Below are 69709 nucleotides of genomic sequence, written 5' to 3'. Positions count from 1 at the left end.
ATCACCTGGTCCCACCCTTCACAGGCAGCGCTGAGCCCTGGCCTCTGGTCAGTCCTCCCCCAGCTCCTGTCTGCGGGCTGGCCATGCCTCCTACCTCTAACACTGACCGCACCTCAGCATGCTGATCCCTAGCTGGGCCTGGCCAGTGATCCCACCTGCCCGGCCCCTGGCCCTGCACTGTCTGAATGCCAGCCCCAGCCTCCTCCCTGAGCCCCTGGCCACCAACAGCTCCCAGTCAGGCCCCCGCAGGTGAAGGCAAATGGCAGCTCACCCTCTGTGGCCCCACTGGGTGGACACACCTGGGCACACCTAGACTCCCCTGCCATGGGCACACCTGGACACCCAGCAAGGGCCAAGCCTGGACGCCCCGGCCCACAGCCTGTCAGCGACTCGGCAGCAGGCAGTTCCTGACAGGCCAGAGAGAGCAGGAGCAGTGACAGAGACTCATCCCCTCCAGGAAAGGCGAGCAGACGCTGAGGTGGCCGCAGAGCAGCCAGGACTCGGGAGCCTGAGGCCACACCTGCGACACAGAGCCCCGAGGAGCTGGGCCCAGAGCAGCCGAGTGCCTCCCCAACACGGGCCGCCATGCTGTGAGACCTCCCTGAGGACCCCCACGACACCCCATGTGCTTCCACAGCCCTCCGAGTCCAGCCCTTGCCCAGCACGCCCACCTCCAGGAGGGCCGCAGCCTTTTATCTCCCTCCTGTCCCTGGTGCTCGAAACTGGGTCATCTTTTAACTATTCGCCCGTGCCCCCCGGGGAGAGGAGGCGGCCTTTATAAATAACCTCGGTGATCATTACACAGGCGGCTCCGTTCCCGGCGCACAGGGCAACATGAAACTACACGCTCGTGACTCATGCCCTGCCAGGGCCGGCGGCCAGGGCTCGCGACGGGGCTGGGGCATAGCACCGGTCCTTGGAGCCATCAGGACGGGGCCAGCGGGCGCTGGGCCTTCAAGCGCCTCCAGCCCAGGGGGTGCCTCATGGGAGTGCACCTGGCCCCTATGTGCCCAGCTGCTGCAGGTGCAGCTGGCCAGGAGCCGCCAGAGGCCACAGTCCCTCCCCGCACCTGCGGGCAGCAGCCAGTCCTGCATCCTAGGGCCTCCTCATCGCGCCCCCCCCCCGCCCAGTCCCTCCTCATCGCGCCCCCCCCCCCGCCCAGTCCCTCCTCATCGCCCCACCCCCGCCCAGTCCTGCCCCACCAAGGCCTGGTGACAGCAGCCATGATGAGCCCTTCCACAGCCACCGGGTCGGCCAGTTCCTAGCGTGGACCAGCTCCTGCCTGTGGCTTTGGGCAGCAAGGGCCATGCGAGCCCAGGGACCTGCAAGGCGTGGAGGGGAGCCCAGGTGGAGGACTTGGCAGGAGAAGCCAGGCTGTGCGGCCCAAACCCCCAGGCCAGCGCTGCCCCTGCGAGCAGGGCTGCCTGACAAGCACACGCGTCCTCCTCCTGTGTCAGCCTGCTTTGAGGAGTGAATCGCTTGGTAATGTCCCAACAGTGGCAGGAGGCACGGCCACCAGCAAGTCGAGAAAGAATTCTGGAGCGGGGGTGGATGTGGGGGCATGTCCCGAGGTCTGCAAAGTCTATCCCCACCTCAGGCCAGAACCCTAACCCTAACCCGGATCTGAAACCTAACCCTCAGACCTAACCCCTCATCCTAACCCTCAACTTGAACACTAACCCCAATCCTAACTGTAATCTGAACTCGAACCCAGACCCTAATCCTACTCTGAAGAACCCTTAACCTCAAACCTAAACCCTAACCCTAATCCCAACCGCTAACCTTGATCCCCACACCTGCCGCTCACTCTAACCCTTCACCCCAACCCCCAACCCGAGCCGTCGGCGGGCGGCTCCGGGCCCAGGGCCGCCTGCCCTTCAGGTCCACCGGGGCCCGGCACCCGCGCAGGCCGCCGCCTCATTCCTGAAGCAGGTGTACGGCCTTCCCCGGAGCCCAGCAGGCACGTACTTGCGCGAGCCGCGGCTCGGCTGCCTGGCTCTTTGAAACGCGTCCCCGCCCTGGCCGCGCTCTCCACAGCCGCAGGCGCTTTCATGTGCGCAGGGGCCCCTGCTCCGCCCGCCTCCCGGCGCCGGCCGCTGGACACCCGGGGTCCCGGGGCGCCGGCAGCGGCCGCGGTCCTACCTGTGCAGGGCTCCCAACGCCGGGCGCCGCGGCCGGGGGTGGCCAGTGGCAGCAGCAGGACGCACCACGCCAGCAGGGCAGACATGAGACGGTCGCAGCCTGAGCTCCATCCAGGGCTTGCCGGGCCGGCAGGGCGCTCGGGCACTGGCCGCTCCAGCCGCCCACAGAAGGACGCAGTGGCCCTGGCAGCCGCCGGGAGCTTGGCGATGACCCGCGGCGTGGCCGGGAGGCCCGGTGGGCAGGGCTGCAGCCGCAGGTCTCGGTCCTCCGGGGCAGGGGCTGGGGTCTCCGGGGCGGCGGCACGGGGCAGGTGACAGCGGACACCGGTCCGGGCGCAGCTGGGATTAGTCGCTGGTTAAGCACATTTCCCGCAGGAAAGGCGGATGCGGAGCTGAGAGCGAACCAGAAAAACCTAGAAAACTAGTTCGGCTCAGGTGCAGGCGACCCTGGCGGGCCGAGCTGTGCTGGGGGTCCTGGCAGGCGCAGGCTCCCAGGCCGAGCCCAGAGGGGCTGGGCTATCATGGAGGGCTTTGCATCTGGCGCCCAGCCCTCCGCGGGTGTGTGGCTTGTCAGCTGCTGGGTTTCAGGAATTTCCCTCCACAGGGAGGGAACAGCTCGCAGGGAGGGGTGAGAGCCAGGGCACACACGCTGGTCTGGGTCCCTGGTCTGACCACACTGCAGCTCTCCATGAGCCAAACACCAGTCAAAATGAATGTTCGGGGTCTGGGGGCAACTCCCCCGGCCTCAGACACTGGCAGAGACCGTGGGAGATGACCTGTGGGGACCCCAGCCCAGGGTCCCGCAGAGCTTGGCGTGGGGCCCTGTGTGCTGTCCTGCAGCTGTGAGCTGGCCAGAGCTGGGACTGGGGAGAGGAAGGGCAGTGCTGCTGTGGGCTCTGAAGGCTCCGCCCTCTCCCAAAGCCACCTGTGTGGTCAACATCCTCCTCCCCTCCGCGAGCCACCTGTGTGGTCAGCATCCTCCCCGCCTCCGCGAGCCAGCTGTGTGGTCAGCATCTTCCCCCCCGCGAGCCGCCTGTGTGGTCAGCATCTTCCCCGCCTCCGCGAGCCACCTGTGTGGTCAGCATCCTCCCCCCCTCCGCGAGCCACCTGTGTGGTCAGCATCCGAATGTCCATCAGCTGAGCTGAATGAAGACAAACTCACTCAGGTTGTGGTCCTGCTCACGGCTCCCCTTCCCCTGCCCACCTGAGCCCTGGGGTGCCTCTCATACCTCTTCTTTCCCCGGGGTAGGAGCCCTGTGTCCCAGTCAGCCCTGGTGGTCTCTGGGTGAATGGGGGGCGCTCAGAGAGGCCTTGTGAAGGCCTTGAGCCACCTGGTCCCCAACAGCCAGCTTCTCCAATGTTCGCCTGGGCAGAGGGTTAGCCTGTGTCTCTCTCAGCCCAAGCTGGGGAAGCATTGTGCCCCTCAATGGCTGCTCTGGGCTGAGCTGGCAACTCCTGCAGCCTGTGGAGGCCCCAGGGCACAGCCCAGGAGGGGTGCCCACTGGGGGGGTGCCCACTGGGAGCAGCCCTAGCCCCCTTGGTGATGTGATCGCCCAAAGTCTCGGAATTTGCATTGCCACCTGGAATGATCTGTGAGGACTGTTCTCAGCTGAACAAGAGTATCCTTCCGCTGACCAGAGTACCAGGGAGGGATGGGGCTGCCAAGATCACCCAGTCACAGCAGCGGCCACTCACGGGGACAGCGCTGCCACCGGGCCCTCTCGGCCCACATTGACTCATGCCCTTCCTCACCCAGGTCACATACAGCCTGTCACCCCAGGTCACACACAGGCGTGGGGTCAGGCCGTCACGGCCCAGGTCACACACAGGCGCGGGGTCAGGCCGTCACGGCCCAGGTCACACACAGGCGCGGGGTCAGGCCATCACGGCCCAGGTCACACACAGGCGTGGGGTCAGGCTGTCACGGCCCAGGTCACACACAGGCGTGGGGTCAGGCTGTCACGCCCAGGTCAGATCAGTCACACTGTTCTGCCATGCCTGCCCCAACATCCTGCTATTGAAGGCCCGCTGCCACGGAACGAGGCCGGTAGGGTCTGAGGGCCAGAGGTGCAGCCCTCTCGGTCCTCAACCGCAGGCTCCAAGTGAAAACCCAGAAAATCCCTTGAGAATTCCCCTCCAACATCCTGCTAAGCCCCCGCAGGCCGCCACCTGCCCGAGCTGCTTCAAGGAAGGACGGGGGGTGCAACTGCCCCCCAAGCTCGGCTGCATCCCAAGGCCTCGTGGCCATGGTGGCCACCCAAAGGTGTCAGCTTGCAGCCAAGGGGTGGTCTCGGCAGTGCCTGCTCTTCCTCGGGGTGTCCCTGAAATGTCCCCACCGAGAAGCCACGGAGGACAGAGCAAAAGGCTCGGAGAGAAGTTGGGATCATTGCTGCGCCAGGCCGTGCGCTTTGCAGCAGCTGACCTGCCCTGGGCACCCCAAGGCTTCCCATCACCGAGAACACCCCAGCTTCTGGGACAGCCCACAAGTCAGCACCATCCAGAAAGGTCAGCGGGCCCCGGGCTGCTCCCATGGTACCGTTGCTGGGTTCACAGCTCCAGCTGCCAATGCTGCACGGTCAGGCACCACACTGCATGTTCATGTGGGGTCTTCCGGTTAGTGTGCTATCCTGCCATCGGCGAAAGGCCAACAATGTCCCAAAGCTCAGCCACTCAATAAAGCAGCCCAGTCTCTGGTTTTTCCATCCTGTCCTCCCAGAGTCCTCCCTCCCTGTCCTCCCAGAGTCCTCCCTCCCTGTCCTCCCAGAGTCCTCCCTCCCTGTCCTCCCAGAGTTTCTGTCAGAGTTCTCCCTCTTCATCAGAGTCTTCGCTCAGAGTGTTCCCTCAAAGTCCTGTCTTCTGTGCCTGAAATCATAACCTTTCTCGCAGTAAGCACGGCATGTTGTAGGGTTTTTAACTTTTTCATTGGAATTCACCATGAGGTCATCTTTTGAACATCCACAAATCCAGCTACATGTTTAACTGAACTCCTTCTTACGATTGCTACTTCTGGGTGTCGCAGTACATACAAGCAGCCACCTCCTGTAGGGCCAGCCTCCCATATGGGCACCAGTTCTAATCCCAGCTGCCCCACTTGCCATCCCGCCCCCTGCCTGTGGCCTGGAAAGCAGCAGACAGCCCAGAGCCACGCGGGACCCATGCCCCCGAGGCTCCAGCCTGGCCCCCACGTCCAGGTCTCCCTTCCGGGATTTTTGCCTTGACTGGTTAACACATGTGTGCATGGCCACAAGCCTTTATTCTGTTCTGCATTGCTGAGTGACTGTGTGTCCATACACGTGTGTTGTGTGTGTGTGTGTGACATGTGTGGCACATGTGTGTTTGTATGGTGTATGTGTTCCGTGGCATTGTGTGTGTGCATGTGTGCTTCTGGTTTTCCATGGTTGTGTGAAGATGCATGTATCTGTACGTGTGTGGTACATGTTTGTGTGGCTGTGCATGCATGTATACGTGCTGTGTGTGCATGTGTGATGTGGGTGTGAGTGCATGTGTGATTGTGAGATATAGGTGTGAGTATTTGTGCATGTAGAATGTAAATGCGGTTGGTACATGTGTATAGGCGTGTGGTTGTATGTGTGTATGTGTGTATAGGTGTGTGCTTGTATGTGTATGTGTGTATAGGCGTGTGGTTGTATGTGTATGTGTATAGGCATGTGGTTGTATGTGTATGTGTGTATAGGCGTGTGGTTGTATGTGTATGTGTGTATAGGCGTGTGGTTGTATGTGTATGTGTGTATAGGCGTGTGGTTGTATGTGTGTATAGGTGCGCTGTCGCTGTCCTGCAGCGATGGACTGGGTGCACGGAGCCGATAATAACACGCTTGGAAAGCTGACTGATGATCAATAGCCAAAATTTATTAGGGGCAACAGACTTTATATGCTGAGGGTCATACAGGATTAGGGTAGAGAGATACTTAGTTCATCAACAGAACCATCAACTGTTTCTATGCCTTAGTTTGGAAGTCCTTTTGCCTTGTATATTACTTCCCACTCAACTGTTCTTATACAAATGGTATCTCATCAGGTATACAAAAGGTAGCCATACAGTTGTTCTCATGCAAAGGATATCCAGTCAGTCACACACAAGACATCCATTCAGTTGTTTATCATACAAATACTGTCCCATCAACTGTAATCCTGTGCTCGCTGACTACGGTCGCTGACCTACAGTCACAATGTCCTCCTACAGTGCGCGGTTATATGTGTATGCATGTATAGATATGTGGTTGTATGTGTGTGTGTGTAGGTGTGCGGTTGTGTGTGTAGGTGTAGGTGTGTGGTTGTGTATGTATGTGTGTATAGGTGTGTGGGTGTATGTGTACACGTGTATAGGTGTGTGGTTGTATGTGTCTGTATAGGTGTGTGATTGTTTATATATGCCTGTTTAGGTGTGTGGTTGTGTGTGTATGTGTGTATAGGTGTGTGTTTGCATGTGTGGTTGTATGTGTGTATAGGTGTGTGGTTGTATGTGTAAAGGTATGTGGTTGTATGTGTATGCGTGTATAGGTATGTGGTTGTGTGTGTATAGGTGTGTGGTTGTATGTGTATGTGTGTATAGGTATGTGGTTGTGTGTGTATAGGTGTGTGGTTGTATGTGTATGTGTGTATAGGTATGTGGTTGTGTGTGTATAGGTGTGTGGTTGTATGTGTATGTGTGTATAGGTGTGTGGTTGTTTGTATATGCCTGTTTAGGTGTGTGGTTGTATGTGTATATGTGTATAGGTGTGTGGTTGTGTGTGTATGTTTGTATAGGTGTGTGGTTGTATGTGTATGCCTGTTTAGGTGTGTGGTTGTGTGTGTATGTGTGTATACTGACGGGAAGGTCACATCCGGGGACCCTGGCCTGAATCCTGAACAGACATGCCATGAGGAGCCCAGGCCTCAGGCACTTCCCAGCGCAGCACCTGGGCCCTGGTACAGGTGCACGCGGAGTCCTTGCTTCCAGCCCCACTGACCAGGAGAAGCTCTCCGGACTCTGGGAGCCCCAGCCACTCCTATAGAGGTAAGGATGCTGGACACTGGGGCACACTCTCAGTAGGACACACCCAAGGGTGCAGGGTTACGGCTCGGAGCCCTCAAGAAGTGTCCAGGGCGCTAGGGAAGGCTGTGGCTTCTTGCTGGGTGGTTCACAGTGCCCGGTGTTTGGTCAGACGTATATGGACATGGAGGTAAGAGTACCTTCAGGCGGAGGTTCACTCCCCCAGTGGTCACATCAGCTGGCACAGGCCCAGGCCAAAGCCAGGAGCTGTGGGCAACAGGCACTCAGGCCCTTGGCGCCTTCTCTGCCGCTTTCCCAGGTGCACCAGCAGGGAGCTGGATGAGAAGTGGAGCAACCGGGACACGAATTGGCAAAGCAATGGCCTGTCCCACCGTGCCACAACGCCCACCCCACAATCCCTAGACCCGTCCCTCCCCGCCCTCGCAATCCTGCCAAGGAGCCTCAAGTGAGCCCTGGATGGTCTGCAGTGCTCGTCTGAAACATCACGGATTTTAACCTCAAAGTCACAGGCTTCCGGCACAGAGTACAGCAACACGGTCACATAATTAACAGTCTCACTGTTCCTCCCCGTGGTGCGGGGCAGCTGGGGTGCCGACGCTGACCTCCCCCTCATCGCCGGGTTAGCACACAGCTACAAGCCTTTCCAACAGCCCAGGCCCGTGTTGGGCGCCACCCTGGCCAGTCGGCTGGGCTGTGTAGAACTCAGGAGTGCCCCGGCATCCTGTGAGACCCCAAGTGTCCTCCTGAGAGGAAACAACAATTGCTGGCACTTCCCCCTTGGCCACACTGCTGTCCAGCAGGCTGGCCGGGGCTGACCGACGGGCAGCAGGCCTCTCTCTGGTTTCTAGAACATTCTGCTGCACTAGCACCCATGAGACTCAGTCCAGGAACCCCACACATACCCCAGGGATGAGCGTCACAATGCGAGGTCCTGGACCAGCCAGTGGGGTCTCAGGGAGGGACCGGGACTCCTGTGTGATGTGTTGCGGGGGCCAGCCGTCAGTCACTGTGACTGCGGATGGGGGGGACGTCTGGCCAGCGGCTGGGCTGAACGCCAAGTGGTGCCAGGAGCAAGGAGTGCAGCCCAGAGGCCTGTATGTCCCTTCCCTGCCTGGCTTGCTGCTCCAGGGACGCCCGCTGACGCCTGGCTCAGCCAGCCCAGCATGCGCCCAGCCTCCAGCCCCCGCTCCCAGCTGCCCTCACCCGCGCCGCGGACCGTGTGCTTCGCATTCTTGGCAGATTAAGCCACATTAACTGCAGCCGAAAGCACAGGGTTTGCCACTTTCCATGGAAGCTGCAATTACTGGTCCGACGCGCGGCGGAGTGGGGCGGCAAGGCTGTGATTAGATGGGACAGAGGCGCCTCCCGTCACGGAGGGAACACCCCGCGCCCCGGGGACCCTGCACTCCCGTCCTGAAAGGCCCAAGGGGCGGAGGCCGCTCTTCCAGCACGTTCTTCAGGCGGGGGAGACTCACTCGACAGCGGCGTGCTGCGGCGCGGCAGGGACAGCGTCCCCGGACCACGGATGTCCCCGAGGCCCAGCCCGGGCTCTGCACGAAAGAAGCGGTGGGAACCAGCCACGTGGCGCAAAGTGAGCTCCGTTGCTGGAGTGCCGCGCGTGTGCGGTCCCAGGGGTGCCTGCACGGCCGGGCCCAGCCGTGGGCTCCACAGATGTGGGAGGCCTGGAGGGGCTGCTCTTCTCCCGAGCGCCCTGGTGAGGCGGTGCTGGGTGCCTGGGGCTCAGACCTGCCGCTGCCTGGCTCCAGGGCGCAGAGCTGGCAGGACTGGGTGGGGCATCCTGAGCCAGCAGTGAGCAGCCCCTAGGTTCCCCAACGCAGCCCCAGGCCGTGGGCTTAATGGGGTGTCCCTGGCTGTCACAAATCTCCTGGACTACCCCAGCCACCAGCTGGGGAAGTGTGGGGGAGCCTGGGAGAGAAGGAGGACCACAGGCCGCAGGTTGGATTGTCCACAGCCACAGGATGTCCACGGGGAGCCATGTGAGGGGCTGCCAGGGGGTGAAGCGGAGCTGAGGCAGGGGCTCAGGGCAGGCAGGGGCCAGAGGGCTTCCCCACAGACCCTGGCCACACGCACAGTCTGCGGGCGGGACTCCCACTGCCACAGAGCCAGCCAACAGCTGGGCCCCGCCGCAGCCCGGGCAAGGCCCCTGCCACTGCTCTCCAAGCTGCTGAGACAGACGTGGGGTGCCTCACAGCACTCACCCTCCGGGCGGGAGGCTGCACCCCCACCTCCGCCTCTGTGTACATCCGTGGTCTCAGAGGGTGAGCCACAGCGCTGAGCCAGTGGGCACAGTCCTCCCTGCTGCCACAGGCGCTGGCGTGGTGAAGAGCTGGGGTCAGGGTCTCCACAGAAGGGCTTGGGAGAACCCAACTCTGCTCACAGAGGTCGGAGGTCAGGGATGAAAGCAGAAACGCAGAAGGTCCTAGTGGGGTCTGTCCACGCTCACCAGGGGGCTACAGTATGCCCGGCTGTGCGGGCCTCACCTGGTGGTGCCGGCAGGGGGTGCCCGCTCGGGGCCCTGGTGCATGGGTGTCCTTCTGCTTCGTAAATATGTGTTTGTGTGTCTGAAACGGCGACAGAGGAGGAGATACAGGGAGAGCCCGCTCCCACCTGCTGGTTCACTCCCCCGAACAACCACACCGGCCGGAGCTGAGCTGATCTGAAGCCAGGAGCTTCTTCTAGGTCTCCCACGTGTGTGCAGGGTCCCAAGGTGTTAGGCCATGTTTCACTGCTTTCCCAGGCCATGAGCAGGGAGCTGGATGGGAAGTGGAGCAGAACCAGCGCCCACATGGGATGCTGGGATCACAGGCAACTCGCCTTGTTCTGCCCTCACAGGCTGCCACGCAGCGACTCTGTGCAGTGCCGAGTGTGGGGGTGCAGGTGTCAGATCTGTGTCCTCACACATGTCCAGGTTGCAGTCCTCTGCGGCCACCGGCCACCGAGCCAGAAGCACTGTATGACCCTGCGCCAACCCTGTGGCCATACCCCCTCCTGAAGAGACCTGGGGTGGAGATGTGCCAGCCTGGCACCCAGGAGTGGCCTGCATGGAGCTGGCACCCCAGTGTGTGCGCCTCCTTGGGAACACCGGCCAGAGACTAGGGAGGGAGGGAGGGGGAGGAGTGGAGAGAGGGAGGGATGGAGAGAGAGTGTGTGTGAAGGAGGGAAGGAGGGGGAAGGGGAGGGAGGGGGAGCAGCACTGTGGCCTGGCAACTGAAGTCCTCGCCTTGCACACGCTAGGATCCCATATGGGCGCTGGTTCTAATCCTGGCAGCTCCACTTCCCATCCTAATGCCTTGGGACCCTGTACCCATGTGGGAGACCCAGAAGAAGCTCCTGGCTCCTGGCATTGAATTGGCTCAGCACTGGTCGTTGCGGCCACTTGGGGAGTAAGCCATTGGATGGAGAATCTTCCTGTTTGTCTCTCCTCCTCTCTGTGTATCTGACTTTCCAATAAAAATAAGTAAAATCTTTAAATTAAAAAAAAAAAAAAGAAAGGGAGGGGGAGTGTAGGAGAACAGAACCTCTCTTGCTGGCTGCGTTCCCCATTTGACACCTGTGCAATGGATTCAGGCAGAACAGGTTCCTGGGCCACGGGCAGCATGAGCAAGGGGTTGTTGTGCGCTCTCACACAGACTGGACAGCAGCCTATGTGTGCAGACACGGGAGATGCCCTCCCATATCCCACGAGCCCCAACACCCCCAGCTCCAGCCTCACCCCCTAGGTGGCCATTCGTGCTCAGACCCTGCAGCATCGCTGCCTGGAGCCATTCTCCCAGGGTCCTGTCTGACGGCCACAAGGTCAGAATGTAGCTGATCACTGTGGCCTCTGGACAAGCCCACAGAGGGAAGTGGCTGTCTCTGTGGGACCTGCACATAGAGATCAAGTGTACATGTGAGTCTGTGATGGGACACCCTGAATTGCATGGCCAGGCGTGCTGTGCCCCCACCCACTTCCTTGTGCGCACCAGTGTCCTGTACAACCAGCAAGCAGCAAGGCCCAGCTTCTGGGAGGGTTGTGTCCACACTGCCAGTGGCCTTGATGACCTAGGACACACTGCAGCTGGCCCATCGCGAGGAACCGAGTGGCTTGCAGTGAGCCGGATGCCCCAGGCATACCACCACAGCACACAAGTGACCGCAGACAATGCCGGGAACAGACAGGCAGGGAGCTTCTCAGTGATCCTGGTCAGCCCACAGCCCAGAGCAGCTCCCAAGGGCTGTGAGACCACGCCCAACAGCAGCACCTAGGACTGCATGGGGTCACAGGACGACAACTCGTCACACCCCATTTGTCCAAGCCTCCGGCTCACAGTGTCCATCTGGCCTTGAGTCTGCCTTCACTGGTCACCTGCTGTGAGGAAAGATGGTGGAGAAGACAGGGTGAGGTGTAGGCATGAGCGGGGAGCGCAGTCAGGGGACACCCCTCTTCCACACACACGGGAAAGGTACCAGACCAATATAGACTTGATTGTGAATCATGATGCGGGAGAGTAATTTAAAGGCACTTTGAACAGTAGACGAAGATGTTCCTAAGCAATTGTGGAAACAGCTGATCCTCCTAAACTTCCAGCCAGCACAAGTTCTCCTGCCCATGAACCCAGCTACTACAGAGCAACCCACAGGGACAGAGGGAAGGGAGCTGGGGACAAGAACTCGGCATCCACACCAGGGAGGATTTTGTGGACCAGGTACTACACACTCCCAAGCTTTGAAGGTGGAGAAAGGAAGGGGCAGTAGTGTGGGCAAAGAAGACCAGGTCATCTGAAGCAAAAGTCTCCAGAAGGGAGGAGGCAGGAGTGTCAGAGCTGACCCATGACCCAACAGGCCGTCAGAGGCCTTAGGAGCTCACCACAAGCTGTTAGCAGAGATCAGAAGTGGACACCATCTTTGTTATGCTCAGCCACATGGTGCATCATGGGAGTGAGGCAGCTTCTAGGTACTTAAAATGAGTTCTGTTTTGAAACTTATAGACTTACCTCCACATAGGCATAAAGGCTTGTGAACAGGGATATGTGGAAGAGCAGAAGAAACAACATTGCTGCTAACAGAGGACTTGAGTGAAGGGTGAGACGCTAAGCAGCCCCTCAAAGGAAGGAAGTCCTCCTGGAGGTTCCCATGATGTGAGAGGAACCAGGTAAACGGCCATCTCTCCAAGGATGTGTGACTCCAGCAGCCGGCAGCACGATTTCCTTCCACATCTGTCCTTACTCTGTAACACATTCCTGACTCAGATCAGTCAACTAGCTTTAAATGTGGAAGCCAAGGCCCTGGTCTGGGGTATACCCCATGTGGACTCAAGACCCTGCCGGGCCTTGGAGCAGTAGCCATTGGGCACCCTCCATGTGGCCATCCTTACCCTGTCCTGCCTTACCTTCCCACTCAGCACCAAGGAAATGGGATAGAACAATCCTTTGCTGTGCTTCCTCCCGTCCTGCCCCCTTGAGTGACCGGGGACCCAGAGCCAGCCAAGTGGCTGCCAACAGTGGGAAGATGAGTGGGGATCCCAGGGGACAAAGCCAGACGTGTCCACATGCTGGCAGGGATGAGAGGAGCAGGGTGGGGAGGGCAGCCATTTCAAATCAGAGAGCAGAGATCAACCAGGCCCTTGGGGGAACATGTTTTCCTCAGAGGACACAGTTGCAGAGCTTTAAGGGGTACCCTCTTTCCTTGAACTGCAAAGCAAGAAGCATGGTGTTAAAGGTGGCACTGGGGCCACGGTGAGGCACACAATGGGCACCTAACAGGTCCCTGACGTTGCCGCTGCGTGATAACCACACTGGGAAGCAGCAATGGCCCAGGGTCCACTTAGGAGATGTTGGGCCCCTGTCCAGCCTCTCTCTCTTTTTTAAAAGATTTATTTATTTTTATTTGAAAGGCAGATTTACAGAGAGAAAGGGGAGATAGAGAGAGATTGTCCCTCTTGGTTCATGTTCCAAATGGCCGCTGCAGCTGAGGGGAGCTGAGACGAAGCCAGGAGCCAGGAGCTTCTTCTGTGTCTCCCACGCGGGTGCAGGGGCCAAGGCTTTGAGCTGTCCTCTGCCGCCTTCCCAGCCACAAGCAGGGAGTTGGATCAGATGTGGAGCAGCCGGGACATGAACTATAGCTCATATGGGATCCTAGTGTTTGCAGATGGAAGATTAGTGTGCTGAGTTATCATGCCAGCCCCCACCCACTGTCTGAGCCCTCCCTGCTCTGCATTCATCACACACATACATCCCGGCTGGAACTCAGTGTACACGCTGCCTCGGGACCCAACTCTCAGCCCCAGATGTGGAGGAAGCAGAGCACCCGTTGGTTAGGAAGTCCTGGAGGGTCAGGTGCTGGACACCTGTCAGGCCTCCTGCTACCTGCCTCTCCCTCGGGGCCAGTCCAGGAGTCCACTGGAGAAAGAACCAGCTGACCGGCAGCTTTGGAGGTGGGGACCAGCCAGCCCCTGTCCAGCCTGCTGGAGGAACAGCTTTGGCCAGACACGCAGGGCCAACACCCAGTTAAGTTGCTCCCTACCTCCAGAGCCCACCCTCAGGAACTGCAAGAGGCAGGCAGTGGGGCACAGTGGGGAAGACATTCCCCATGGATGTGTCCTGAGTCATGGTCCTTCTGCTGTGCCCGAGCTCCAGGCCAGTGAGCACTCAGGGAGGCAGCAGGTAGGGGCGCAAGTCCTCGGGCCCTTGCCACCCACATGGGAGACCTGGCCCAGCTCTGCCGCGATGAGCCTCTGGGGAGTGAAGCAGCGGGTGGAAGATCTCTGTGCACTTCTGTTTCAGGTAGAATGAAAATAAACAAAGCAGAGTCCCCGTGAGAGGTGGACACTGCTGCTCTGTTTGGAGGCCATTTCTTGGACAGCACGGTATGCATGGTGGTGCTTGCGTTGGAGATGTGCACGGCCCACAGCTCCCGTCACGCAGCGCTGTCCGTGAGGTTAACCCAGCAGCAACATGTGGACAGTCCCTAGTCTACTCTGGGAGCCAGGCATGATGGTTCTCTGTGCCTCATTCCCCCAAACCCTGCTTTATCCTGCCCGGATGGCATGGGGGCCACACGGCCAGCACCATGTGGACACAGTGCTGGGAGAGAGAAGTTGACCTGTGTGTGGGAGGGGCTGGGAGGCAGCCTTGGAAGCCCAGTGTCCACAAGGCCCTACCCACACTCCAACACATTGTAGGGGGATCCCTCCCTCCCCCAGGGAGGGTACCCCAGGAACATCCTGTCTGGCTGTGCCAAGTGGGCTGCCCAGCCTGGTAACACTTGGTGGCAAAATCCTGGAAGGAATCGCACCTGCTTCACCTCCGCAAACCTGTGCAGCTCCAGGGCACCACCTGGGCATCTGGGAGCCAGCACCACCCCTCTGCCGCCTGGGCACCTGGGAGCCAGCATCACCTCTCTGCCGCCTGGGCACCTGGGAGCCAGCATCACCCCTCTGCCGCCTGGGCACCTGGGAGCCAGCATCACCCCTCTGCCGCCTGGGCACCTGGGAGCCGGCATCACCCCTCTATCAGGACAGGATAGGGCTCCCCAAAAGGAGGTGGCCTGAAAAGCAGGCGTACCGTGTAGGGTGGGGGTGGGGCGCCACTGTCGGAAGGGAGAAACGTGGAGCCAGTGGGCTGGGCAAGGGAGGGGATGGAAGCAGGGCCTGGTCACGGCAGGCCCCCCGCGAGGTCCAGAAACTTCTGGAACCAGCTGTCCAGGACTACCCACAACATTACCATGGTCCCTGGCCCTGGTCCTCGGGGTGTGCCCATGGGAAGGCCGAGGGTGGGCAAGCAGACGGGTGGGCTCCTGGCCAAGGCCCTATCCCCCCAGCTCACAGCCTGAGGTAAGAATTGGCAAGCAAGCATGGCTGGAGCCCACCCCCCAACCCCGGCTGGCCCTGGGGGACCACACTGAGGGAGGGGATGGAGGGGATGAGGGTCTTGCATCCCGCCTGGGACCCCTGCTGTTGGATACAGTGGCAGAGTGCCCCAACAATGCCTTGCTGGAATCCGTCAGAATGGGGGTCCCTGCTGGGCCCCCAGCAGACAGCACCGCTGCTGTGCAGCCCCAGTCTCCTCGCAGGACCTCTGTGCCGTGAACAGGGGCAGGGAGGCCAGGGTGGCCTCCAGGCAGCAGTTCTGGCTTGGACCCAGTGACTTCAGGGCTCTCCAAGCCGCAGAATGCCCCAGTGGGCACAGCCTGCCACTCTCTGGCCAGGAGTGACCGTGTCCACTGCCGAGGTCTTGGTGGCTGCTGGCATCGGGCCAGTGAGCCCTGCCCTGCCAGGCTGAGGGTCTGAAAACATGAACGGGTAGACGAGAGACGAAATGTGGGTACCTCTGCCTCCCCACATGGGAAGAGGTCCCTGCTGGATGGGCTGCCTCCCATCACTGTAGAGCCAAGGGCCCCTGGCTCCCAGGCCCTGAGCTAGCAGTGGAAGCAGCCGCCTTGCTGCTGGCTCAGCCGGCTCATCATCCTGGCCTTCCTGGTACCCGGTGTCCATCTATGTCCAGCGCGCGCAAGTAGGCTGCTGCCCTGACCCTGAGCCCCTGGCAACGCCCTCAGAGCTGCTGCTTCTGGCGTCTCTGTGTAAGCATGCTTGATTATTCCTCGATCCACTGTGCCCGGGTTGTTTCTTGAGGGCAGAGTGAATTGCCAGCTGTGTGTTTGCCAGGCGCCTGAGCCAAGCTCGTGGGGGCACTGCTGGCCAGGACAACGTGTGCTGGAGTGCAGTGGGCCAGCATGGGGCAGTTTGGCCCCTGGCCCTGGCAGAGAGCTCGCCCCGGGGGAGCAAAGCCTGGCGGGATGCCTCCTTGGGTTTCCCGGGAACCCACTGGAGGTGAGCTGGGAGCCAGGGCTGCAGCACCACACCAGACCTCCCCGACCTCAGCCCAGGCCTCATGGCTGGGGCTCCCTGCACCCAGCCAGGTCCTCCTCACCTTCCTTGCTGCGGAAATGCCAGTACCCTCAAGGCTGTCTTGGCAAGGACCCCTGCCCAGGGCCATTCCTCAAAGCTCTGTATGGTGGGCCCGGCGGCGTGGCCTAGTGGCTAAAGTCCTCGCCTTGAAAGCCCCGGGATCCCATATGGGCGCCGGTTCTAATCCCGACAGCTCCGCTTCCCATCCAGCTCCCTGCTTGTGGCCTGGGAAAGCAGGAGAGGACAGCCCAATGCATTGGGACCCTGCACCCGCGTGGGAGACCCGGAGGAGGTTCCTGGTTCCCGGCATCGGATTGGCGCGTACCGGCCCGTTGCGGCTCACTTGGGGAGTGAAACATCGGATGGAAGATCTTCCTCTCTGTCTCTCCTCCTCTGTGTATATCCGGCTTTCCAATAATAATAAAATCTTTAAAAAAAAAAAAAAAAAAAAAAAAAAGCTCTGTATGGTGCTGCCGCTGCTCCCCAGGCTGGGCGGCCTGCTGGGCTCTCCCCATGGTTTCCATGGACCCAGGCCCAATGCCTGGCACCCAGTGGCAAAAGAGTGAACCAGAGAATCGCAGGGTCTGGGGGCTGGCAAGTGGTTGAGGCACCACCTGGGCCCTGCATGGCACCTGATTTGGTCTGGGTTCAAGGCTCAGCTCCGCTCCTCCTGGATGCTCACTTGTGCACTGCTGTGCATGGGGGACCTGGGGGGCGCCCAGCCCCTGGCCTCACCTCTCTGCCCCAGGCTTGTGGGCATTTGGAGGGTGAACCAGTGGATGAGAGCTTTCATCTCTCTCTCCCTCTTGCCAATAAATGAGTGAATTTTCAAAGTTTTCACATTAGGCAGTTTGTGGAGTGACAGTTAACTACATAAGCCACAAAAGGCTCAGGCTCCCAGTGACAGCGAGAGAGAACAATGCAGCCGGCGTGGCACTTGGTGTCACTGCCCGGGGGCTGTGTGCTTCAGAGCAACAGAATGCACCTGTGTGAGCTTATGCATGGGTAACAGCATGTGAGTGTGCACGTGTGAGCTCATGTATGTGTGAGTTCATATATGTGGGTGTGAGTGTGTGTGAGCTCATGTGAGTGTGCAGGTGTATGTGTGAGCTTGTGTGTGAACATGCGCGTGTGCAAGTGTGAGTTCGTGTGTGAGTGTGCGCTGTGAGTTCATGTATATGTGAGCGTGAGTGTTAGCTCATGAAGTGTGCGAGTGTGAGCTCATGCACGTGAGTGTGTGAGTTCATATACGTGTTGAGCATGTGAGTGTGCAAGTCTGAGCTCATGTGAGTGTGTGAGCTCATGTATGTGAGCATGAGTTTGCATATGTGAGCTCATGTGAGTGTGCAAGTGTGAGCACATGTATGTGGGTGTGTGAACTCATGTATGTGTGTGAGAGAGCTCGTGTATGTGTGAGAGCATGTGAGTGCAGTGTGAGCTCATGTGAACATGCATATGTGTGAGCTTATATGTGTGTGAGCTCATGTATGTGTGTGTGAGTGTGTCAGGTCATGTATGTGTGTGCATGTGTGAGCCTTGTACACACGTGGAGTGTTTGTGCTTTCTGTGCCCATGTGCACATTACATATATACTGGGTGTCCATGTGTGCACATGAGTGACACAGTGTGAACACGTCTGTGAACAGTGTGAACATGTGCATGAGTGAAGCAGCATGAACACATGTGTGCATGTCTGTACATCCCGCATGTGCACATGCCTTTATGCCCCAGTATGCTGTGCGCATGTAGTATGTCTCACGTGTGCAGCGTGTGCCTGCCTTATGCATGTCGGTGTGTTGCAGTGTGTAGTATGCGTACACGTGTGCTCCACATGTGTACTGCATGTCCCTGTCTGTTGCCATGTGCAAGGTGAGTACATGTGTGTCTACCCGTCCCACGAGCGCAGTCTGTGCACGTGTAAGAGTGCTTGATGTCTGTCCGCATGCGTGCCCCCAGTGTGTGTTGCTGCCTCGCCAGCAGACAGCAGCCCAAGGCTGAGTGAGTCACCGAGGCCCAGGTAATTACAGCGGGGGGAAGGCCCAGAGCCTTGACGGGCCCATGGGCTCTAAGCAGATAAGGCCCCGATAGCATCTCCAGGTGGCTGCAGGGGAGGAAGCTGGCCGAGCTCCGAGTGTGACTCCAGGTCCCAGCGTGCAACCACCACCACGTCAGCTGGTGCCATTGCTATGAGGCAGCTGGCAGCCGGTCCCGACCTGTGCTGCACCCAGAGCCGAGGGTGGCAGAGCTCCCCGGGAGGTATCGCACGTCAGCAGCCCTGCTCACTGCACTCAGAGAGGCCGTCCTGGAGGAAGCTCTGATGGGACCTATGGGGCAGGGACTGTGGTGCAGCGGATAAAGCCTCCACCAGTTCAAGTCCTGGCTGCTCCCTTGGGTGAGCCTGGCAGAGTAGTGGGGGATGAATGGTCACGTGCACCCACGTGGCGGGCTCAGCTCTCTGAACCGTTGAGGGAGTGGTTGGTGGGCAGCATCTGGGAGGTGTGGGAGACCCAGAAGAGCCTCCAGGCTCCTGCCTTGGCCTGGCCTAGCCCTAGGCACTGTGCGCATTTGGGGAGTGAGCCAGAGGATGGAAGAGCGCTCCTTCACCCTCTTCTTTTAAAGTCTTTCAAATAAATACAATGTCTTTAAAAACAGGAAGGGAGGGAGGGAGGGAGAGAGGAAGGGAGGAAGCAAAGCCAGGAGGAGCCAACCTTGTGTTCTAGGGGCCAACCCACCCTGCTCCAGCCCTGGCAGCGCTGCGCTGCCCACAATGACAGCAAGGACAGTGGTGCTCACTGAGCGGCAGCATGGGCTCAGCGTTCACAGGCCAGCCAGCTAGAGGAGACCCGAAAGTGCCAGCTCCCCACCAGCTGCCAGGGTGTCCTGCAGAGCCCCTGGGGAGAACACGCCTTAGCTCTGTGCGCACACCGAGGGGTTCTCTCCTGGTGCCTGGGAGTGCCCAGCAGAGAAATCATCACATGGGAGGGGTGACCCTCAGCACAGGTGTCACCACGTGGGAGAGGACACACGTGGCTCTGGCATGGCCGTCGGTGCAGGAGTCACCACACAGGAGAGGACACGTGTGGTTCGGGTGTTTGGCTCTCAGCACAGGGTCACCACGCGGGAGGGGACACATGTGGCTCCATGGGACAAGCTCTCAACTTGAGCGTGCAGTGGTATAACGTGGGGTTGAGGTGCAGAAACGGAAGGCGCTGTGGCTCTTCGCTGGGCTGACAGCTGCTCTGGTGGCGCCCCACCCGTGCCTGCCCGAGCACCCTCACTCCGGTGCAGCCGCACCCATTCCCCGGCTGCCATGAGCATCTCCAAGCCTTGGAGGACAGGACCCAGGTTCCCAGTGTGGTGGGTGCCCTGCAAGGAAATGGCCTGCTCCTCAAACCCACATTCAGCGTGCCAGGACGGCCCAGCCATGTGGATGCATGCCAACAGGAGCCTGAACTGCAGCGCGGCAGCGGGCAGCAGGGACAGAGCCCCGAGGGCTCCAGCGCCCCACAGACACAGCTGTGGGCACCAGCTCGGAAACCCTGGCAGGAAGCAGAATACGCCTGCTTGAAGCAGTTCAGCCCTCGCCGCGTCTCCACATTGTCCAAACCTGCTGAGCCAACAGCCACAAAGCCACGGCTGGAAACAAGCCACACGCCCCTGCAGGTCCAGAGGCCCCTGCGGCCACACTGTGGTGGGCCAGCGGGTGCTCCCTTCCGTGGGCCTCCCCAACCTGAGCTTCTAACCTCTGCATCCCCCTAGCGCTGCCCAGCGACCATCCCCTCAATGGCTAAGGCAGCTGACCGCCCACCCACTCCAGCAGAACATGGCTGGATGATACAGACTCAATCAAACATCTCCTGGGCCAGTAGCTGGAGAGGGGCCAAGCATCCTGCTCCTGCGTGGGCTTTCCCGTGGTAGCATGTCAGCCTGGTTCTGGGTTCTGGGGGTCCCTGGTGGCCCCTGTGACTGCAGGAGTCTCACTGAACACACTTCCTGCCACCACCTCTGCCACACAGCCTCTGCCTTCCCCAGGGACCCGAGGCTCTGGGCCCCACTGGGTCTCCATCGGGGCCTGCAGCCTCCGTGCAGCTGAGTGTCTGATCTCACCCTCGAGGAGTACCGGCTCGCTCACCAGGAGCCAACAGAACAGGAAATAGATGCCAAGTCAGCTGTGGTCGTCCTGGGCGAAGGGCACACGGAGGAGACCAGCAAAGCACGGGGTCTGGAGTGCTCCCGCAGTGCCCAGGGAGTGTGGCCTGCCACACTGGCCGGGGTGCCTGCCGGCCTCTGGCATGTGGACACTCAAGTACCTGCTGCTGACGGTCAGGCTCCAGCCTGACCACAGGGACCATGGTGCAGCCTGGGCCCTGCCCCGAGAGCCACACAAGGGCAGCCTGCCATAACCTTGTGTCAGCCAGGAAGCCCCCAAGCCAGTTCCTGGACCCAGTTTGCTCCTATGATGGGAGGACCCTGCTGCCCGGGTCTGGGGGGCCCTCCATGCGTGTCCCTGTCCTGCACTGTTCAGGAGCCAGCCACAGCCTGAGGGTGAAGAGGCGTCACCCTCCCCATGAGGCCGTGGGGATCCCGGCGCTCACCTGTAGTGATGCTCACCTGGGAGCCAAGCATGTGCAGGCTGGCAGAGCCAGGTGATTCATGCGGCTGGTTTATTTATGACTCTCAAGCTAAATTTAGGTTAACGACTTCGTAATCACTGTCTCAAGGGTGCATGGAAGCACTTGAAGGTGCCCCAGAGACATGGTGCTGCTGGGTAAGCGAAACGCTATCTGATGGGGTTCGTGCCAGCCCAGTGCCGGGGGCACCAGAGCTGCAGGCTTCAGCCCACAGCGGGGCTGCTGTGAACAGTCATGGGCTCCCACTAGTTGGTGTGTGCAGAGCAGATCATCTGCCCCCATCTTGTGCTGCCAACACTGCCCACCAGGCAGAGAAGCTGGACTGGCCCTGAGTCCCACCCTCATTCTAGAGCACACTGTCCCCAGCCCTGTCCTTCATCCCCCCTCATGTTGGTGGTGGACTCTCTGCTGCCCGCTGCACTGGGGCCTTCCCTCAGCCCGGGTTCTGCAGCTCCTGGGGGGGATGGCCAAGTGGACAGTGTATACTAAGCAGGCCCCTGTCTAGCAGGGCCAGCACCCAGCTCTGGGTGTCCGGTGCTTCTTGCTGGCTTTATGTCAATCATTGTTTGGGGAAATCCCAATGAGGTTGGCGCCCCGAGAGTGGAGTGAGCCTGACACCCTTCAAGACATCTGCACCCAGGACTCCATGCCAGCTCGCCCCTCCCTGGCCTGTGCCCACTCCACTCGGACCCACATGTAGGCACACTAACATGTGCCTCCTTAAACAGGCCAGATGGCAGGAAGCCCCAGCGGCAGGCTGCCCTCCCAGCTCACAGGTGGGCACCCCTGGGCACCTGGCAGGACAGCGCTGCCAGAGCTACGGTCGCCATCATGGGGTAGGCCCTTGGCACCTAACACCAGGCACTGAGGGGTACGGATGTGAGTCCAGGAGCCATGCAGCAACGGGGGGGGGGGGGAGGGAGATGGGGCTGTATGCCCAGGCCCTTCCAGAAACAGGGAAATAAGAGGGCCTTGTGGGGTCCCAGAAATCAGTGTGAAGAGGGCAGCGGGTAGAGAAGTGACCTGGCCAGTGCCAGGGTCCTGGACCACGCACGTCGCAGGGTCCTGAGGTGACAGGGACAGGCAAACAACCTCCTGAGATGGCCAGCGCACTCCTGGCCACAGCCGCCCAACAGAGTCCGGCAACCATGCAGGGTGGAAAGGGAAGGGCCGAGAGCAGGCACCGTGGCTGCCCCTGCCCACCCACCCTGAGCTCCACAGACGAGGCCCCCGGATGCTCCAGACGGGAGTCAGAGGCAGGGCCAGGACAGCAGCCTGAGTGAGGCCACTCACTGCTGGTGCCCGTCACTGCTAGACAACAGGGGGTTGGCAGGAGGGGGCCGGGAGCCTCGGAGGTTGGGGGAGTCAGGGACAGATGTGAGGAGACGCAGAGGGGCTCAAGACAAGTGAGAAAACAGCCACGTCCAGCTCCTGGAAAACTGGGTACCAGGACGTGACAATGACACATGCAAGCACTCCTGAGCCACGACAGAGAAACCAGAGTGACAGCCCCTCCCAGAGCAGCGGACACAAAGCTCCCAGCGAGGAGGGGCGGCGCAGGGCGGCTGAGCTTCGGGCTGGGGTCAGGCGCTTACCCCGTGTCGAGCAAACGTGCGGACTCTGATGGCCGGGCTCCGCCTGACGTCCACACGCAGCACAAGGCACAGGGAGAATGACAGCTAGCACACGCCTCACAGGAGAGGGCGACGGGGAGGGAGAAGAGGAACCAGCTCATTCCCAAACCTGAGTACAAGGCCTGTGCTGTGTGCCCCCAAGGACCAGCTCCAGAGTGGGCAGGTGGACAGTGGATGTGTGGTGCAGTGTGAGGCAACAGTCATGTGCACAGTGAGGTGTGAGGTCTGTGGTGAGGTGTGAGGTCTGTGGTGAGGTGGTGAGGTGTGAGGTCTGTGGTGAGGTGGTGAGTGCACTGAGGTGTGAGGTCTGTGGTGAGGTGGTGAGGTGTGCACTGAGGTGTGAAGTGTGAGGTGTGTGGTGTGGTGTGGTGTGTGGTGTGTGGTGAGGTGTGCACTGAGGTGTGCACTGAGGTGTGAAGTCTGGCGACGTCAGGAGAGGTGAGGTATGAGGTGTGCACTGAGGTGTGAAGTGTGAGGTGTGAGGTCTGTGGTGAGGTGTGCACTGAGGTGTGAGGTGTGAGGTCTGTGGTGAGGTGGTGAGGTGTGCACTGAGGTGTGAGGTGTGAGGTGTGTGGTGTGTGGTGAGGTGTGCACTGAGGTGTGCACTGAGGTGTGAAGTCTGGCGACGTCAGGAGAGGTGAGGTATGAGGTGTGCACTGAGGTGTGAAGTGTGAGGTGTGAGGTCTGTGGTGAGGTGGTGAGGTGTGCACTGAGGTGTGAGGTGTGAGGTCTGTGGTGAGGTGGTGAGGTGTGCACTGAGGTGTGAGGTGTGAGGTGTGTGGTGTGTGGTGAGGTGTGCACTGAGGTGTGCACTGAGGTGTGAAGTCTGGCGACGTCAGGAGAGGTGAGGTACGAGGTGTGCACTGAGGTGTGAAGTGTGAGGTGTGAGGTCTGTGGTGAGGTGGTGAGGTGTGCACTGAGGTGTGAGGTGTGAGGTCTGTGGTGAGGTGGTGAGGTGTGCACTGAGGTGTGAGGTGTGAGGTGTGTGGTGTGTGGTGAGGTGTGCACTGAGGTGTGCACTGAGGTGTGAAGTCTGGCGACGTCAGGAGAGGTGAGGTATGAGGTGTGCACTGAGGTGTGAAGTGTGAGGTGTGAGGTCTGTGGTGAGGTGGTGAGGTGTACACTGAGGTGTGAGGTGTGAGGTCTGTGGTGAGGTGGTGAGGTGTGCACTGAGGTGTGAGGCGTGAGGTCTGTGGTGAGGTGCTGAGGTGTGCACTGAGGTGTGAAGTCTGGCGACGTCAGGAGAGGTGAGGTATGAGGTGTGAGGTCTATGGCGACTTGAGGTGTGCAGCGTCGTGTGAAGTGTGCAGAGGACAGATAAGAGAGAAAAGGACTCAGCAGCCGGGACAGTCCTGCAACAGGGCCAAGGCCTAGGGCCCACACCGGTGCACGTGGCTCCCACACGCCACAGCCTCCACGCAGTCCCAGGAGACGGATGCAAGAGCCACAGGTCTGTCTGTCAGCTGCAAGCCCTGACAGAAGCATCAGGTCCTCAGCTAGAAAGCTGAAGGTCTCACACACACTCACATGCTACACATGTGCACCTGCACACCTGGACAGACACACCTGGACATACACACCTGTACACGCATGCCACCTCATGCTGGACTTGCACACACGTTATGTGTAACCCGTCATTTTGCCACGAGTCCTCCACCCCTGAGCAAACCACAGTCCCAGGGACAGGAGTGGCCCAGACCTGTGTTCCGATGACACCGGACATGTCCTTGGGGGACACGTGAGGGGAGACCCCCTAAATGCCATCCCAGGACAAAACTCCGTGCCCACCTCGGGCCCACGCTCAGCATGGACAGGACAGCCTCCTGGGGCCAGGCCACCGCCACTGACAAATTGAGGGACCCCGACCCCTCTCCACCAGGCCCTGGCAGCCCACTGCCGTCAGGGGCAGGCAGAGAGCTGAGGCTCAGGCGTGGCAGAGGGACCTAGCAGAGCAGCCTCCACGACCACCTGGCAGCGGGGGTGAAGGGCCACTGTCCCTGGGCATGGAGCTGCAGTGTCACTGTCAGCATGACCAAACAGCCAGGTCCTCCAGCCGCTGCCGTCTAAGCTGGCCATGACACCAGGCCCATGCTGGGCAGCAGAGGGCGCTGTGCCCTGAGAGGTCTGGGTTCCCCACAGCCCTACACGGGGGTTTCTCTAGCTTCAGTCTTCCAGCAGTGGAGTCGGCAGGTGGGCAGGACACCCTCAGAAGGCAGTGTGCTGGCAGAAGGGGCCCTCAGCCTCCTTCTCGGGCTGCTACAGGGGCAAGATGGCCGCCAGGGATGGACAGGGGCTGAGGTGGGTGCCAAGACAGGCCCCGGTACAGGTGGGTGTGGAGTTGAGCCCAGCACATCGTGTGGAAGATGGCACGAAACAGCTGTCCCAGCTAAGCTGCTGCAGGCTGGGGCGACGCATGGCACCAAGGTCTGGTTCCCACCTGCGCCCACAAGGACTGTAGCTAAGTGAGCGGGCCCTCCTGGCCCTGACTCATGGTCACACAGAGCTCTGGGTAGCAGGACAGCAGGGAAGGAGGTGACGGCACCCGGCTGTGACTGTGCCCCTGCCATCCCCCAGGGCTGTCACCCTTCCCCGACGTGGGCTTCAGGGCCGTGGGGCAGAGCCCTGAGGGAGGACAGCATCACCCTGGCCACTGCCACCTCCTCCCCAGGAGACCGAGAGGGACAGGCAAACAGGCCATAGGCCAGGAGAGCCTGCCGGCACCCTGACATGGCCTCTACGCAATCACCACGTCCAGCAGGAGCAGGAGCCAGTAGTGGGGAAAATAGACAACTTTATTTGCAACACAGTAATTAAATCCCACAGAACAGGGGCGGGTGGGCATCTAATAAATACAAATGCGTAGAAACACCTGTTTTAGAGCCCACCCCTCCTCCCCCTGCCAAGGCAGCCTGTGTGCGCAGTCTCTGTTCTCGCCCCGGAAGGCGAGGAGTCAGCCCGTGGGTGCGGTGCACCCCCGCCGGGGCACAGACGGCAGCAAGGGGCAGGGAAGATGAGAGGACACCCACCCCTTATTTCAAAAATAGAAACTCCTATGTAAATGTGACGGCGAGGACTGCGCGCAGATGTGTTATTGCTGAGACGTCACCTCCAGGCCCCGGGCGCGCAGCCGCGCGAGTGCAGCCCGTGGGGCCACTGCGGGGTGGGGTAAGGCACGGCCCCTCCCGGCCGCAGACAGGGCAGAGGCGCCTGAGGCCGGCCGTGGTCACTCACGCCGCCATGGCCCGGCCTGTCCCCTAGGGCCCCGCACTGCTGACGTCCACCAACCACGGGCTACGGAATGGACTTCCAGAAGGCGGCTCCGCGTGCCAGCTCACGGTGCAGACACAAGCGCCACAGCCAGACGGTGAGAAAGAGCCGGAAAGCAGGCGACAGACGCCTCCTGGGGCCTGCCTCACGCGGGAGGGGAGGGGAGCCACGGTGCAGGGGCCTCCACGGGGAGAGGTAGTGACGGCGACGGCCCTGGCTGTGACCTGCCACCTCAGCAGAGGCTGAGGGGTGGGGAGAGGAAGAAGCGAGACGCGGTGGCTCTGCCCGAGTGCCTGTTAGGTGCCGCAGTGTCCCTGTCACTCGGGTCCTGCAGCTCCGGCACTGCCAGGACGTGCACACGGCGCCTCACAACCCCAGGGACTTGCGCACGATCTGCCTGGCGATCTTGTAGAACTGCTCCCGGTCATCACGCCACATCTTGGAAGCATCCACATTGGCTCCACTCTCGTCATTGGGCTCTGGAAGAAAAACGATGGTCTCAGGGAGCGGCGGAGGGCACGTGTAAGCCAGGTCGGATCCCAGCTGAGGCACCCAGGAAGCAGTGTGGGAGACCCAGCAGAGGCTCCTGGTTCCAGCCTGGCCCAGCCCCGGCCACTGGCACAGTGAACTGCTATGGGCACGCTCTCCTTCCTCTGTGGCTCTGCCCTTCCAGGAAGCACATCACTGAGCCTGGCCAGGAGCGCCTCGAGAGAGAGCGCATTGGGGGTGCCCTGACCCAAGCAAGGGTACTGGTCCTGTGGGTGTGGGAGAGGGCAGCACCGTGTGGTGCGTGCCAAGGCTGGCTCGTGCACCTGCCGCCCCACTCGGAGCCATGGACACCACCACAGGCACACACCAAGAGCACAGCGGCTCAGCCCACACAGGCCTGTTCTGGGGGAGCCCTGAGCGGTCACCACTCTCACCGTTCCAATGTGCAGTCCATCAAGGCTGCCTGACCCCAGCCCTGGCATTCTGGTGGCAATTTCATATTTGCTCATCTTCTAGAACATTCTTCCCTGGGTTCCTCTGAGAACCCCTTCCTCAGGCCACTCTGTCACCCTGTCTTAGTCAGGAAGTCCCTTCCCCACCCCAGGGGGTCCTTAGGGAACAGCTTCCATAGTAGGTGGACCCGCCTTCACTGGGAAAGACAGCCAGGCGCAGAGCTGTGCTCAGCAGGGCGCTCTGTGGCCCAGGCCCCGGGAGCTCCACCCCGTACGTTGGCCTCTCCCCTAACCACCCCTCCTCCTGCCACCAGAAGCAGCCCTGCCCAGATGACATCATGTGCTGCCCAGCCCCCAGGTCCTGCCCGGGCACCCTGCCTGGCCCGCTTCCGCAGGGCCTCTCCTCCCCCAGCATTCGTTCTGCTGTTAGGAGCTGGCAGGGCCCCACCAACTCAGCTGCCTCCTGCCCCAGGCCTCAGCCCCAACACCTCTCCTACCCTCCTACTGTGCCGGCATGCCCTGAACTCACCCCCAGAAACCCCTCCTACGGGCTGGCTGACAGCCCCCGTGTGTTCTTACCCCCTCTCGCTGGGCATCGGCAGAGTGGTGCCTCGCACCAGCAGAGGGGCAAACACTGAGTACATGGTATGCCTGGCTAAAACACACAACCTTCACCTGCCTCCCGAGCTCCCATTCTGACAAGATGCAGCTGCATAAGCAGGCAGACTGTGGCCCAGGGGTCCTGCCCCAGCACTCACCTGCCAACATGCTCACCACGGACAGCAGGATCTTCTCCACGCTCTGCACCGGGCTCCAGCGCTCGGCGCTGCTCTCATAGCCCATGGGGTCATCTCCCGGTGCGTGCAGGATGGAAATGCACACTCTTCCGTCAGGGTAGACTGCAAGGCCAGAGACGGCAGTGAGCGGGCAAACCTGAGCAACAGAGCGCTCGAGCAGGCCAGGGCAGCAGCGAGCCCGGGCACCTGAGCCTGAGGCCCCGCCAACAAACGGCAAGGGATACAGATAGGACACTGAACCGTTTTCACAGCTGGAACATGAGCTGGGGCCCTGTGTGTCACACTTCACGTCTGTACGTGGGCCTGTCTGGCCTGGCAGGACCCTGCTTGCTCAGATGAGGGGGGAAGTTGGCCTTCCTGTCCAGCTGTCTGCGGTCGTCCCAGGACTCCACCTTTGGAGCGGCTTAATGCCAGAATACAGAACAACAGACCATGGAGACGAGGCAGTTCCCCAGCTAACACAGAAATCTCTCAGCTGCACAAGCAGTGCTCAGAAAGCACAGCTCACAGCACTTCCTGCCAGTGGCTTCCCAGACACACAGTGGGCCGAGGAAGTCTCCGCCCAGCCAAGCACGGTGCCGGCAGGAAGTCTGCTGGGCCCTCAGTCGCCCACACAGGCAAGCAAGAGCAGCAGCCATGCTGGCGACTGAGGCAACGCCTCTTCAGGCTTTTTCAGAGCCTGGCCCCCGTGGGCTCTGTGCACTGTCACCACGTCCCAGGGCAGCCGGCTCCTGCCGGGCCAGCCCTACACGTCCACAGAGTGAAGGCGGCCTCAGGAAGGGGCACAGGAAGGGGCAGAGCATGCACAGAGGTCCGGCAGTGCCCGCAACCTTGCACTCACCGACAGCCCAACGACGTCTGCCAGACCTTCCTGCTGTGCCAAGGGCCAATTCCCCAAACCTCCCTTCAGGGCGCCCACTCAGTGTGGAGCCCACCACGTCCTCCATGTTCCCATGCCGAGTGCTCACACCCTGTTCTGTGGCAGCCAGGACACTTGCAGGGGCCAGCAGATGGGACCACGGGTGGGGCCGGGCACGCCCACCCACCTGCGCAGGCCCAAGCAGGGCGTCATGTGTCCTCTCAGGGCCCCAGGGAGCCGTGCTCCATGCACAGGCTGTGGGCCAGCCGCAGAGGGGCTGGGAGACCAGGGACAGATGGCCGCAGGTGCGGGTGTGGGAGGAATGGAGTGGAGGAAAAAAGTTACTTCTGACAAAGGGGTGGCCTAGGCCTACCCACCCACGTGGCTGACCTCCCACAGGAGGAGAGGGTGGTCACCCGGCAGACACACTCCTTGGCCACTCCCAATCCCTCAATCCCCAGCTCGGTAAGGTCCACAGCCAGGCACCGTGGAGTCCCCAAGTGCGGGAGGAGGCGTGGCCCGACAGCAGTCATCACGGGCACTGCCCAGTGAGACGGGCACTACCAGGCCGGCCTGACCGAGGCTGGAGTACCTGCTCTTGTTTCCTCAGCTGCCAGGAACCACCCGACTGGGCCTTTCTCACACATCCTGGGAACAGGCACAGGCGCCTGTCCTCATCCCTGTCCTGCCCACTGCCCAGACCTCCGGCTGGTTCTTCTAAAAAGTTAGAAAAGGGCCCGGTGGCGTGGCCTAGCGGCTAAAGTCCTCACCTTGAAAGCCCCGGGATCCCATATGGGCGCCGGTTCTAATCCCGGCAGCTCCACTTCCCATCCAGCTCCCTGCTTGTGGCCTGGGAAAAGCAGTCAAGGACGGCCCAATGCAGTGGGACACTGCACCCACGTGGGAGACCCGGAAGAGGTTCCTGGTTCCCGGCATCGGATTGGCGCGTACCGGCCCGTTGCAGTCACTTGGGGAGTGAATCATCGGATGGAAGATCTTCCTCTCTGTCTCTCCTCCTCACTGTATATCCGGCTTTCCAATAAAAATAAATAAATCTTTTAAAAAGAAAAAGTTGGTTCGGGCCTTGGGTTTGGGGGCAAGTGCCGCTCCTCACAGTGTGGCGGCTGTGGGGGGGTGCCCCTGCCGGGTCGGACCCAATGCTGGGGGCTCACGCCAAAGACACTGCCACAAGGCAGTGAATGAGTCCTCGGCCTCCTCCAGGCGGCAAGTGCACCATGTGGTGGCAGGCTTTGCCTGCTGGCCGCCCGGCGGCCTGCTCTGGGGCTTTTTAAGATATGTTTGCTCCCTGGGGACACCCATGACTAAGTCCAATTTTAGTGTAGGTGAGTAGTGAATCTTGGATGATTCCCAGTGACAGTGTCATGGAAGTTTTAGGCATGCGTGGGGACTGAGACCTGGTGGTTTGGAGGGAAGTACCCAGGAGAGCATAAATTAGAGCGGGTGAGGGAATTCTGTCAAGTCAAACCACAGAACCACCTAAAGAGTGCATAAACTGGGACTGAGAGAGACCTGGGAGGGAAAAAGTGGGTTCCCCCTTCTTGGGTCACTATTCCCGTGGGAGGGCATGAAAACTAGGACGGGGGCTGGGGTGGCTAGACAGAGAGGCACTCAACAACACCCGTGAGGGCTGGATGTTTGAGTTGGTTAGATAGAACTAAGCTTTAATACCCATTGACAAGTACAAGAGCCAAATGGGATGGGGGACAGACTGGTCTTCTGCTACACATACTGGCAAACCAGGGTAGGGGGCGGGCCTGGTGGGGGTTAATGTGGGTCGCCCCGACTAGGCTGCAGCTCCCACTGGTTGATGTCAGGGCCGAGTGTGTGCTGGGCAGAACCAGACTGGACTGCAACACCCATTTGTTCCAGTGGAAGTCGGGACTGAAAACAGAACCAACCCAGCAACTGCAACCACCAGCTGATCAGGGTGATGGACTGTGCCGGGCCCTGTGCTTGCTAGAACATACAAGAATCTGGTCTGGGAATACCTCAAGGTTTCTTTGGAGATTTCCCCAATCGAACTGCTAGACTCAGAACTCTAACCAAGAAAAGACAGAAGACAGAGCAGATCAATCATTCATCTCAGCTATATGTTGGCAGCGAAACACTGGGCAAACGGAGACTTTATGATGGACCATATCAATCAGTGGACGACCTCATCGAGCGAAACTGGCAGCGATTCATAACTGGAGAACTATTAAAACCACTTGAGCAAATATCTCAGAGCATGCCCCACATCCGGGACTCGGGGTAGGCGGGAAACCGGGTGGGGCTTCTCCCTCAATATCCCCCTTTACCTCAGATACATGATGGAAACAATATGGACATAATGGTATTACCCACTTCTCTATACTCCCTGAACCTTTTTTTTTTTAACCGCAATTAACTATGTAAAGATTGTCAACAACAATACAATAAAAAAAAAATCTTAAAAATAGTGAGTAAAACATTTAAGTTACGGGGGAGAACAAAGATTTACAAGAAGGGAAAGACAACCAGGGTCTGGCGACATCAGAAGAACAGCCAGGAGCCCCGGGTGGTTCTCAGAGATAGAAGGATCGTAGCTTCCTTCTGGACTCGGGAGAGGAGCCTTCTCTGGCCCTTACTCAGTTCCAGCCTTGGCTCACAGGCCTCTTACACTGACCATCAGGGTCACTCAGAAGCCCCAACATTAGTTCAGAGAGAACCTGGTACAGAAAGGCTGGAACAGCCGGGAAAAGGCCAGCTAGCTTACAATCGCTAAGCCTGTACTTACTGGTCAGGCTTCCTGTTCGTACGTTCAGTTCTTCTCCACCTGCTAAGGTACTGGGGATTTCTCTGCTCACCTGCCTAAGACTTTTCTATTCTTCAATTGTTAATTTATGGCTTGTTAGAATTATAAAACTGTTTTGATTATCCTAAAATACACAAAGTTCTGTAAAATCTTGCTTGATTACTATAAACTGCAAAGTTTAAATTATTATGGGTTAAGATTCTCCCCAAAAAACTTTTACCAATTAAAAACTGTTAATGCTACACAATAAGTGCATAGAAACTCCGATGTTAAACTTGTATTGAAGTGTTACAGATGACGGACTGAGAGCCTGAGGTCAATGTGGACCCTCTCACCGTTCCTGCGCCACTCTGACGTAGGCTACTGTTAGTACTGTTCAAGAGAGCTTCAAGTGTTTTGTTGCCTCTATTGAGCTGGTTGTTTATACATCAAACAAAAATGTTCAGGGCTCATGTTTACTCTGGCAAAGATTTAAACCTGGCATCTTTCACATCTAAATTCAAAAACATGCTAGCTTGGGAGAAATTCTAACTATTATTTTCTACGTTCTACCAGGGACCCCAGATGTATTCCCTAGAGAATGCTCGAATGCTGTGGCCCCCTCTCTCCGCCCCTTTTCAGCATGAAGCAGCCAGAGCGGTCGTCGGCCCCCATTCCTGGCAGCAGCCAGGACTCATTCTCCTGGAAAAAGGATGCTGAGGAGTCAGAAGGGATAATGGGCAGTTAGGGTCTGTGGTCCCAGGTGAAGTCATCTTTGTATAATATATAATATTGCATCCCCCATTTTCTGCTCTTCCAAAGGCATGTTCTCCATAGTTACATCTTTCAGGCCTAAATTACAAAACACAGAAAGGGGACTCGTAGCAGGACACTGTGATTCATAGAAGGAGAGCGAGCACAGGATGACAATCAATAGGATATCACTTGAATGGGGACACTTGATTGGACGTACAAAACAAAGGATAGTTTTAAACAAGGGCGTGGAACAGTTGATGGCTCCTCAATACCTCCTCCTCATCCTGTGTGAGCCTCACTCTATAAAAGCCTGATGCCGGGCCCAGCGCAGTGGCCTAGCAGCTAAAGTCCTCACCTTGAACATGCCAGGATCCCATATGGAGTTCCAATCCTAGCAGCCCTGCCTCCCATCCAGCTCCCTGATTGTGACCTGAGAAGGCAGTCGAGGATGGCCCAAAACTTTGGGACCCTCCACCGCCTGAGAGACCTGGAAGAAGGTCCTGGCTCCTGGCTTCGGATCAGCGCAGCACTGGCTGTTGCAGTCACTTGGGGAGTGAATAATCTGTCTCTCTTCCTCTCTATATACATCTGACTTTGCAATAAAATAAAATAAATCTTAAAAAAAAAAAAGCCTGATGTCACTAACAAACTTCGGCTATCTCCCCAACACGGTAGTCCACACGTGTTATTACGGACTCCGGGCACCAAGTACATCACTGCAGGGCAGCGAATACAACACTCTGTGATTATCTCTCCAGCTAATTTACACCTGAGATGCTTCAAGAGACGCCACCACTGCTATACTAACCAGCAGCTTGCTCCACCTACTCAACACGCACAAACACCACTGCCTGTCAGCAAGCACTTCACCCATCTACAAGACGGGAGTACCACACCACTGCTGCAACGCTGCACTGACCCGTACTTCCACCATTAACAGCAGCCGCACAGCAAACTTATGAACCTGCTCTGTGCTCACCCTGCACACGCAGAACCTGCTCTGGGCTCACACACACCCTGCTCTGTGCTCACACACCCTGCTCTGTGCTCACACCCCTGCTCTGTGCTCACACACCTGCTCTGTGCTCACACCCCTGCACATGCACACCTTAGGAACTAGGTTGTACATAACACTGCTTTCTAACAAACAACCGAGCATGGCAGCGGTGACCAACTGCACCCATACGTAGGCTCACAGTTCTTGATGTTAAACTGAAACCGACAACTCCAAGAGCACTTACTGTTGGGGTGAAACATCTCACAGGTGAATCTCATCTTCGGGGGGCTTAACGGGTAATCGAGAGGGAAACTCAGGATGGCAGGAAAAACCCCAAATTCAAAGCAGGTGTCCTCTGGGCCCCTAGAGGAGACGGCACGAGACAGGAGCAATCAGCACAGGGCTCGGATTTCTGCTGGATTGTTACAGCACCTGAACACTAAATTAAAAGCCAAGTAATGTTTTTTCTCTTAATGCAAAGTGTATTTCTCCCACTTTAATCTGGTTGTAACTTTCGCTCCAGGGTGGACTTTGGTTCTCATGCTTAGGACGTCAACGGGACACTGACCCCAGCACTGGCACCCATGCCCTGGGTCACTGCAGGCAGCTGGGAAGCAAACGAGTGGCCATGGGTAACCTGGTTCCCTGATTCTCTCTCAAAGTTTTCAAAACGTTTTAAGTCTATTTTTAAAAATCAATCAGCAGAACTGCCTTGTGATAATAGGATCAGAGAATTGGGGCCATGACTGCAATAGCCCAGGGACTCGGTCTGTGTAATGCGCATTCTAGGGTCAAGGTGTGCATCACAACACATGATAACACCTTCTCCACTTCCCCAGGTGAGGAGCTCAGCCCCACGCACACACAGCCACCACCCGCAACCCCACGCGCAGCCCCACCCGCAACCCCACCCGCAGCCCCACGCACACACAGCCGCCACCCGCAGCCCCACCCGCAGCCCCCCCACAGCCGCCACCCGCAACCCCACCCGCAGCCCCACGCACACACAGCTGCCACCCGCAACCCCACCCGCAGCCCCCCCCACACACAGCCGCCACCTGCAGCCCCATGCACATACAGGCACACACATGGCTTCCTGGCAGCAGCCCTGAGCAACACAGAAAGAGGCGGGGGTGGGTGATGGTCACCAGCCTGTCTCCCCTGTGGGAGCCAAGTTGAGAGTGCAGCACCACTGAGTGGGATGCTAGCCTCTAGGCGGTGGCTTAACCCACTATGCCACAACTCTGGCCCTCCAAAAGATACCCAGAAAGTACCTTTGTGGGAGCTGGCACTGTGGTGTAGCGGCTTAAGCCACTGCCCGCAGAACTAACATCCCATCAAGCGCCCAGTCAAGTCCCGGCGGCCCCACTTCCCACCCAGCTCCCCGCCTATGGCCTGGGAAAGAGAAAAGGCAGGCCCAAGTGCTGGCCCCTGCACCCGCGTGGGAGAGGAGAGGAAGCAGCTCGTTTCTGGTCTCGGACAGGCCCAGCCTGGGCCACTGTGGCCAACGGGGGTGAACCAGTGGACAGCAGCTCTCTGCTTCTGTCTTTCCTTTTCTAACTCTGCCTTTCAAATAAATAAACCTTCATATGTTAAAAAAAGAGTGTAAGTGTGAAAATCTTAAAACTGTCTTGGTTCTAAAAACGTGGCTTTGTAAAGATCAAAAGCAGTATCAATTTTCAGTTAAAGGAGAAAGTACAAGCAGCCAGCAGCCAGCTGTCACCTCACGTGCTGGGGACCCTCAGGACCCTGGAAGGACGCAGGTCTGTGGGGAGCTGCCACACCAACAAAGTATGGGAAGAGCCTGGCGCAGCAGCCTAGCGGCTACACACACTAAAAATCCCATGGGCACCGGTTCTAATCCAGCAGCTCCACTTCCCATCCAGCTCCCTGCCTGTGGCCTGGGACAGCAGTCGAGGACGGCCCAAAGCCTTGGGACCCTGCACCCGCGTGGGAGAACCGGAAGAGGCTCCTGGCTCCTGGCTTCGGATCAGCACAGCTCTGTCGTTGCGGCCACTCGGGGACTGAGTCCACGGACAGAAGAGCTTCCTGCCTCTGCCCCTCTCTGTGGATCGGACTTCCGGCCACAGGCCCGGCAGCATCCGTGCTCTTCTGTTGGAAGGTGGAAGCTGCTGGGGACAGAGCCCCGGCGAGAAGCCAGGGCAGGACAAACCCAGCTGCTGGCACAGCACAGCCCTGGGCTCTCCCCACAAGCCCCGACAGTGCCTGCACGTCTCCCCCTCCAGCCTTGCACAGGCTGGCAGCTGCCTCCAAACACAGCAGAGCTCGTGTGGCAGTGCCCATCCCACCCCGTGCACCCCACTTCCCTGTGAGGGGCAGGCAGGGCCACGCGGTCCAGCCAAGGCCCCCAGGCAGCTCAGAGGCGCCACGAGGGTCGGAGGCAGTGCTGAAGGCTGGCTCGGGCCCCGGGCTGCTCTGGCTCTATTAGAGAAAATGAACCCATACCTGAGCGACAGTCCTACTGCGCACAACCCAGCCATCTGTGCCTGGCACAGCTCCATCACCACAGCCAGGGGCTGAGGCAAGCAGGCAGCTGCCCATGGTGTCTGGTGGTGTGTTTGCTGGCTGAGGACAACAAAGGACAAACCCTTCCAGCAGGCTGGGGCCACGCTTCTGAGGAGACGCAGCAGGCCGGGGGCAGGGTCAGCCACACTCCTGGCGAGCTCACTCCTCTGAGCACGGCTTCACTCACCTCACAGCTCCCTGGCTGGCCTGCAGGGCTGAGTGAGCCCAGTGCCTTGCAGCACCCGTTCCTGACAGGCACCCGTGCAGCCCACTCAGAGTGACCACCTCGAGGGGCAGCAGAGGCGCCGACAACAGCCGAAAGGACAGCTGTGCGCCGAGCCCGGCGAGCCGCTGCTTGTCCCGGCTTCTAACCCTTCTCCCTGCACCACAAGCCCGGGGCAGACAAGCCCTTGGTCTGGGAGCTGGCTACCCGCAAGAAGCGGTCCCCTCTAGGGAACCTGACTCCTGTGCAGGCACAAAGGGCACTGGCCCTCGGAGCCTCGGCTGCAGGCAGCACCCTGGGTGAACCCACTCCCCCAGGGCATCTGCTGTGTCCTGGGCAGCCCGTGAGACTCGTGCGAGGACCCACGCTAAGGACGGTGGCAGCCAAGTGACCCTTGTCCGCCTGAGGAAACGACAAACACAGGCTTGGCTGCAAAGGGTCACGCTCAGGACTCAATCCCTCCTCCAGGAGTACGCAGCCAGGACTCACCCTGGTAAGACAGACATTTCTACCAGAACGTCCTTCCACTGAATCTCAAGAGCATTAAACAAGCTCATCAGAGAGAATCAAGATGATGGGATAAATAGGGTGAGGACACGTTACAACAGAGAAACCTCAGCCAGCAGAGGGCACATTCCAGGAACAGGAGAGGACTGAACAACAGCAGAGGGGCACCGGGAGACTGACAGACACAGGAAAGGACACAGCAGGACACGACACCCCAGCGGCGCTCAGCCAGGTGGGAAGGACTTTCACCGGGAGCTCAGGAGGTGAACCCAAAGAACTGCCCGTCCCGCTGCTCCGTCCCGCTGCTCCGTCCTGCTGCTCCGTTGGATTTGAGCAGGAGCAGAGACAGAGCAGCAGGTCCCAGCCAGGCGGTGCGGGAACAGGGTGGATTTCACAGCCCAGTCCTCCTACACACACACAGGACAGATCACAGTGGAACCCACTCCACGGCCACCTACACACACAGGAGGACAGATCACAGCGTCAGACAAACCCCGCGGGTCCCCTCAAGGTGCCCAGGCTAGTCAGTGCTGAGGCCGGGGCGTCCCTGAGATGTCTACCTAATCCCACACAGAACCTGAGTCCGACAAATCATGACCTCATGGAAGGAGCCAGAAACTACACCAGTGCTCAAAGGAAGCCTTAGTAACATCCGTTACACACACGAAAAGCATGATCCGTTATTACACATATACTTCACAAAAAACCCACATGGTATCTTAGCAAGCAAACAGGAAAACTGCGCTCTAGGAAAAGCTCAAACAGCATAAGGGACCCGGATCCCTGACAGATCAGGCCGCCGGGCCCCAGGGAGGGGCGCCCAGGCCAGGCGGACACAGGCCCACAGACACGCGTGTCGCCAGACCCTGGAAATGCAGCCCACACAAGGCCTTCGTACCACTGAGCAGGTGCACACACACAAGTGCCCGACAGACAGAACACCAATGCACATCTGCACACGCACGCCCACACTGAGACCCACGTACACACACACTGATACAACACATACACACTGACACCGACAGACATGCTGACACGTACAGGCACACACAGACATGCTGACACACACAGACACCGACACACAACATGTACACACTGAGACACAACATGTACACACTGAGACACCGACACACAACACGTACACACTGAGACACCGACATACAACACGTACATACCGACACACAACATGTACACACTGAGACACCGGGACACAACACGTACACACTGACACCGACAGACATGCTGACACGTACAGACACACACAGACATGCTGACACACTGAGACACCGACACATAACACGTACACACTGAGACACCGACACACAACACGTACACACTGAGACACCGACACACAACACATACACAGAGACACTGACAGACACAGACACTCTGACACGTACACAGACACACACTGAGCCATTTTAACGCTGACACACACTTTGGCTTGCCGACACACACTTTGGCTTGCCAACACACTGACACACCCTGAGGCATTTAACACAGACGCACACACACTGAAGCATTCTAACAGACACACACACTTTGGCATGTTGACACACTGACACAGCACACACAGGACACTGCAGATTCCAGACTCCACTCACAGCCACGCCCAGGAAAGGCAGGCCTGCACCCAGAACCCAGGGCTATAGTGCGAAGGGGACCAGCCACAAACAGCACGAAGACCTCACGGGAATGGGCCAACACAGGACCGTGGCAATGGCTGCGACCCACGTGAAGTCTCTTGGGGCCACCACCTTGTACCCTAATACAGGGAAACCCTACAAGACACCAATTTCCTCTCAATGGAGCTGCTGCCAAGTTCAGACATGGGACCGTGTGCCATGTTTCATTCAGCCCTCTCCCACTCCTGTCCGTAGGGGCCATCGGCCTGTGGGCATGGTCACTTTACTGACCAGACGGCCGGAAGACAGCCGCGACAGTGGTGAGAGCTGGAAGTGACTCCAGGCACTGCCCCGTGGTGGAAAGCCTGGTCCCCAGCACGGCCTGCGCCCAGCAGTGTCCCCATGGCAGTCTGGGTGCCGACAGCGAGGCGAGGTTCCCGACTCACAGCGCTCTGCAGCCCTCCCCCGAAGCACCTGCTGGGACTCCCGGGACGGCTGGTGTCGCGAATGACAGGGCACAAGCAGAGGCGTCCTGTGACACATCTCAGCATGCAAGCAGTCCTGGCCCACAGATGGCAGCCGCGGCCACGGTCACCCCCTCCCCAGGGAGAAGTGACCACCAGGGACCCTTCCGAACATGTTCCTTTCTCAGACACACGGGCGCAGCCCAGGCGAGGCCCCCAGCCCTGCAGCCTCTGCTCGGCAGCCACGCCAGCCCCTTCTGCAACCCCGGACAGGCGGAGGAGCAGGCAGCCCAGGGCAGCCGTGTGCTGCAGCCACGGGGTCCCTCGGGGCAGAACCTGGGGCCCTCTGTCTCAAGGAGGTTATGTCTCTCTGCCCTGAGTCAAAAAGAGGAAACCAGAGAGGTCAAGCCAGGGCCTCACCGTGCCAGCGACATGGAGCCACAGGGTCACACAGCCCGCCCCAGCGCCACCGGAGGTGCGGCCGAGACTCAGCAGCGCTCTCCCCCTTGGGCCTGGGGCTGCGCCTGCGCAGAGAGCCGGCAGCCGAGGGCCCTGCAAGCCGCAAGACCAGAAGCCCTGGCAGCGTGACGGCCGCCAGCTGTCTGCCAGGCCAGCGGGGCGCGACCAATCGGCAGAGGACAGTTAATTCCCTGACGGGGCTTTCGAGTACATCTGTAAATGGCCTCTTGTTTGTGAAGGGTCTGGAACAGACCCAAAACCCACAAACTCACCAGGTCCTGATGGGGAATTCCTCGCTGACGCAAAGCCTTATTCAAACACACATGCTCTACTTACCAACAATCCTAATCACTTTTAAGACAGGCTTTCAAAATACTGGTTTAATTTTACACTGTTTATCTAAAATCAGCCGTAGTCACCCTAACAGATCTCTGAGAGAAGGCGGCAGGCCTCAACTGTTCCTGTACCGACCCGCTGCACACGTCCCAGGCCGCCACGGGCTGGGCTCGACTGGGCCCCGCACCAGCCCCGCACGCACAGCCCTGCCGCCCAGGTGGCGTGGGGGGACGGCAGGTGTGTCTGCGCTGGCACACGCAGGCCACAGTCCAGCCCAAAGAAACCACCCGCTGCTCCAGAACTGTGGGGCGAGCTGCCACCAGCGGCCGCAGCACAGCACTGCACCGTGACCTGGTGTGAGTACGGGAGCTCCCGGGCCCAGCCAGCCGCAGTCTGACAGTACCAAACACAAAACTCCACAAGTAAGTGGTTTGAGTACCACTCCACATAGTGTTACAACTGTTCCATCTTACTGTTAGATATTGCTTATCCTGCACTGGGCCTAATTTATAAATTAAATTTTACAGGGTACTTTAAAAAGTTCCTGGAAACAGAACTAAAAGTTTACTTTGGGGCCCAGCGTGGTAGCCTAGCCGATAAAGTCCTCACCTAGCACACACCAGCGTCCAACATGGGTGCTGGTTCTAATTCCGGCGGCCCCACTTCCCATCCAGCTCCCTGCCTGTGGCCTGGGAAAGCAGTTGAGGACGGCCCAATGCATTGGGACCCTGCACCCGCATGGGAGACCTAGAAAAGGCTCCTGGCTCCTGGCTTCGGATCGGCTTAGCTCCAGCCATTACAACTGCTTGGGGAGTGACTCATCGGACGGAAGATCTTCCTCTCTGTCTCTCCTCCTCTATTTATCTGACTTTCGAATAAAAATAAATAAATCCTTAGAAAAAAAATTTACTTTGATGTAAAAATGTTAAATTTCAAATTAGTTTTTCATGACTGCTGGTACGTACAGACTTCCAAAGACCCTTGGGGCTTCCTCTCCTTGCCCACAGCGCTGTCACAGCAGAGCACAGAGCACAGGGGCCGTGCGTGTTGCACACCACAGAGCTGCTGCCGTCCGCAGCCACAAGCACTCCCGGGCAGGGAAGCCTGGGGCGGCGCACACATGTCCCAGAGCACACACATGTCCCAGAGCGCACACATGTCCCAGAGCTCTGAGGCCTGGGAAGACACGGACGCTAAGCCCAAGCAACCAGCATGCCAGGAGGTGGCAGGGACTGTGAGGCAGGCTGCACTGTGTCGGAAAGGGCTTCATTAAATCTCATTACAATGAAAAATTCTTTTGTTGATCAAAAACATTCCTCATTCTTCCATCAATTTTCACACATTATCTAACTCCCTAACGAGGTGCTTCTTAGGCTGTCAGTAGCAACTCTGAATGCACGAGGAAGTCAGACTACTACCCCTGCACTGGGCTACACAGGGCACGGCCTTTCCCCTGCACCCTGCTCCCCACGGCGTCTCTCCACCGGAATGCCTCCCCAGGCTGGCAGAGAATCCCAGTTCACCATGGGAGCCCCGACAGCTCACAGCTGCTGCCACCAAGCGTTGTTGGAAACATGGTATAGCCACGGGGCAAACACTGAGGCAGGGCCGAGCAGGGCCGGGCAGGGCCAAGCGGGGCTCAGCAGGGCTCAGCGGGGCCGAGCAGGGCCGAGCAGGGCTGGGCAGGGCTGGGCACGGCTCAGCAGGGCTCAGAGGGGCCGAGCAGGGTCAAGCAGGGCCAAGCGGGGCTCAGCAGGGCTCAGCGGGGCCGAGCAGGGCCAAGCAGGGCTCAGCGGGGCCAAGCAGGGCCAAGCAGGGCTGGGCAGGGCCGGGCAGGGCCGGGCAGGGCCGAGCAGGGCCAAGCAGGGCCAAGCAGGGCTCAGCAGGGCTCAGTGGGGCCGAGCAGGGCTGGGCAGGGCCAAGCAGGGCTGGGCAGGGCCAAGCAGGGCTCATCAGGGCTCATCAGGGCTCAGCGGGGCCGAGCAGGGCCGAGCAGGGCCGAGCAGGGCCGGGCAGGGCCGGGCAGGGCCGAGCAGGGCCAAGCAGGGCCAAGCAGGGCTCAGCAGGGCTCAGCAGGGCCGAGCAGGGCTGGGCAGGGCCAAGCAGGGCTCATCAGGGCTCAGTGGAGCCGAGCAGGGCCGGGCAGGGCCGGGCAGGGATCAGCAGGGTCACAGAACACTCAAGACCCCAGGGCATGGCTGCTCTCCCCAGGCAATGTGGGTGTCCGTGGAGGTGCAGTACTGGGAGCTCAGAAGGGGTCAGGGCCCCACTGCGGCCCCCAGGCCCGTGCGTCTAAGCAGCAGCAGGAGAAGCACCAGAGAGGAAGGCTTAGGGCCCGTGAGCACGGCCTGAGTGCTGCCCTTGTCCCTGACATGAGGGGTGCTGGCAGCCCGGGTCGGCCAGGTTGTGGACGGCTGACCCACGTGTCATTTTTAAATCCTCCACTCATGCTACATGGACTCCCGAGGCAGCTGTGCCCACAGCATACTCGGGAAAGAGCACAGCGTGGCCTCGCCCACGCGGCCGCCTCGCCCACGCGGCCGCCTCACTGCCCCACGGGAAGGACCTGGGAAGCAGCACGGACTCACATGATCAACGCCTCCCATTCAAAGAAGTTCTCTTCATTCATGGGGCCTGCAGAGAAAATCCCAGAACATTGTAACTTGAAGGGAACTTCGCCAATCAAAAATAAACTATAAAGAAGTAAACTTTAGTATCTTACCTGCCACAATTCCTTCTGGAGGATTCAGGGTTAATTCTGTAAAAATAAGTAGTAAAACCATTATCAGACAGAATGAAAGCTATGACGTCACCTTAACAAAGCCCTTTCCAAGGACTGCAACGTGCCGGTGGGACTGGCCTGCCAAGGCGAGGTCCTCATCCGCTGAGCACGGGGCCCCACGGCTGCCAAACCAGAAGTTCTTTCACTGCGCGAGCAGAAACAAGCAGGGGGAACCACTTTTCCAAAGCATCTTGCCGGCGGGCTACTCTAACCTGCGCCAGGCCGGCGTGTGGCTCCCCGGACAGCACTTCCTGGCACTCCCGGCTTCTCCGGACGCGACCACCTAAAGCCGCTCCAGTCCACTGCTGTCACACGCTGCCTGTGTCCACGCCACATCCTCGCCTCTGCAGAGGCCAGAGCAGTAGCCATGGGAGACGTGGGACAGAAGTGACACAGTCCAGCAGGGCACGTCACATGGCAGCAACACAGCAACACATCGCTCTCGGAGCTCACAGGAGGGGACAGTGACTCAAATGCTGCCAGGAGCCAGGCACTGGGAGGGGACCGCCCCGGCCTGTGGGGCACCCTGTCAACCCTCCGAGACCATGTCCCCGAGATGGACACATTCTACAATGCGCACGTCGTGTCTAACACTGTCCTTTGCTGCACGCACACACATCAACCTGCAGGAGAGTCCGCCGCATCCTAAAGACTTCCCCGGCGGACCCCGGAAGGACGCCGGCAACCCCGAGGCAGGAAGCCGCAGGCCAGAGGGCACGGACGCTGCAGGTGTGGCCGGGGCTTGGCACCCAGAGCAACGAACGGACCCGGCAAGAGGCGCGTGTCCAGGTGCCCTGCAGTAAGCAAGGCTGACCAGACAGCTCTGTTCACAGAGCCAGAGCCCCGGGGCCCAGGGGGCGCGGTCAGCATGGCCGTGGGCGGGCAGGGTGAGCCAGGGCCAACCCCAAGGCCCTGTGAGTGAACCAGCAGATGAAGGATCTTTTTGTCTTGTCTCAGTCTTATCAATGAAAATAAACAAATCTTAAAACAAAAACACCTAATTCTGAGACTGCCAAGAAGGTAGAGGTCAGCGGGCAGGGCCAGGGCGCCACAGCTGACCCCAGCGGCCATTCCTCTTCCAGGGCTCCTCCCCGGCAGGAGCCCCCCGCTCTCTGGGCGCCCCCCGACCCCCCGCTCTCTGGGCCCCCCCGACCCCCGCCTCTCCCAGCCGCCCGCCGCGGCCACCTGCCCCGCTAGCCGACAGCGCCACCTGCTGGCCTCCAACAACGGCACAAGATGAGCTTCAAGAGCCCAGGGGCCGGCTGTGGCGCAGTGCCTGAAGCCCCCGCCCGCAGCACTGGCACTCCAGGCACCCCAGCTGAACCCCGCCTGCTTCACCTTCAGCCCAGCTCCTAATGGGCCTGGGAGAGCAGGGCAAGATGGCTACGTCTAGGCCCCAGACCCACATGCGAGATCCAAGAGCAGCTCTGGCTTCTGACTGTGGTCATTTGGGGAGTGACCCTGCAGAAGGCTTTCTGTCTTTCCCTCTTTCTGTAGCCCTTCGGAGTCAATAAAGAAATCTGAGGGGAAAAAAGTTCCGGAGCCAGCACCGTGGCACAGGAAAGCTACCAGTTGCAGTGCCAACATCCCATCTGGGCGCCAGTTCAAGACCCAGCTGCTCCACTGCCGGTCCAGCTCCCTGCTGCTAAGCCTCGAAAAGCAGCAGATGGCTCCAGTGCTTGGCCCCTGCACCCACATGGGAGACCCGGACAAGGCCCCAGGCTCCTGGCTTCAGACTGAACTACCGCAGCTCCAGCCTGCAGCGTGAACCAGCAGCCCAGATTTCCGTCTCTCCTTCCTCTCTCCCTCTCCCTCTCTCTGTATCTCTGCCTTTCAAATAAATCTTCAAGAAATTCAGAGGGTAAAACTACGAGCTAACTAAAAAACATTTTAAGAGGGATGCACACATGCTACCGTAGTCCATCAAAGCGCTCACACAACTTGGCAAGGAGACGGTCACCCAACTAACCCTGAAGCCAGGGCGGCTTGGCACTGCACCCGCCACCAGCGGACGGCCAGCGGGCACCCGGGCCAGTGCCCAGGCCATGAGCCACCAGGGAGAGGCGGCTTCCCGAGATGACCCCCCCACCCAGTGCCAGCCAGCACACGGGCCGCAGGGCAGAGGCAAGCACAGTGCGGGAGCCCTCCTGCCTCAGCCCTGCAGGATGTGCGCCCCAGCTGCCGGGCCCTGTGGTGAATGTGGGTAGCAGGAGAGTGTGATAAGCATTGTTCCCTGCAGCAGAGCGGCAGGGGGCTCCCCGCTGTGGCAAGGCTCTGGCGAGATGTTGCTTTGAACACCTGAATGCAGCCTGCTTCCCTTTGCATGGACATCAGAATTGGCCACTGTGACCTATTTCGGCATTGTTTCCCCTGCGGAGTTAAGCATAGTATCCGTGTGAGCTTGGTAGCTGATACCGCCTTTAGCAAAGAGGTTTTTACAACTTGCTGTCACAGCTGCCCCCATTTGGTGTGAACCTGTTTAGAGCCTTCTCTCCCATTCACCATGTGCTAATCAAGGGTGCTAACCCTCCAGGTGCCGGGGAAATCCATTCTTCTCTCTCTCTCTCTTTGATCTTTTGGGTCCTGCCTCCGGACACATTCCTCCCTTAGCTGATACAAGAGGAATGTGTTACTGGTCGAGCTTGCCTTAGGTGAGACAAAAGGCAGAATTAATTATAGATACGCCTACTTGATCGTGACGTGAAAAGTCTGAGCCAGAGTTTGACTGATTCTGTGTAAATAAAGCGGAGGGCTTTATTGCTGTGTCCACTATCTTCAAGGAATTCTGGTGGTCCGTCTCTTTCTTTCTCTCTTTGCGCCGACTCCACGCACACTTCCCGAGTTCTGAACCCTGGGCCGGAGCTGGTCTCCGGCACCCAGCCATGCAGACACCACACTCACACAGCTCCCACTCCTGTGTACGCTTAGCAGCAGGCCCACTGGGAGCTGCTGAGCCCCAGCTGTAAGTTACAGCTACACTGGGCCCGGTGCTGTGGCCTAGTGGCTAAAGTCCTCGCCTTGAACGCGCCAGGATCCCATATGGCACCGGTTCTAATCCCGGCAGCTCCACCCAGCTCCCTGCTTGTGGCCTGGGAAAGCAGTCGAGGACAGCCCAAAGCCTTGGGACCCTGCACCGTGTGGCAGACCTGGGAAAAGGTTCCTGGTTCCCGGCTTCGGATCCGTGCAGCACCGGCCCTTGTGGTTACTTGGGGAGTGAATCATCGGACAGAAGATCTTCCTCTCTGACTCTCCTCCTCTCTGTATATCTGCCTTTCCAATAAAAATAAATAAATCTTTAAAAAAAAAAGTTACAGCTGCATCACAGGCCTGCGGCCATGCCACCCGAGCACACCGGCACACCGCAGGTCTGTGCGTGCCGTCCCAGGGCTTGGGTCGACCCATGGGTTAGGGATGCTGCGGAAGGCTCATGTCACACTGACACACACAACAGACAGCTCTGCAAACACACACAGCAGGCAGCTCCCCGGGCCCTGACGGCAGACGGGCCGCTGCCTGGAGAGGGCATGGATGCCAGGGACCGTCACGGCAGCCAAGCTGAAGGTTGCACAGCACCCACCCCCAACGCGACAACGGGGAACACAGGCCCAATTCACCAAGTCACACACTCGCATTTTGAAAGGCAGAGCAAGAGAGCCAGGAGGGAACACACACACACACACACACACACACCTTCCACCCTCACATTCACCGACAGCCAGGACCTGTACGCATTCCAGCAGGCTCGCCACGTGGACTCAGGCACCAGAGCCAACCTGCTGCCTCCAGCTGTGCAGGAGGACACCGGAGCAGAAGCATGGGTGCTGGGACCTGAACCTGGCTCTCGGATTGGAATGTGGGTACCCCCAGGGGTACCTTGACATCCAGTACCACACAGGCCTGCACGGTGGCTCAACAGGCTAATCCTCTACCTACAAGCACCAGCATCACTGCTTCCTATCCCAGCAGCCCCACTTCCCATCCAGCTCCCAGCTCCCTGGGAAAGCAGTCGAGGACAGCCCAAAGCCTTGGACCCCTGTGGCCATGTGGGAGACCCTGAAGAAGCTCCTGGCTCCTGGCTTCAGATCAGATCAGTTCAGCTCTAACTATTGCAGCCACTTGGGAAGTGAACCAACAAATGGAAGATCTTTTCTCTCCTTCCTGCAAACCTGCCTTTCCAATAAACATACATAAATCTTGACATAAATACTAAAAGTGAGATAAATACCAGAACAAACACAGCAAGGTACAAACTTCTCCAAGACAAACAGAGGCTGCAAGTGATTCCTTACAGACAAGCATGTGCAGGGCCCACCCCACGGCCTGGCTGCCCCAGCGCAGAAACGCAGACCCCGCTGTCTTCCTGGTACAGCCACGCGTGGGGCCACCACACCTGCACGTGTGTACCTGGAGACAGCGACACGGCCTGGGTGCTAACCACTCAACACAGTAAGGAGATTTCCGTGTCAGCGACAGGTGCGACAGCCCTCTGGGGACAGGACCAGGAAGCAGGCAGGGGTGCATGACCCAGGAGAAGGGCCACATGCCAGGAGTGCAGGGGAGGGGCCCAAGCCCAGCATGGGCCGCCCGGAGGGCTGTCTCACTGCGACAGCGCTCTGGGCACGCGGCCCGATCCAACCGAAGCTGGAACAGGCTCTGTCCGTGGCGCAAGAACCGAAGCAAGTGGGGCAGGAGCAGAGACACCAAGGCGAGAGTTACTGAGGCAGGAAGGAGCCCAGGCCGGGGGGAGTGGAGGCCAGCTCCGGGCAGGGGGCAGAGGCCAGCTCCAGGCGGGGAGCGAAGGCCAGCTCCGGGCGGGGAGTGGAGGCCAGGCCAGGGGGAGTGGAGGCCAGCTCCGGGCAGGGGGCAGAGGCCAGCTCCAGGCGGGGAGTGGAGGCCAGGCCAGGGGGAGTGGAGGCCAGCTCCGGGCAGGGAGCGAAGGCCAGCTCCGGGCGGGGAGTGGAGGCCAGGCCAGGGGGAGTGGAGGCCAGCTCCAGGCAGGGAGCGAAGGCCAGCTCCGGGCGGGGAGTGGAGGCCAGGCCAGGGGGAGTGGAGGCCAGCTCCGGGCAGGGGGCAGAGGCCAGCTCCAGGCGGGGAGCGAAGGCCAGCTCCGGGCGGGGAGTGGAGGCCAGGCCAGGGGGAGTGGAGGCCAGCTCCGGACGGGGGGGGCAGAGGTGTGCAGGGAGGCCCTCTGAGCGCCCCCAGCCTCACAGGCCTCACAGCCTGGGCAGACTTCCAGCCCTAACTACTGGGGGCACTGAGGGGAGGCAGTGCCAGTTCCAGACATATCAGACGCTGAGCTGGGTTAACATGTGCCCCCCCCAAGAACACTCAAGTTTCCCTGCATCTCAGTCGAGCGCGAGGTGACTGAAGCCACACAAAGAGACTGAAGGCCTCTGCTCCTGCCAAGGACAGCCCGCACACCCCCACGGGGGACACCCCAGAAAGCCGGGCGGGCTGCCTTGCTGCTCCGAAGGCAGGACCTCGTGCCCCCCACGCTGCCTGCAGTCTGGTGTCCCGTACAATCGGGGCTCCAAGCACGCTGCTGAGCGTCCGCGACCTCCCACGGCACAGCCCGCAGTGCGCAGAGGACAGGGCCCTGCAACCGTCCTCCTGTCGCTAAGGTGGGGGAAGGCCTTTGTGCATGCTGCGTCCCAACAATGCCCAGTGATGATCTCACAGTTCCCACAGGCACTGTCTGGGCACGGCGGGCAGCTGCCGGCAGCTTGGGCCGGTGTGGCCGCAGGGCCTGGGCCATCAGGCACCTGAGTTCCCCCCCACACACACAGACCTGGGGCGCTTCCCACACACACCCCCAAGGTGGTGCCCGCAACTCTGGGGGAGCGGCCTCAGAAAGGGAAAAACGCCCTGTGCAGACGCCGATGGGCGGCAGAGGTCCATGAGGAAGCTGCACCTGCTGGGGCACACACAGAGGGCAGGGTACACAGGGACCCCCGAGCCGCATCCCCCACTGTCCACCTCAGGGGACTCCCGAGGCCGCATCCCCCACTGTCCACCCCAGGGACCCCCGAGACCACATCCCCCACTGTCCACCCCAGGGGACCCACGAGGCCACATCCCCCACTGTCCACCCCAGGGACCCCCGAGACCACATCCCCCACTGTCCACTCCAGAGGACCCCCGAGACCGCGGTCCTCACTGCCCACCCCAGGGGACCCCGAGACCGCATCCCTCACTGTCCACTCCAGGGTACACCTCCCCTAGACCACATCACCCACTGTCCACTCCAGGGGACCCCCGAGACCACATCCCCCACTGCCCACCCCAGGGGACCCCGAGACCGCATCCCCCACTGTCCACTCCAGGGTACACCTCCCCGAGACCACATCACCCAGTGTCCACCCCAGGGTACCCCCGAGACCGCATCCCCCACTGTCCACTCCAGGGACCCCCGAGACCACATCCCCCACTGTCCACTCCAGAGGACCCCCGAGACCGCGGTCCTCACTGTCCACCCCAGGGGGCCCCGAGACCGCATCCCTCACTGCCTATCCCAGGGACCCCCGAGACCGCATCCCCCACTGTCCACTCCAGGGTACACCTCCCCGAGACCACATCACCCACTGTCCACCCCAGGGGATCCCCGAGACCGCGGTCCTCACTGCCCACCCCAGGGGACCCCCGAGACCGCGGTCCTCACTGTCCACCCCGCGCACTCCGAGGCGGGCAGTGTGCCCCTCCGGCCCGCGGACACCGTGGTTTCTCCCCGTCCTCCTCCAGAGCGGCGACCCCCGGGCGAGCCCTTCACGGGCCGGGCGGGCTGTGGCCGGGCAGCGCCTCGGGGCCCGCGGGCAGTCCACGCCGGCCGGAGCGCTGACAGCTGGCCAGGCCGCGGCCGGCCTTCCCCCGCCCGGGACGCCGACTTGTTCTCGAAGTTCTCGTGAGGCAGGCCCCCGCCCGCCCCCGGCCGCCCCGACCGCCCCCAGACCCCCGCCGGCCCCGCACTCACGCTTGTACTCGGCCATGAGCCGCTTGAGCGCCGTCCCCGCCATGGCCCGGCCACCGCTGCCTCCACAGCGACACGGCACGCGCCTTCCGGGTCGCCGCCACGGACAGCGAAGCCCTTCCGGAGCGAGGCGGGACGCGCAGGCGCGGTGGGCGCGAGCGACGCTGGCGGCGCTGAGGGCGGCCGGCCCGGGGAGTTGGGGCGCGGCTGGGGCGCCCCGACCCGAGGCTGCCCGGCCACCGGAGCCGTCCCCCGGCACCCGTCTCCCCGCTCCTCGTGCGGCGCGGCTGGCGGGTGTGGAAGTTGTCACGAGGCTGTGCAGACCCACGCCCCGGGCTCGCCCACACTGACTCCCGGGATGTTTGCTGCCAACTCTGCCAGCCGAGCCCGACCCCGAGCCCGCAGCACCGAGGGGCTTCCCGGGGCGCACACGCTGCAGGATGCTCTTATGGGGTGGTGCGGTGGCATCCCACAGGGGTGCAGGCTCCCACCCAGCTCCCTGCCTGTGGCTGGGAGGGCAGCGGAGGACAGCCCGAAGCCCCGGGACCTGCACCCGCGTGGGAGACCCGCAGGAGGCTCCTGGCTCCTGGCTTCGCATCGGCGCAGCTCCAGCTCTTGCAGCTGCGTGCGGAGCGAACCAGTGGATGGAAGAGTTATCTCGCTTTCTCTCTTCCGAGAGAAATCTTTTTTTTTTAAAACATATTTTTATTGCATTTCATTTTTTAAAATTAATTATATTGTATTATGTGATACATTTTTTATGCACTGGGATTTCCCCCGCTCCTCCCCACACCCTCCCCCCACGGCGGATTGCTCCACCTTGTTGCATTGCCATAGTTCAGATTCGGTTGACATTCTTTCATTGGAGGTATTTACCAAGCATAAAGTCCAGCATCTTATTGTCCTGGTAAGTTCAACGGTTTGTTGGTGAGACCATCTCTGGTCCGAAGGTAGAGCCGGCAGAGTATCATCCCGATCAATTAAAAGCCCCAACATAATATTTCCAACCATTTACAACATTGTGGCATTAATTGACATGGTATTGATTAACCAATATGTTAATAGGAAAATGCAGGTTCTCAACCACAACCTGTGCCTTCTTCATAGACATTTCAATTTTGGTTTATATTCAACCGTGTTCTATTCACCTTAAAATGGCTTAGATTGCTATTCAGCTGTCTCATGCCTATTTTAATTTTAGTACTTAGCAGTTTATAGCATTATTCATGTTTTCACTGAACCTGGCTGTTTTTCAGGTGGTCTAACTCTATAATTCTAACAGGATATATGTCAACAGTTTAGGTGAGCAGAGAAATCTTCCATACCCCAGTGAGGAGTAACTAATCTTTGTGTCCCACCCAGTGTGGTATAAGTGCATCCCCGCTGACCGTTTCCTGTCTGTTTCTAAGCTTTCCTTGTTGTTCTCTATCTATTCTAGTTTTGTTTGTTTGTTTGTTTTGAGGGGTTTCTGGAGCACTCTGATGGTTATTCCGAGAAGGGGTGGGGACCCAAAATTGGAAGCAGACAAGGACCAGAGAAAGCTCCCCGAGAGAAATCTTAAACACACAACTTGCCTAGATGTCTAAGAAAAGACCCTACTGCTCTGTGTGGGGTTGCCCCCATGGCATCAGGGCTGCCCGGCTCTCTCCGTGCCAGCCCTGGTCCACTGGCTGGCCACCGTGTTCCCGCACCCTGGCTGCCCGGCTCCCTCCATGCCAGCCCTGGCCCGCTGGCCCTGGTGTGCCCCTCACCCTGGCTGCCCAGCTCCCTCCATGCCAGCCTTGGCCCGCTGGCCCTGGTGTGCCCCTCGCCCCGGCTGTCCGGCTCCCTCCATGCCAGCCTTGGCCCGCTGGCCCTGGTGTGCCCCTCACCCTGGCTGCCTGGCTCCCTCCATGCCAGCCCTGGCCCGCTGGCTGGCCGCCATGTGCCCCTCACCCTGGTTGCCCGGCTCCCTCCATGCCAGCCCTGGCCCGCTGGCCCTGGTGTGCCCCTCACCCTGGCTGCCCGGCTCCCTCCATGCCAGCCTTGGCCCGCTGGCCCTGGTGTGACCCTCGCCCTGGCTGCCCAGCTCCCTCTGTGCCAGCCCTGGCCCGCTGGCTGGCCGCCATGTGCCCTTCACCCTGGCTGCCCGGCTCCCTCCATGCCAGCCCTGGCCCGCTGGCCCTGGTGTGCCCCTCACCCTGGCTGCCCGGCTCCCTCCATGCCAGCCTTGGCCCGCTGGCCCTGGTGTGCCCCTCGCCCTGGCTGCCCAGCTCCCTCTGTGCCAGCCCTGGCCCGCTGGCTGGCCGCCGTGTGCCCCGCACCCTGGCTGCTGTCATCACGTCAGGCCGGGAGAAGGAAGACGGCCACAGGCGCGCCAGGGAAGCACCGGTACACTCCCCACGGCCGAACGCCAGCAAGACTGAGGTGCCCAGATGGGCATCTGTCACCGAAATCCACCCAGGCATGTGCCAGGGTGCCATCCTGCCTGCTCACCGAGGGCTCCCTGAGGAGGAGGAGCCTGGGTCAGCATGGGAACCTGCGGGGACAAGGAGGGAGCTGTGCCACGGAGACCAGCTTGGCAGCGAGCAGCCTGGCTTCCGACGTAAACAATACACAGAGACAGGATAGCAAACTATATTTACTGTTTACAGTAGGAAAGGACAACAGACTATGTACAAACTGGTGAACGCTCACACCCCACCTAGCCCGACGGCAAAACAAAGGACGTGAGAACACCTGCAGAGAGGCCAAGCAAGCCAAGCGTGGGCTCCGTCGGCTCCCGGAAGGCAGAGGTCACCCGGCAGCGGGCCCTTCGGGAACGACACACACAACTGTAGAAATTGTAACTGGTTTAAATCCCAAAATACAGCCACACAATGGACGTCACCTAGCAGTGTGTCAATTCAGCACGCATTTGGAAGGCAGAGTAACACGGGTTCATAAAACGTGCAGTCATCTTCCCACGGGTTTCCCTTTTAACCACCCTTGGAGGGGCTGTTTACACAATGATAAACTGTAAATTCAGCAATACTTAATTGTACTTTTAAATATAGAGACCATAATTGCTATCAGAAGCAAATATTAGAAGAAATCTGAGACCACAACACCCTGACCAAAGGAGACAGGTGGTAACGGCTTTCCTCCTATTCCAACAGGGAAGAGGGAGACTGTGGGCGTGCCAGGCTCTGCCCGTACACACAGCACTGGGTGCGGGGTGGGCTGGGGGTGCGGGCCTTGGCCCCGGGGTCGGAGAACACGAGGCTGCTTTGCTGAAGGACCAGGCAGGTCCTGTCTAACCTTTGAAGAACCATTCCAGATTTTCCCTTATATTCTGACACACTTGACAAAGCTGAACTTTGCAATATTCAGCGCTTTCACAAGCTGGGCCAACACAGCCATGCAGGAGAGCCACCTTCCTCTGCCCACCTGCAAGTTCCGGCCAGGAGCAAGCGGAGCCCACGGTCATCCTCAGAGAGCCCACGCAGGGCCACGGGGAAGAGAGGACACAAACAAAGACAAAAGGGAAATACGCCCCAAACTCATTTTACCTAAATAAACGTAACAATGCCGACTGGCCCGACTGGAGCTGTGGGTTCGTCCCTGCAGAGTCCAAGGGGGAGTCCCCCCACGCGCGTCCGTGAGTTGCTGCAGACCCGCACGGTCTAGAGCTCAGCACTGCACAGCAGACCGAGGAGGCCGCCCCCCGTCTGCTGCTGGAACACGTCGATGGTGTCCTCGTCGTCCATCTCGAGCTGTCAGCGCGGCCAGGGGGAAGCGCGTGAGCTCCGAGAAGCCAGTGTGTGCCCGTGCTCCGAGCCGCCCTCCCGCGCCTCCCGTGCCCCGGGCACAGCCCCGCGCAGCCGCGGCAAGCTCCACCAGGCCGGCACCAAGAACTCCCCCCGCTGACCCTCCCCACCTCTGAACCTCAGGCTCCTGCCAGCTGTACAGGGCACCCAGGCCGGAGCCATCACTGCCCTGACACAGGGGAGCCTCTGGCTGCACCCCGTCCGCTGCCCGACAGTCACCAGGCCTCCCAGTGGAGGGTTTCAGCTATAAACACATAGTGCAAGCACGTTTTGGGCATATATATTTTTTAAAGATTTACTTTTATTGAACAGTCAGACATACAGAGAGACAGAGAGGAAGATCTTCGTCCACTGATTCACTCCCCAAATGAGCACAAAGGCTGGAGCCAAGCCAGTCCAAAACCAGGAGCCACGAGCCTTTTCCGGGTCTCCCACGTGGGTGCAGGGTCCCAAGGCTTTGGGCCGTCCTCGACTGCTTTCCCAGGCCACAAGCAGGGAGCTGGATGGGAAGTGGAGCTGCTGGGATTAGAACCGGTGCCCACATGGGATCCCAGCGCATTCAAAGCAAGGACTCCAGCCACTAGGCTATCGCACCAGACCCTTGAGAATGTATTAAATGTTGAACATATTCTCATTTAAAGCATTCCTGTGGAGTCTCACAAATGGAAACCAGTTATGACCTCAATTTCACAGACTTAAGCTGCTTGAATGCAAGTGACAACAGTTCCACTGGAACCGGCCACCTTCAAGGGACAAGCATTCATGCAGCCGTCCAGGGCCCGCGGGCACCGACAGCCATGCCAGCATGCTCACAGCTCTGACCTGCTTGCTCCGCTGTCGACTCCAGCTTCCTAGGAAATGACACCCCGTGAGGAAGTGTACCCCGAGATGTGCACCCCGTGAGGAAGTGCACCCCGAGTGCAGGTGCAGCCTGTGTCTCCGGAGGAGTGGCCAGCAGAGATGTCTCCAACAGCCAGGCCCCTGCGACCCACGGGGGAGCTGTGTGCTGCCTTCACACAGGCCAGGCCCCCTGTCGTGGGCACTTAGGGAGGGAAGCAACAGCTGAAGGGCCTTTCTGTCTCTGACTGTCTCTGTCTTCCAGATAAATATAAATAAGTACATAAAAACTCCCAAAATTCTGCTTACTGCCCCCACTTGTTACTGCATGACCCCAATGGCAGCAGAGTCCACACACACCTGCCTACATAGGGAGCTTCTGACTGAAGGTGAGATGTTTCAGGGTATTCATGGTGTTGTGCAGCGGGTCGGACTACGCCATCGGAGCATCCGCTGGAGGGCTGGTAATGCCTTGGGAGAGCCTGGGCCCCTGCGCCCTGTGGGCGACACAGGGACTTCCTGCCTTTGGCGCGCGTCAGCCCTGGTCATTGCGGCCATTGAGAAAAGCAGCAGATGAAGGACCCTTCTCTGTCTCTCCCACACATCAACGTTGCCTTTCGAATTAGTAAAACCACATTAAGTTGGGGCATAACGGATGAGCACAGCACCATCTCCAAGCTCAGCACCCCTCCAGTGCACCCGGCCGGCCACGTCCCTACAGGGGCCCACTTCTGCTCCAGCTCCCTCCACAGTGCCTGGGGAGCAACAGAGGACGGACCAATTGTTTGGGCCACTGTCACACATGAGAGACCTGCAAGAAGCTCTGGCTCTGGCCTGGCCGGCCCTGGCCGCTACAGCCAACTGTGAACAGGAGGAGGAAGCTCACTCACTCCCTCTTTCTCTCTGTAACTCTGACTTTCAGAAAAAAATGAAAGAATCCATTTACCCTGACACCAGTTCCAGGCCCAGGGATTCCATCACGGCAGCTCTGAGGAGCCCGTTAGTCTTCCCCTCACGTCCCTGGCGTGGGATGCCTGAAGAGCGCAGTCAAGGACGCCCTGCCCCAATGCGAGCGTCCGAACAGCACTGGGAGGCAGGAGCCACGTGCGCCAAGGGCCCCGGGCCAGCTCTCAGGCCAGCTCTCAGCAGAAACCATGCCTGACAAAGGACGGGCTTCTCATTTGAAAACTAATTTAAATTGGTTTTGATTTTAAAATCTACTAATGAAGGAAAGTGACGCCTGAGCTAGGAGCACTAAGCAGTAAGACGGTAACCCACCTGGCCGCGGGACCCCCGGCTCATACCTGTGTGGGCGTGTCTGCTTCATTGATCGGTTGCCCATCGAACCTAAATCGTATCTGCCTCATTGACAAGCCCTGGAAAGAAGAGGTCGTTTCTGTGAAGTATTTCCAGATCACACAGCTTAGGTCAAAAAATCAAACCGTACCACTAGCAAAAGAGGCACTGAGCGCACGCTGACCATGGCCTGTGTGGCTTCAGGAGCCGTGCAGACACACCTCAGGCCTCGCTCCCCAAACCTTCCCCTTCGGCCACCTCAGCTGGCGGATCTCCCTGCATCCTTCTAGAAGCTGGGCCAGGGGACACCGGGGTCTGAGAGGCAGAGGGGCCCAGAGTCATCTGCTGGGAAGCTCCCGTCCAGGTCCCCGCGCGGGGCCTTTCCACGGCAGCAGACAGTAAGGCCAGTGTGGCGAGAGGTGCACCCTGCCTCAGAGCTTCCCCTCCCACAGCTGCTCGCCAGGGAGGCTGGCACGAGCCTGCAGGCATCCACTCCGGGGCAGCCATGTCCCTCAGGTGGCCTGACAGACGGGCTGTCCCAGGACCGGGCAGCCCTGCCACGTGCAGGGGGCTCAGCAGCCTTACCGCTTCACTCTGCAGGCGAGCAGCTGACCACGGGTCAAAGGGCATATAGGACTGCAATGTGGGCCACCAAACCCCAGGGACACAAGAAGACAATGAAGATTTGGGAAAAAGATAAAAGCCAAAGCACTGGGAGGTGGAAGTGATGAACAGAGCAGAAGCAGGATGCACACCAGAGGCAGGGCAGAGAAGCTTGGGAACGAAAAATCACGACCCAAGTAAGATCCACAGAGAGCAGACGGAGCTGAAGGAACCTTCCAGAAAAGGGCAGCAGCAACAGGAAAACCTAACTCAGAGGGAAGAGGAGGGCCCGGAGCCACAGCCATGACTCCCGGTGGAGACAGAGGTCAGGAGGACTAGCTTCAGAGGGTGTGGCCCGCCTGCTTACCGCTCTACATGAAAGACAAAACCAAACAAAACCGTGGCTCAACAGGCTACTCTTCACCCATGTGGGCGACGGTCTGTGTCCCTGCCTGCGTCCTGAGCAAGCAGCAGAGGACAGCCCAAAGCCTGGGACCCTGCCCCCACGTGCGAGGCCCGCAGGAGCCTCAGGGCTTCAGAAGAGCTCAGCTCTGATCACTGCAGTCAGGAAGTGAACCCCTCCAATAAAAATAAACAAATCTTAAAAAAAAAAGAATGTAAACATTTTAAAATATCTAGGATGTTAACTTGAGGAGGATAGGAAATTCCCAGAAGAGAGACCAGAACCTAAGAGATGACACATGGCAGCACAGAACTAATCGAAGTGTATCTCCTGGGCTGAAAATGCGTGTGTAGAGCGGGCGTGGGCCACGAGTGAAGACAACAGTTGAGCAGTGTACAACGTGGTATAGCGGGTGAAGCCACCACTCAGGGCTCCCCACCCAATGCCTGCTGGAATCCCAGCCCTTCCGTTTAGAATGCATCTTCCTGCTAATGCACTTGAAAGCAGCTCAAGTGCCTGGGTCGCTGCCTCCCGTGGCAGAGACACAGAGCTGCTGGCTTCAGACACAGGTGTGGGGACCCACATAGGTATGGAGAGGACACACACACACAGGTGTGGGGACACGGGCTCAGGTGTACACGACAGGCACAGGTGTGGGACACAGGCACAGGTGTGGGACACAGGCACAGGTGTGGGACACAGGCACAGGAGTGGGGACACACAGGCAAAGGTGTGGGGACACAGGCACAGGTGTGGGACACAGGCACAGGTGTGGGACACAGGCACAGGTGTGGGGACACAGGCACAGGTGTGGGACACAGGCACAGGTGTGGGACACAGGCACAGGTGTGGGGACACAGGAACAGGTGTGGGACACAGGCACAGGTGTGCGGACACAGGCACAGGTGTGCGGACACAGGCACAGGTGTGGGGACACAGGCACAGGTGTGGGACACAGGCACAGGTGTGGGACACACAGGCACAGGTGTGGGACACAGGCACAGGTGTGGGACACACAGGAACAGGTGTGGGACACAGGCACAGGTGTGGGACACAGGCACAGGTGTGGGACACACAGGCACAGGTGTGGGACACAGGCACAGGTGTGCGGACACAGGCACAGGTGTGGGGACACAGGCACAGGTGTGGGACACAGGCACAGGTGTGGGGACACAGGCACAGGAGTGGGACACAGGAACAGGTGTGGGACACACAGGCACAGGTGTGGGACACAGGCACAGGTGTGGGACACACAGGCACAGGTGTGGGACACAGGCACAGGTGTGGGACACAGGCACAGGTGTGGGACACAGGAACAGGTGTGGGACACAGGCACAGGTGTGGGACACACAGGCACAGGTGTGGGACACAGGAACAGGTGTGGGACACAGGCACAGGTGTGGGACACACAGGCACAGGTGTGGGACACAGGCACAGGTGTGCGGACACAGGCACAGGTGTGGGACACAGGCACAGGTGTGGGGACACAGGCACAGGTGTGGGACACAGGCACAGGTGTGGGGACACAGGCACAGGTGTGGGGACACAGGCACAGGTGTGGGACACAGGCACAGGAGTGGGGACACAGGCACAGGTGTGGGGACACAGGCACAGGAGTGGGGGACACACAGGCACACGGGCGCCTGCACACTTGGGCCGGTGTGGCACGGACACGGCAGCAAGCACACAGGCGACCGTCGCACCTGCCTCTCGCAGTAGGCCTTCATGAGCTTGCTCAGCGGGGTGTGCCTCTTGATCTTGAACTGGACCACAGAGCCGTCCTGGCCGGCCACCTTGAGGTTGATGTGGTCACTCTCTGTCTTGACCCCCTCCTGTAGGGCAGGAGACGCATCAGTGAGGCTTCTCTGAAGAAGGCTACAGCGAGCCGGCAGGCTGCACTGAGTCATCACACACCCCCCAGGCACTGTGCCCCCCCTGAGCACTGTGCCCCCTGAGCACTGTGCCCCCCGAACACTGTGCCCCCCTGAGCAATGTCCCCCCTGAGCACTCTGCCCCCCTGAGCACTGTGCCCCCTGAACACTGTACCCCCTGAACACTGTGCCCCCTGAACACTGTGCCCCCTGAACACTGTGCCTCCTGAGCACTCTGCCCCCCTGAACACTGTGCCCCCTGAACACTGTACCCCCTGAACACTGTGCCCCCCTGAGCACTGTGCCCCCCTGAACACTGTGCCCCCTGAACACTCTGCCCCCTGAGCACTGTGCCCCCCTGAGCACTGTCCCTCCTGAACACTGTGCCCCCCTGAACACTGTGCCCCCCTGAGCACTGTGCCCCCCTGAACACTGTGCCCCCTTGAGCACTGTGCCCCCTGAACACTGTGCCCCCTGAACACTGTGCCTCCTGAGCACTCTGCCCCCCTGAACACTGTGCCCCCCTGAGCACTGTGCCCCCCTGAACACTGTGCCCCCCTGAGCACTGTGCCCTCTGAACACTGTGCCCCCTGAACACTGTGCCCCTGAACACTGTGCCTCCTTGAGCACTATGCCCCCCTGAACACTGTGCCCCCTCAGCCCTGTGCCCCCTGAGCACTGTGCGTCAGCATGGAGGCCTCCCTCACCCTCGCCGGATGCCTTCCTGGGATGTGTTACCCCTGCTCCCGTGACCCTGCATGCCTGGCACCATCCATGGGAACCAGGCAAGCATTTGCAGGGAGGGGGTCCACACAGAGAGAGGCGGCCTTTCTGGGGGTGGGTGCGAATGCCACCCAGTACACCATCTGGGGAGACCCCAAAGCTGCACAGCCGGCTCACTGGGCTTCGGGGGCTGCGTGCCCATCTGTGTGATGTCAGGAATTGGTGTGAGGGTTGTCAGGCAGGAGCTGTGTGCAACCGTGGCATCAAGCAAGCTTCCTCAGGGTGCTGGGCACAGAAGGGCATGTGTTTTACTGCCCACGCCACAGGCACGTTGCCACCTTGGGGCGCTAGCCTCACCCAGTCCGCCCAGCACAGGGCAGGGGCCACGGGCCACAGCAGCAGCTGGAAGGGCGGTGCGTGCAAGGGGTGGGCGCCTGGACCGCAACGGAGCGGGGGGACCCTGCCCGAGGTGAGGGGCCATGCCCGAGGTGGAGGGTCGTGCCCAAGGTGGGGGGACGGTGACTGAGGTGGGGGGACGGTGACTGAGGTGGGGGGACAGTGCTCGAGGTGGGGGTCATGCCGGAGGTTGGGGAAAGTGACTGGACCATAAGATGCTGGACTTTATGCTTGATATAAGCTTGCAATGAAAGAATCTCAACTGAATTTGAACTGTGGTAATGCAACAAGGTGGAGGAATGCACCATGGGGGGGGAAGGGGGAGGGGGGGAATCCCAGTGCCTATAAAACTGTGTCACATAATGCAATGTAATCAATAAAAAAAAAGCCCCTCTAAGAAGCCGCGCCTGAGCCAGGGGACGGGGCCGCGGGCCAGGGGGCGGGGCCTGGGCGGGGCCGGCGGGGCGGGGCACCGCCAGCCACGTACAGGCGCGGCCCGGGACGTCTCCCGGCCGTGGCTCCTCGGACTGACGTCGAGGCCGTGGCTCCGCGGGCCGCCTGGGGGCGTGGCTCCTCGGAGGACGTCAAGGGCGTGGCTCCGCGGGCCGTCCGAGGGCGGGGCGTGGGCGGGGGAGGGGGCCGTTGGTGGGGGAGGGGCCGTTGGTGGGGGAGGGGCCGTTGGTGGGGGAGGGGCCGTTGGTGGGGGAGGGGCGCGGCGGGGTCAGGGCGGCTGTCCGCGGGCGTGCGGGGCGCGCTGGCGCGGGCCGGGGGCCGCGGGCCCCGGTGCTTACCTTGGGCTTCTCCTCGGACATGGCTCCGCGAGGTCGCGGCGGCGGCGGCAGGGGCAGCGCCGAGCGGGGAGTCACGCTCCGGGGCCGCCGCTCTCCCGCCGCAACTGCCCTCGGGGCCGCGCTTTATCCCTCAAATCCCGCGTGCCGGTTGGCTGAGCGGGGTCACGTGGCGGCCGCGCGCGCACGAGGCGCGTGCCCGGGGCGTCGAGCACGCGCCCGGCCGGGCCCGGTTCTCGGCGATGGCGAATGCGTCACGGGGCGGGTGTCCGCGGTCTCGGCGTCGGGCGCGCGCGGGGGGACGGGGCTGCCCGGGCAGGGTCAGCGTCCCGGCGCTTGCAAGGGGACCTCGGTGCCGGGCCCAACGGGAAGGGACTGTCGCCTGGGCCGCACCTGCCCGCACCTGCTGGGGTCCTGCACCGGCTGCCCTGGGCCGTCCCTTTCCTCAGCTCCCTGCCCGGCCCCCGCCTTGCCGAGTGCAGCCCATCAGGCTTGTGGGGACAGGGCTGCGGTCACCCGGGTCACAGGGAGAAGACTGAGGCAGCTGGAGGTTGGGAGGGCAGGTGTCCGGGCCAAAGGTGGGCAAGCAGCGAACAGGTCGCAGGGTGTGAGGCCTGGCGCAGTACCTCCGCCCTGGGCTGGGCCCAGCGCCTGCCCTCCTGCAGGTGGGGGCACGCGTTTCCTGGGCGCAAGGCCACGGGGCACCAGCCGCCTGCCATCCTCAAGCGCCTGGGCAGGGAGTCACGTAGGAGGAGGCCCGAGTCTGGTGTGAGAGGCCAGCTCAGGACCAGCTGCCCGCTGGGGCCTGGACTCTCCTGCCACCCGGTGGCTGGCTCCCTGCTGCCTGGGGTGTGACCCGGGTGGACAGTGTCCAGCACACCAACACCTGGACACACCCACACAGGTGCCCCAGGCACATGGGAGCACATCCTGGTTCCTGGGAACTAAAATGAGAATCACATACCCCGGGAGCGCAGCACCAAGGGCGTGAGCGTGACGTCAGCACGGGAGGCATTGTACAGGAGGAGGGGCCACGCGAGGATGGTCAGTTTGCAAAGGCAGGTTCGGTGTGTGTGGGAAACGTGTACATCGTGTGTGGAAGGTGTGTGGGCTGTGTGGCAACAAGAGTGTAGCTTATGTGTGTCCCTGTGGTGAGTGTGCCTCAGGGTCGTGTGTGTGTGTCTCCCTGTGGTGAGTGTGCCTTAGGGAAGTGTGTGTGTGTGTGTGTGTGTGTGTCCCCTGGTACTGTGCCTCAGGAAAGTGTGTGTGTGTCCCTATGGTGAGTGTGCCTCAGGGTCGTGTGTGTGTGTCTCCCTGTGGTGAGTGTGCCTTAGGGAAGTGTGTGTGTGTGTGTGTGTGTGTGTAGGCTGGCATCCTCAGATCACTCCATGGATGGTGGTGGCCCCAGAGGCAGCCCCTCAAGAGGGTATGGGGGCTAAAGGGGAGGCCTGGTCAGAGCTGGGGGCCAACCCCTCAGGAAGCCCCTGCCAGGCCTGGCCTGCTGAGGAGGTGGCTCGGGCACCAGGCACACGGCCAGGAAGGGTGTCTCAGAAGACAACTGGAAACACACAGGGCCACAGCAATGCCAACGTCGCACGTGGGCCCAGCTGCTCCGCTTCCCAGCAGCTCCCTGCTGTGGCCTGGGAAAGCAGCAGAGCATGTCCAAGCGCTTAGGCCCCTGCACCCGCCTGGGAGACCCGAAGAAGCTTCTGGCTCCTGGCTTCAGCCTGGCCCAGCCCCAGCCAGTGAGCCAAATATTTGGGAAATGAAATATGAAATGGAAGACTACTACCTCTCTGTCTAGCCCTCTTTTTCTGTAACTCTGCCTTTCAAATTAAATTTCTCTTAAAAAGAAAAACATATAACTGAAAATGGAGGGGCCCCTCGGGGTCCGTGGCAGCCGGAGAGGAGAATGGTGCCGGACACATGCCAGACACCCCCAGGACTGTCTGTGTGGTAAGAGGCTGCTGGCGCCACGCGTGCCTGTCCGATGTAAGTGACCAGGAAGTACAGCTAACGTATTTAAAATGGGCTCCAAGACATCACAGCTCCACCCAGACAGAGCTTGTCTGAGGAAAAAAGATTCCAAAAAAAAAGAATGTTTTCCCTTGAGATGCTGCCTGATTCGCAAGCTGTGTTGTTCAACCTTTAAGCACATACATGTCATACACCACATATACACATACGCACATGCATCATACACACATCATGTGGACATACCATGTATGTACTCACCTCACACGCACTCTACATACACACCCTTATGTTAAATAAATGTACCGCATGTACACACACATCACATATCCCACAAAAGCTCACATTACACATGCATCCTGTGCACACACCACTACACGCAGTCTGTCACATGTACCACATGTATCCTGCACACACACACTCTTACCATGTACACCACACACACAACATTCATTCATACAACACCCCCCACATCACAAGCATGATGTGCACACAGCATAGACACATACGCATTGCACACACACCCCCTTATATGTACACCACATAAGCGCACACCACAGCCTCACCAGGCATCTTAAACAGCAGGCATTTGTTTCCATCAGCGTCCTAAAGGTGCGACCAGGGTGCGTTAGTGAGGCCTCAGCAGCGCACAGCTCCCGCCTGTGTCCTGTGGCCACCCCCCGGGTGTGCAGACAGAGGGAGTTCTGGGATTTCTTCTCCTCGTCTAGCACCAGCCTTGCGACCTCACTTCCCCAAAGGCCCTGGCTCCACGCATCGTCACACTGAGGGGCTCAGTTCAGCCCCTGGCGCAGGAGACAGGAGCCAGAGCAGTGGAGTCTGCAGCGGGCTGGGCGAGACAGTCACCGGAGGCAGCCTTGCGGACAGGAGACTCCGATCAGCACCCCAGGCTTCAGGATCCATCAGAGGAGGAAGGCTGGGGCCCGGCCGGAGCAATCCTCACCCAGACCGAAGCACAGACTGCAACAGCTCAGCCTCAGTGCGACTGAGCTCATGTCCCTCTCCTCCGTGGCCTGCGGTGGCCAGAAAGGTCCAGGGAGGAGCGGGATGACTCGGGGCCAGCTGACTGCGTGCTCGTACGCGCTGTCCAGCACTGAAGAGGACACTTAGAGGGCAACTGGGAAACAGGCGACCGGAAGCCAACGGGAGAAGGCGTGGCAGTGAGAATCCACTGGATGCCCACATATCGGACACAAACAAGGCCACTGAAGTTTGTATGTTCAACAAAGTAGATTTTCACGACGTGGATATTTTCAGCAGAGAAGTGAAGTCTGTGAAAAAGAATCCAATGAACGGTTGAAAAGAGGAAAGTAGAGTAACTGAAGTTACAAATTTAGCAGAGGGACTCACTGCAAAGAGATGGTTAATGAATAGGAAGATGGGTCGGGGGAGATCAAGGAGAGGCGCAAGGAGAGGGACAGACAGCACAGTGAGTGACCAGCCACGCCGCGTGCTTGGAGGACAGAGACAGCACAGTGAGCCACGCCACGTGCCGGGAACAGAGGGACAGACAGCACAGAGAGTGACCAGCCACACCACGTGCCGGGAGGGCAGAGACAGACAGCACAGTGAGTGACCAGCCACGCCACGTGCCGGGAGGAGAGGGACAGACAGCACAGTGAGTGACCAGCCACACAGCGTTCCGGGAGGAGAGGGACAGACAGCATAGTGAGTGACCAGCCACACAGCGTGCCGGGAGGAGAGGCGTGCTTGTGAAGCAGAGCCCCAGGAGGACAGCAAACCACTGGCCCACAGCGACCTTGAAAGAATTAATGAGAGGGTTTTCTCAGGTTTGACCCAAGATAAACCACGGACTACACAGATACCATCAACCCCAGCTCAGATGAGCACAAGGCAAGGGACACGAATCTGCTGAAGCCCAAGACAAAGAGATCACGAGCCCGACACCTGACTGCAGCAGGACCGTAGCAGCCGGGGACGATGGAATGTCACTCCTTGGGGTGCTGAGTGCTCTCCTGAGGCAGCCGCCTGGTCCACCAGGTGAATTTCTGTCCATCAAATTGTGCTACCTTATTTGTCATGACTCTGTCTCCTGCCTGAATCCTTACTTGTGTGAAGACAAGGGCCTCCGAGCAGCCCTGCCTGGTAACGTTTGCTGCCCGGCCAGTGCCTGTCCAGGGAGCCCATGGCTAGCCTGCTTGCCGCCTTCCTGCTGCCCTGTCACGTCTCAAGGTCTCCGTCAAATACCTCGTGGAATCAGAGGCTTGTCCACTCTCCTGTAACTAGCCACACTGGCCTTTCCCTAGTTCAATGTTTTTTTGAGACCAAGATCAACTTCCTCTTTCAAGGCTTCTACCTCGGCCTTCCTGCACCTTGGTCTTGGCCGAGCCTGTCCGGGGTGTGTTCACTGCCCCCTCTCCCTCATCCGAGTGCTGGAAAGTAGAGGCCAGTGGCCTCAGATCGCCTCGTTTTCCCAACCTATTTTGGCACCATTGAGAGCAAAGCACCGCCGAGGCCTAGCTGAGGTGTTTTGCCTTAAACCGCTGTTTTTAGCACTAGCAAGACCATGCTCTCCAACTCCCCCTCAAGTGATTTTTTTGTGGTTTTTCATTTGTCTTGCTTTGTGTTCCTGATTGGCTCCTGGCCTGAGCCAAAGGGTTCCGTTCTCTTGCTCACTGAGTTATGGAGACTTCTCTGCCCTCCTGTTTAAGATGGCTTTGCTGTACAGCTGTTGCTGACATGCGCCTGCTGGCCTTACGGGGTCCTCCACTCCCCACTGCCCCATCCTGGGAGGAGAGGAGGCTGTGGGCTTCCACTGTGCTCTCGAAGACACTGGGTATTCCCAGGGTCTGGCAGTATTTGCAAGCAGATGCATGGAGTTGTGTACTTTTAACAAAACTTCTTGGAACAATAGTTAAATGTCTTGTCTTCTAGGTTTAACAATCTCCTGTGACATCCAGGATTTGTAACACTTTGGTAAAGTAGAATTGCTTAAATAGTATTTATCGATTTGCTACTTAATCCCTCCAAGATTTGGGGGGTGGGGGGACTAAAGTAGCTCTGAGTTAAAATTCTACATATTTTTTAAAGTTTTTTTTCTCTTAATTTAGATGTGTTAGGAGACTGTTCCAGGACGTGAACTGAAGGAACAGTAGGTAGGAGCGAACCTCGCCGAGGAAGTTGCACACAAGCCAACGTGTTCTCAGTGGGAGAGGTCGGGGCGCTAGGGAGGGAGCTAGCAGATGCGTGATCTGTAACTGCCTTCCAAATAGATTAAAAACAGGACCTGACGGGACAGGTGGAAGTAAGCTGCTGTGTGATGATAGGCTGTGTGAAACTAGGAGGAACTTTTGTAACAGTTCGGTCCTACTTCACAAGTTCAGGTAACAGGACCTCTTTGTTCCTGGATACACTGAGCTCCCCAGTCATGCGATCATAGGCTGCTCTCACACACTTCCTTCAAATCAAGGCTTTTCCGGTTTTGTAGCTGACCTTTTATGTGACAGAACTTGTTTGTGGGAGAGGTTCCTTGTGTTTCCTGGTGTCTCTACTTGATTGCTTGGGAGAACTGAGCCTTTTTTTATTTGAAAGACAGAGCTATGGAGAGAGATGTCCTGCACCTGCTAGCTCTCCCCTAGAGCGCCACAGCAGCGAGGGCTAGGCCTCGCTAACCCAGAAACAGAAGCTTCTTCCAGGCTTCCTGTGTGGGCAGAGAGCCCTAAGAAACTGGACCATCTGCCTCTTAGCAGGGAGCTGGATCAGAAGTGGAGCAGCTTGGACCTGGACTGGCCCTCATGTGGGATGCCGGCACCACGGGCAGTGACTTCCACCATGCCAGCACCAGGACTGAGGCGTAAACGAGCTCATGTCATCTAGCTTTAACTGCTTGGCTGATCTTCTTAACCCTGACTTGACCTGACCTGTCGGCAACCCCGAGCTGAGCAGAGGGACTAGGATTACAAAAAAGACAACACAGTGGATCATTCTTGTAAAGAGAATGCCGTTTATTCAAAGTTGGCCTGCCTTTTTATAGTCTGCCTAGTTCCTCCCAGTATTTTCCCAATGCTCAAGCAGCTCCTAAGCTCCCCCAGGGGCATCTTGAAAAAGGGGAAGCAGGGAAGGGGGAACTTGTGGTCCAGCCAGGGGCTAAATGTATCAGGCCAAGATTGCCCATCCTGTTACCCCTAGAGAAACAAGCTAAACTGTGGAGTTAACCCTTGACTCTGCACTGACCCACAGCTTTGGTGGAAATGCTTAGGCCAGACTATCACTTGCACAGCAGTTTGAGACCTTGTTTTGGCCAAAGATTGGACCTGACTTTAACGAGGTGCCTAGGTCAACCACTGCTCTTGGAGCCAGGTTCCAGAACTGAGCCTTCCCTGCCACACTCAGGGAGGACCGATGACATGATTATGTCTGGGTCACCCAGCAAACGCCAGTGAAATCCGAAGCCCCAGAAGTCAGGCTACACTGTGACTTCAGGCAAGTCTGAATATCCTGGGGGGAGGGGAGACACTTGGGGAACCCTGCTTGCGCCTTCGTTTCTGCTGTTCCCTTCCAGGTGGGAAGTTACCCCCAGGCCGTGAGGCTGCCCATGAGGGCACACAGTTTTATCACAGACCTTAAAAAAGAATGATTAGGGGCTGGCCCAGTCACACCTCTGCCTGTGGTATGACATCCTCTATGGGTGCCACTCCATGTCCTGGCTGTTCCACTTCCCGTCCAGCTTCCTAATTATGGCCTGGGAGAACAGAGGAGGATGTCTCAAAGCCCTGGTACCCCTACACCCACATGGGGGAGACCCGGAGGACTGGGTTAGACCAGCCCAGTTCTAGTCATTGCAGCCATTTGGGGAGTGAACCAGCAGATGGAAGATCTGTCATTTACGGTCTGAGAAAGCAGAGGAGAACAGCCCAAAGCCTTGAGACCCTGAACCCATGTGGGAGGCCTGGAAGAAGTTCCTGGTTCCTAGCTTTAGATCCGCTCAGCTCTGGCCCCTTGCAGCCATTTTGGGAGTGAACCAGTGGCTAGAATATCTTTCTGTCTCTTCTCTCTGAAAAATCTAATCTGCCTTTCCAATAAAAACATTTTAAAAAATAACTCAATGAAGCATGGCTAACCTTCTTCTGTGATAACGCCTGGCGACGTTGCAGAGGACCACATCACATGGCCAGAAGCAAGAGTTGAAACCACAATGTGTCTTTGCAGCTCGGTTTTGCCACGGGCGCAGTACCAGACAGAGCCCCCCCACCTTTCAAATCCAGGGCAGGCGGGACTTCACTGACCACCCCGAAAGGTCTGGACGGGTTGTGCTGTAAGTTGGCTGCCCCTTTGCACTTAGCTGTCCTCCTGTCTTACCGCGTGGGGAAAGAGGATCAGAACATGCCTGGGACCGTCGACGTCCCCTATGCCACCCTGGGGTCAGAAGGAAGTGCCGATCATTAAGAGTGAGCCTGGGCATGCCCTTGGCTGACGTCCTCAAAGCTGCCTCGCAGTCCAACAGGGACCCAGGGTTGAGGAGTGGGCTGGGCAGCAGGGCTGCTGACAGCTGCTCCAGCTGGGATCCAGGTCAACAGGGCCCCACAGCGCCAGTTGAGCCCCAGGGGGCATCTGTCACTCATGGCGACAGCCAGGGCACTGGCAAGCGAGTGTCACAACAGGGGCTGGCCTCGGAATGGGCTTGTCAGCTCTGCCACAGCAGGGCCATTACTGGGTACACACGTCATGGGGTCAGAGGACTCGGACTTGGAGCAGCCGACCCTGCTGGCCCTAAGCTAGGAAACCCCTCCGCCCTGTCCAGCAAGTGGCACCGGATGACACAGCTCTAAGCCGGGCAGCCCTCCGCCCTGTCCAGCGATGGGCACCGGATGACACAGCTCTAAGCCGGGCAGCCCTCCGCCCTGTCCAGCGATGGGCACCGGATGACACAGCTCTAAGCCGGGCAGCCCTCCGCCCTGTCCAGCGATGGGCACCGGATGACACAGCTCTAAGCCGGGCAGCCCTCCGCCCTGTCCAGCGACGGGCACCGGATGACACAGCTCTAAGCTGGGCAGCCCTCCACCCTGTCCAGCAACGGGCACCGGACGACACAACAGGTGAAACTCCTTTCAGGTATGGCAGCTTTCTGTTCAGAGAAGCTCCCGTGCTGGTTCCTCTCGTCACAGTATGATCTGGTGACAGGAATCCAGAGGTACCCACCCCCCCTTGTGATGTCACCTCCTACACCCCAGATCTGCATGTTTTGGCTCATCCACATATCTGGCCAGGCCTCAGAAGCCTGCTCAGTTAGTACTGTACCTCAACACCCCTTCTGCCAGTTCCTATTCTCCTTTTTTTCTTTTACAATCTTTAAATAGTTAATTAGGGCACAAAGGCTCAAGGGCTACAGGAAAGTGGGCAAAACTATTATTTCCACATTGCTTTTTTTTCCTGTGTCTGGGGTAAAGGGGTATGTCACGGCCAGCTGAGCCAGTATAGTAGGCACCGGAGAATGTCCAGGGGTGAAGCACCAACACACAGAGACCAGAGATGGTGGGAGAAGTCTCTCCAGGCCTCTTTATTACCCTATTATATGCTCTTCCCCCAAGCCCATTAACAGGACAATAGGACGCCAATGAGTCTGAAAAGGCCAGGTGCTACAGCCGCAGGCCCAATTCCTGAGTGCTCAGCTTAAGGAATGTAAATCAACTCCTCAGCCCACAACAGGTCCCGCCTTTTGTTTTAAAGCAGATTTGAATGCACCTGTCTTAGGTTGTGGACTCTCAGGTTATCAGCCTTACCCGTCATCGGGAATCTGCGTAGCATGACGGAGCCAGTCTTAGGTGGGTCCATTCCTGGTCCATCTTACCCGTGACTGGCTGCCATTCGACGTGTTGTCTGCTGCAGCTGCACAAACCATACTTGGGGAGGCTGACAACCCTGTTCCATGGCTAGGAGTGTTATCAGCTTGGTAGCAATGAGCAGACAGCAGATCCCGGGCTTCGGAAAACAAAGCACTTCACAGGTGAAACATACAGAAAAGGCGCAATGGGAGACAAGAGGCCATGACCTTAGGAGTAACTTTAGCTCAGTAGCAATGAGCAGACAGCAGTTCCCAGGCTTGGGAAAACATTTTGCACTAGCACAGATGATACAACAGAAAGGCATACGATGGGGTACAGGAGGCCAAGACCAAATCTAACAACATCTGCTATTTCTTTTCCAACGAATCAACCCGCAGTCACAGTGTAAGCATGCCCACCTGCTTGTGTTCATAGATAAAGTTCAGTTGTTCTACAGTTCAGCCAGTCAGTTCTGCAAGCTTGTTTACTGTCATCACGGTAGCTGGTTTTGGTGGATGCTGACATACTGGCTATGATGGTCACTGTTATGCCAAAGTCTCTTTTATTCTTTATCAGGCCAACATAGGCCTCTCCGTCAGTCCCAACAGGCACAGGCAGGATTCAGGGCAGCTGCAGGAGAACAGCAGGATTGCAATTGCCATTACAGCATGCTGTCAGGGTGCACTGGAACTTGGTGTCATTCACTTCAGAGGCATTTTCTGTAGATAAGAGAGAAACATGGGGATAACACAAGCAAACACAAGCTTTAAATTCAATGAGCTAAGGTTTGCCCACAAGAGCGAGTCCTCAAGTTCAGAGGAATGATGGAACGAATAAATTCCATAGGAATGATTGCATTCCCAAAGAAGGGAAAACGGGGTGCATACCAGCAGAAACTGAACTATATATAAAAGGAGCACCAGACCCCCAATAGCTGGGGTCGCAGGACCTAGGTGCTCATAGAAGAAAGAAAAGACATTGTAGGAGGACATTGTGACCCTAGAAGGTCAGGGAGCATACAATGTTTGTATGATAAACTGAATGAGTGTCCCCTCTGTGACTAAACGGATAGCCTTTGCATGAGAACTGAATGACTGCCTTTTGTATACCTGATGGGGTATATACAAGACAAAAGGAGTTCCAAACCAAAGCACGGATGGGTTTTTAGAAAGGCTCAGTACTTCCTCCCCCATCCCGCGTGGCCCTCAGAGTACAAAGTCCAAAGCCACCGATAAACTTTTGCTTTGACCATCAGTCAGGGAACACGCTGCAGAACAGCGACAAAATACTGATATACTTATGTTATATATAAAGGCCTAATATGCTTGCTTGTCCCGTTGATCTTCCAACTCAAATGCCATCATCTTGGCCAGTATCCGAGCTTTCACAAGACTCCGCAGCAGGAGCTTGCCGGACAAGACTCTCAGGAATCCACCTTGGACCATTTTCATTTTCTGGGAAAACACAAACTGATCCTCGCCCCCAAATGAGGACGGGATCTGGGCCTTGCCACTTACCAGTCAAGGGGTCCTTCCACATCACGTAACCTTTCTGCTTCTGAGACGGATTCCAATGACGATCTGCAGCAGACAGTCCTTCAGCATCCAATGTTAGGAAATTTAAGAGAAA

General features: G+C 59.0%; 2 protein-coding genes across 2 annotated transcripts; both read right to left on the bottom strand.

Annotated features, from left to right (window-relative positions):
• Nucleotides 1-25944: 25944 nt before the first annotated feature.
• Nucleotides 25945-48738, bottom strand: UBE2G2 (ubiquitin conjugating enzyme E2 G2). Its single transcript, XM_058661558.1, has 6 exons — nucleotides 48605-48738; nucleotides 41578-41613; nucleotides 41444-41489; nucleotides 32960-33078; nucleotides 27292-27432; nucleotides 25945-26071 (listed from the first exon to the last, which is right to left on the bottom strand). The coding sequence occupies exons 1-6, from the start codon at nucleotides 48645-48647 to the stop codon at nucleotides 25959-25961; spliced, it is 498 nt and encodes a 165-aa protein (XP_058517541.1). The 5' UTR covers nucleotides 48648-48738; the 3' UTR covers nucleotides 25945-25958.
• Nucleotides 48739-52245: 3507 nt separating this feature from the next.
• On the bottom strand, nucleotides 52246-59468 carry SUMO3 (small ubiquitin like modifier 3). The gene is made up of 4 exons (XM_058661228.1): nucleotides 59310-59468; nucleotides 57232-57360; nucleotides 54531-54602; nucleotides 52246-52335 (listed from the first exon to the last, which is right to left on the bottom strand). Exons 1-4 carry the CDS (start codon nucleotides 59328-59330, stop codon nucleotides 52246-52248), a joined length of 312 nt encoding a protein of 103 aa, XP_058517211.1. The 5' UTR covers nucleotides 59331-59468.
• Nucleotides 59469-69709: the final 10241 nt, after the last annotated feature.

The sequence above is a fragment of the Ochotona princeps genome, chromosome 3, assembly GCF_030435755.1.
Source record: "Ochotona princeps isolate mOchPri1 chromosome 3, mOchPri1.hap1, whole genome shotgun sequence".
Lineage (NCBI taxonomy): Eukaryota > Metazoa > Chordata > Mammalia > Lagomorpha > Ochotonidae > Ochotona > Ochotona princeps.
This window is presented reverse-complemented; position numbering and strand designations above follow the sequence as displayed.

Bases quoted from the DNA above. Each gene is read 5' to 3' on its own strand.
- UBE2G2 (XM_058661558.1), bottom strand. From the start codon at position 48,647: ATGGCGGGGACGGCGCTCAAGCGGCTCATGGCCGAGTACAAGC. The intron at 41,614-48,604 runs GTGAGTGCGGGG...TTATTTTTACAG, and splicing joins GCTCATGGCCGAGTACAAGC to AATTAACCCTGAATCCTCCA. The intron at 27,433-32,959 runs GTAAGTGCTCTT...CTGGCCTTGCAG, and splicing joins TGAGATGTTTCACCCCAACA to TCTACCCTGACGGAAGAGTG.
- SUMO3 (XM_058661228.1), bottom strand. From the start codon at position 59,330: ATGTCCGAGGAGAAGCCCAAG. The intron at 57,361-59,309 runs GTAAGCACCGGG...CCTGCCCTACAG, and splicing joins TGTCCGAGGAGAAGCCCAAG to GAGGGGGTCAAGACAGAGAG. The intron at 54,603-57,231 runs GTGCGACGGTCG...TCTTCTTTCCAG, and splicing joins AGGCCTACTGCGAGAGGCAG to GGCTTGTCAATGAGGCAGAT.